General features: G+C 36.2%; 3 protein-coding genes across 3 annotated transcripts in view; all 3 read right to left on the reverse strand.

Annotated features, from left to right (window-relative positions):
• Positions 1–8,277: 8,277 nt before the first annotated feature.
• Positions 8,278–50,491, reverse strand: LOC120858805 (killer cell lectin-like receptor subfamily I member 1). Its single transcript, XM_040235124.1, has 8 exons — positions 50,143–50,491; positions 24,471–24,580; positions 19,162–19,431; positions 16,240–16,338; positions 16,021–16,089; positions 11,017–11,168; positions 10,541–10,644; positions 8,278–9,749 (listed from the first exon to the last, which is right to left on the reverse strand). The coding sequence occupies exons 3-8, from the start codon at positions 19,361–19,363 to the stop codon at positions 9,638–9,640; spliced, it is 738 nt and encodes a 245-aa protein (XP_040091058.1). The 5' UTR covers positions 19,364–19,431; positions 24,471–24,580; positions 50,143–50,491; the 3' UTR covers positions 8,278–9,637.
• On the reverse strand, positions 35,536–50,145 carry LOC120857978 (killer cell lectin-like receptor subfamily I member 1). Its single transcript, XM_040233896.1, has 6 exons — positions 50,025–50,145; positions 46,290–46,571; positions 42,717–42,815; positions 42,503–42,571; positions 39,790–39,972; positions 35,536–35,645 (listed from the first exon to the last, which is right to left on the reverse strand). Exons 2-6 carry the CDS (start codon positions 46,507–46,509, stop codon positions 35,536–35,538), a joined length of 681 nt encoding a protein of 226 aa, XP_040089830.1. The 5' UTR covers positions 46,510–46,571; positions 50,025–50,145.
• A 16,426-nt stretch (positions 50,492–66,917) lies between the features above and the next one.
• The window catches only part of LOC120858829 (killer cell lectin-like receptor 6), a 12,733-nt gene continuing 7,561 nt past the window's right edge, over positions 66,918–72,089 (reverse strand). The window contains exons 7-9 of the mRNA XM_040235169.1: positions 70,205–70,308; positions 67,164–67,326; positions 66,918–67,065 (exon numbers count right to left, since the gene is read on the reverse strand). Of these exons, the coding sequence (XP_040091103.1) occupies positions 67,197–67,326; positions 70,205–70,308 (234 nt within the window). The 3' untranslated portion in view covers positions 66,918–67,065; positions 67,164–67,196. The remainder of the gene's footprint in view (positions 67,066–67,163; positions 67,327–70,204; positions 70,309–72,089) is intronic.

A 72,089-nucleotide genomic window follows, 5' to 3' on the forward strand; every position in this document is an offset into this window, starting at 1 on the left:
CACAAAGAACATTATTTCTTCTCATGTTCTTTAATGGAGGGGTCTTCCAAACAGAATAAAGTAATATTTAACTCTTGTTTTTTTCCCTTGTGTATTTGATGATGCTAGTTGTATTTGCACATGTGGCTGGAAGAAAGAGTAAAAATGTAATGAGGAAAGAACAATTGTACTTGAACCTAGCACTCTCTGTATGTGAAATTTGTAGCTATTTACTGGAATGTCACTGAAGAATTGAAACAAATCCATTTCCTAATAAATCATTTAGTAATCTCAAATTGCTTATGTTGTACTGTCTTTCAAGCCACTATTTCACATAAGTTCACATTAATTCCAGTTAACCCTCTCTCATTAGTTAGTCGGTATAGATTTGTCAATCCATATCTAGGAAGGTAGTTTAGAAAATGAAGAAAAATCGAGAAACACAGGCTCTCTAACAAGCTGTTTATTGATTTATTACCCACTGTCCCATGTAGCTATTCTAGCTATTGAAGCTATAGCAATAAATAAACATACAAAAATATCTTACTCTTGTAGAAGATTACATTTTAATGCAGGAGAGATAGGGATAATGAAAATGATTGACAACAAACAAAATATGCCAAGTAAATTGCATAACATATCAGAGAATGATAAATGCTATGATGTGATATGGAGTCCATGCCTTCCACTATATCATAAAGTACTTTCTTATATAAGGATGCAAAAGAAAGATACTTCATTGTGTTAAATAGAGTTGCCAGGGACAGCCTTCTTGATAAATTATGTCCATACAATATCTTGAATGAGCAAGCTATATGGGTTGCCTAGTGGGATAACTTCCTCACAGTAAAAAAGTCAGTATACAACCCAGCAATCCCACTGCTGGGCATACACACCGAGGAAACCAGAATTGAAAAGACACTTGTACCCCAATGTTCATTGCAGCACTGTTTACAATAGCTAGGACATGGAAGCAACCTAGAAGTCCATCAGCAGACAAATGGATAAGAAAGCTGTGGTACATACCTACAATGGAATATTACTCAGCTATTAAAAAGAATGCATTTGAATCAGTTCTAATGAGGTGGATGAAACTGGAGCCTATTATACAGAGTAAAGTAAGTCAGAAAAACATCAATACAGTATATGAATGCATATATAGGGAATTTAGAAAGATGATAATGACAACTCTATATGCATGACAGCAAAAGAGACACAGATATAAAGAACTGACTTGTGGGCTCTGTGGGAGAAAGCAAGGGTGGGATGATTTGAGAGAATAGCAATGAAACATGTATATTTCCATATGTGAAATAGATCACCAGTCCAAGTTCGATGCATGAAACAGGGCACCCAAAACTGGTGCACTGGGACAACCCTGAGGGATGGGATAGGGAAGGAGGTGGGAGGGGGGTTCAAGATGGGGGACACATGTATACCCCTGGTTGATTCATGTCAATGTACGGCAAAAACCACTAAAATAGTGTAGAGTAATTAGCCTCCAATTAATATAAATTAATTAATTAAAAATAATTGAAAGATATTATCCATAAAAAAAAAGTCGGTGTAAAAACTCAGAGGTTGGAATGTATATCACATGCATCAGGAAAAAGCAAGAGACCTAGAAGACTGGAGCAAAGTGGGGAAAGAGGAAGAAAAATAGGTCATAGAGCAGAGAAGTAATAAGGATGAGAGAGAGCATGGGCTTCCCTCAGCAGCAAAGAATCTGCCTGCCAATGCAGGAGATGAGGGTTCAATCCCTGGATGGGAAAGCTCCTATGGAGAAGGGAATGGCAATTCACTCCAGTATTCTTGCCTGGAAAATCCCATGGACAGAAGAGCTGGCAGGCTATGGTCCATGGCGTTGCAAAGAGTCGGACATAACTGAACAACAACAGCAACATGTAGGAGATCAGACGTCATTGCAAGAACTTGTATTTGTTTTCAGGAGGATAACTACTGGAGGGTTTTGAGCAGAGGAGTGATGAAAGCAGATTTCTAGTTTTAGAGACTCACTCTGGACACTTCTTTGAGATTACACTGTGGGTGTGTGTGTTTAGGGGTATTAATTCAGTTCAGTTGCTCAGTCACATCAGACTCTTTGCAACCCCATGCACTGCAGCCCACCGGGCTTTCCTGTCCTTCACCAACTCCTGAGGCCTGCTGAAACTCATGTCCATCCAGTCGGTGATCCATCCAACATCTCATTCCCTGCTGTTCATTTCTCCTCCTGCCTTCAGTCTTTCCCAGCATCAAGGAATTTTCCAGTGAGTCAGTTCTCCGCATAAGGTAGCCGAAGAGTTGGAGTTTCAGCTTCAGCATTAGTCCTTTCAATGAATATTCAGGACTGATTTCCTTTAGGATAGACTGGTTGGATCTCTGACTGGATCTCTGATTTCCTTTAGGATGGACTGGGTGGATCTCCTTGCAGGCCACGGGATACTCAAGAGTCTTCTCCAACACCACAGTTCAAAAGCATCAATTCTTCAGTGCTCAGCTCTCTTTATAGTCCAGCTCTCACATACATGACTACTGGAAAACCATAGCTCTGACTAGATGGACATTGGTTGGCAAAGTGATGTCTCTTATTTTTAATATGCTAAGTTGGTCATAGCTTTTCTTCTAAGGAGCAAGCATCTTTTGATTTCATGGCTGCAGTCACCATCTGCAGTGATTTTGGAGCCCAAGAAAATAAAATCTGTCATGGTTTCCACTGTTTCCCCATCTATTTGCCATGAAGTGATGGGACCAGGTGCCATGATCTTAGTTTTCTGAACGTTGAGTTTTAAGCCAAATTTTTCACTCTCCTCTTTCACTTTCATCAACAGGCTCTTTAGTTCTTCACTTTCTGCCATAAGGGTGGTGTCATCTGCATATCTGAGGTTATTGATATTTCTCTTGGAAATCTTGATTCCAGCTTGTGCTTCATCCAGCCTGGCATTTTGCTTGATGTACTCTATATAAGTTAAATAAGCAGGGTGACAATATACAGCCTTGACGTACTCCTTTCCCTATTTGGAACATGTCTGTTGTTCCATGTCCAGTTCTAACCATTTCTTCCTAACCTACATAGAGATTTTTCAGGAGACAGGTCAGGTGGTCTGGTATTCCCATCTCTTGAAGAATTTTCCACAGTTTATTGTGATCCACACAGTCAAAGGCTTTGGCCTAGCTGATAAAGCAGAAATAGATGTTTTTCTTGAACTCTCTTGTTTTTTTGATGATCCAGCGGATGTTGGCAATTTGATCTCTGGTTCCTCTGCTTTTTCTAAATCCAGCTTGAATATCTGGAAGTTCATAGTTCACGTACTGTTGAAGACAAGCCTGGAGAATTTTGAGCATTACTTTCCTAATGCACAATTGTGTGCTGGTTTGAACATTCTTTGGCATTGCATTTCTTTGGGATTGAAATGAAAACTGACCTTTTCCAGTCCTGTGGTCACTGCTGAGTTTTCCAAATTTGCTGGCATATTGAGTTGAGCACTTTCACAGCACCATCTTTTAGGATTTGAAATAGCTCAACTAGAATTCCATCACCTCCACTAGCTTTCTTTGTAGTGATGCTTCCTAAGGCCCACTTGACTTTGCCTTCCAGGCTGTCTGGGGTATGTTTAGGGGTATAGGAAGTAATAATTTTGACATGAAGTATTTAGTAGGGTCATCTAGGTGAGAGATGATAGTGGCCTGATGAACAATGATGAACATTAAGGAGAAGGGGATGACAGAGGATGACATAGTTGGATGGACATGAGTTAGTGTAAACTTCAGGAGTTGGTGATGGACAGGGAGGCCTGGTGTGCTGCAGTCCATGGGGTTGCAAAGAGTCAGACACAACTGAGGGACTGAACTGAACTGAACTGAACTGATAAACATTGGTTGAGTTGGTCTGCTGACAGATTCCAAAGGTATTTAAAGATGTGTGAGTCAGAGATGTCAGGGATGCCTCCAAGATATTTTTTGGTTCGGGTTCAGGTTAGAGTTAGGGTTAGGGTTAGTAATTGTAAGAATATTTGCAATTAACTCTGATGGGGCATATTTGGAATTCAATTTTAGATATGTTAGATAAACGTATTAAACATTTATCTATCCGCAAGATACCACATGACGGTTTTTGTCCATGGTTATCAAGTTCAAATGAGAGGTCTGTGCTGGGGATGCAAGTGTAACATGAATCATTGCAGAGACATTGTCAATACTATGAAGCTGGGAATGACCTTCAGGAAATCTAAGCCTGAACTTTTGCAGACACAAACGTTTAAGATAATGGGGAGAAGAGGATGATGAGGAGAGACTACTAAGAAGAGTGGTGAAAGAAACATAAGCAAAACAGTGAGGCAGGTAGGATCATGGAATACCTTTAATAGAAGTGCTACTGAGATCATCAGCAGAATTTGAAAGTTTGGTGACTTCACACAGATAATTTTGTTATTTAAAAGTATTACTGACTATTGGTTAGATTCAGGAACATTTAGAGAAAATTAAAATTAAGCAACACTTTCTCCTACATATTGCAGCCTCCTCCCCCTAAAATGTAAAATCTATGTTCCCTAATCAAGGCTATGGTTTTTCCAGTAGTCATGTATGGATGTGAGAGTTGGACTGTGAAGAAGGCTGAGCAATGAAAAATTGATGCTTTTGAACTGTGGTGTTGGCGAAGACTCTTGAGAGTCCCTTGGACTGCAAGGATATCCAACCAGTCCATTCTAAAGGAGATCAGCCCTGGGATTTTGGAAGGAATGACACTAAAGCTGAAACTCCAGTACTTTGGCCACCACATGCGAAGAGTTGACTCATTGGAAAAGACCCTGATGCTGGGAGGGATTGGGGGCAGGAGGAGAAGGGGACGACAGAGGATGAGATGGCTGGATGGCATCACTGACTCGATGGACATGAGTCTGAGTGAACTCCGGGAGATGGTGATGGACAGGGAGGCCTGGCGTGCTGCAATTCATGGAATTGCAGAGTCGGACACAACTGAGTGACTGAACTGAACTGAACGCTTGTGGTTGGTGCTTTGTTACATAAGTAAATATTGAAGCATCTTCAGTCACTAAAGTTTCAGTAACAAAAGCTATATCAATATGTTTCTGGTCAAAACCTTGTTAATTATCTGGTTCTGGTTACTTGGGTGTTGTATTTGTTTCCTAGGGCTTCTGTAACAAAGTAGCACAACTTGAGTGTCTTAAAAGAACAGAATTTTTTTTTTCCACAGCTATATGAAGATAGAAGTTCAAAATAAAGGTGTCAGCAGGTCTTACATATGAGCATATTTGATTAAGCTTCTCTCTAAAGAGAGAAGTAGCTTTAACTTGATCATATCCACCAAGACCCATTTCAAATAAGTTCATATTCTCAGGTCCTGGGGGATTAGGACCTTAACATATATTTATATGTTAGGATCTCAACATATAAATATAAAACAAGTATATTTATTTTGTGAAAATTAAGCTCTACATTAATAGTCTGTGCAGCTTTCTGCATGTTTTATTTACACTATGAATTTGTTTAATATAATAGATGATTCCATTTACATTAGGAAAAAATTTAAATACCTAGGAGTATCTGGAGTAAATACAAGAAGATATTCACTATTTCTATGTAGAAAATTATGAAGTTTACTGAAAATTATTAAAGATGTAAATTACTAGTGATATCTCTTGCCAATTCATTGAAATATTTACTTACATTATAAATATGCAAATTCTGCCCAAAGTAATCTAAACACTTAGTGTAACTAAAACAAACACCCTATCATTGTTTATTCTAGACCCTAATTGATTATTTCTAAAAATTTATACTTGGGCAAAAAGCCTAGAATAGATATTTTATTCCTAAAACTGAAGAATGGTAAGAGAGAATTCAGCATGGTAAATACACAGTTACATATTATAAAAGCGACCTTAATTTAGATACTTGATAATGAAATAAGTCAGACAGAGACAAATAAATATTACATGATATCACATACATATGGAATCTGAAAAAGCCAAATTCAGAGAACAGAGAGAGAAATGATTGTCACCAGGAACTGGGAGTGGACTGTGGAAATACTAATCAAAGGACATAAATTTCCAGTTATAAGTTTAACAGGTTCTAGGGATCTAATGTACAGTATGAAGAATAAGATAATAATAATATTGCAGTATATACTTGGAAGTTGCTAATAAACTAGATCTTGAAAGTTTTCACCACAAAAAAGAAATGTATGTCTGTAATAGGACAGACGTGCTAGGTAATGCAATGATGAGAGTCACTTTGCAATAGAAATGTGTCAGATCAACATGCTTGACTTACTCAATGTTGCATGTTGATTGTATCTCAGTAAAACTGTGAAATAAAGTCTTTGTGTCTATCAAAGAGATACTACTTAAGAAGTGGGGGGAAAAGTGACAACATAAAAATGTTTGCTGCAAGTGTAACCAACAATATGGGGACAGCCCCACCTATCAGTGTCCCCTAGTAGTCATCCTATGCTATCCACAGAGTCACCTCTGGAGCATATGGCTCCGGTGACAAGAAGAGTCTGCTGCTGGCCCCACAGGATGTCTCTCACATAAGACCACCTCTCCAAGAGCAAGACACAGGACCAAGCTACCTAATACAGGGAAGTAAACAGAGAATTACAGAAAATGATAGAGACAAAATGTTCTAAATGAAAGAGCAAGGTAAAATCACAGAAAAAGAAGTAAGGTGGATATGGCCAATCTACCCGACAGAGTTCAAGAAAATGATTATAGAGACACTCAGTGAGCTCAGGAGAAGAAAGGATGAGACAGTATTTTTAACAGAGAGTTAGAAAATAACAGAAGAAACACACAGAGCTGTAGAATTCAAGGAATCAACAACAGATTAGATGCCATATGAACAGTTCAGTAGTCTGGAAGAGAGAGTAGAAAAAAGCACTTAAGTTGAACAGAAAAGGAAAAAAGGAGAAAAGACTTCTAAAAATTGAGGACAGTTTAAGACACACATTAAGAAATGTCAAGTGCACGAACAGTTGCATCATACAGATCCCAGTAAGAGACGGGGCAGAAAACGCACATGAAGAAATAGGAGCAGAAAACTTCCCTAACCCGAGAAACAAATATCCCTGTCTGGGAGGACAGACGGTACAAAAACATATGAACCCAGAGGGGTCCTCCAGGAAACACATTATAAAGATATTGGCAAAAATTAAAAATAAAAAGAGAATATTAGTAATAAAATCATCAAGGGAAAAGCAACTGGTATTGTACAAGGGAGAGGCTTCCCTGGTAGCTCAGCTGGTAAAGAACCTACCCGCAATGCAGGAGACCTGGGTTCGGTCCCTGGGTTGGGAAGATCCCCTGGAGAAGGGAAAGGCTACCCACTCCAGTATTCTGGCCTGGAGAATCCCCATGGACAGAGGAGCCTGGCAGGCTCAGTCCATGGGATCGCAAAGCGTCAGATAAGACTGAGCGACTAAGCACAGAGCAGCAAAGTACAATGTACAAGGGAACTCCCACAAGACTATCATTTGGCTTTTCAACAGAAACTTTGCAGGTCAAAAGATAGGAATGCTATATGCAAATTGAATAAAGGAAGTTCAGATCAACATGATGGAGTAAAAGGACATAAAGCTCACCTACTCCTTCACAACATGTCAAAAATACATCCACATGTGGAACAATTCTCACTGAAACCTAACTGGAAACTAGCAAAAGGACTCCTGTTTAACCAAGACTGTAAGAAAGATACACAAATAATCAAGTAGGAAGGGAAGAGAAGTGCTTGGGTCAGGACTGGAGTGGACTCAGAGGAAAAGGGAGATTATACGGATGGAGACCCACTCTTGGGATTGAATGGGTCAAGCCATGGATTGGGTGTCACAGTCTGGAGTCCTATGTGGGGCAGACAAGTACCTGTGACTGATTGTAAGACTACTAAAACAGATGGAAGGGCTGTGGGAAGCCTGGGCTTTGTTCTTAAGGAGTATGCATGAACATAAGCATACTGGTTTGCCTCCAAGACTGGACAGACAAAGGCTTATAAACTTGCTATTTCTTGTTTTTCCATTAAACCTCACCATTGTGTGCCGGGGTCCAGCCCCCAGCAGGGTCCAGGGGAACCTGAAGGAAAAACGGCGTCGGTGGATGATTTAGAGAGAGATAAGGAAAGAATATTGTGGATAAGAAAATAGAGGAGAGAAAGAGGCTGATATTCCTTGGTTTACACAGAAAGCTAATAAAGTCTTAGAAGCTCAGGCAGGAAAGTGAACGCAGGGAGCCTCTATGCTCCAAGGGATCAGCCTGAAAAAGAAAGTAAGAGAGAAGAAAAGAGAAAAAAAGAAATACACGGGATGATCAAGCTTTTTTGAGCGAGGCCCAGTAGCTTTATTTTAAAAGGTACTTTTATACCTTGTCTTATACATAGAGGGAAATGAAAGATGCAAAGTCATACAGAGTCAGCCCAAACATTATATCTGTTTTGTCTTTATCAAAACCAGGATTTTTTTTGCAAACCTTTCCCCAAAACAATATTGTGTACATTATCTTCTGGCCTTGGAGGCCTGTGAACATTTTATGACCCTCTTTTGATAAAGGCTGCTCAACCAGAAAACTTATTTTCCCTCAAAGAGTTTTTTCTTTATATTTTTAATCTATGTCAGCCTCAGAAAGTATTAAACAAGTTACATTTCTCACAGAGCAAAGGTGCAGTGAGTTACAAGAAGGAACCAATTAGCTCAAAAGTCTTATGTGGTTAATTTCAAGGCCACATTTGTTTTTCTTACTTTTCAACTATGTTAACTAATGCACTCCCAGGTGCACAGTGGATAAGAGATATGGGAACTTAGCAACAAGCATTGGCCCAATAATGAAATCCTACATTAGCATTACTCTAATAACTTTTAACTCTTTAAAAGGCTCTATGTTTTAGGCTTTCCATGCCTTTCACAGTTGGGAGGCTGCAAATAATCACATGTGTAGCTACAAGAGTCTGGATAGACCCGTCAAGCAAGCTAGAATGCTAACAGAGGGGGGTTGATTTGAAATATTCCTCTCATGTCCAGGAGACTTATTAGCTATAGCCCTAAGTTAATTTTCTCCAGAGAAAGGTGGTCAGGGTTAGCCCCCTGTTAATGTCAGAGGAGTTGGTGAAAGTCATGAAATAGTAAAACAGACAGATTCTGGTTTTGGGGTAGATGCTCGAGAAAGCCTAGGGAGCCCCTTGAGTTCTGAAGCCTTGCTTAACAGTTTTCTTCCACATGACCTTGTCATGGGTGAGGTCTCCCATGGTGGCTCCTGGCAAATGTGGTTTACCACTGTAAATCTCTTGAACAATCTTAAATGTCTAGTTCATGCCAGAACCCTAACTGATATAAGTAGAAGCCCTTTTTAGTTTTATATCCCTAATTTTTACAATTTTTTTAGTTCATAAAGGATGTTTGCTAACTTTATTACATAAATAATTACTAATATGAGCTCTCATAAGGAGACTACTTACTCCGAAGGAATTTATGGGTGGTAAAATTTCCTCACTTTGAGTACATTTAAAATTTGGTAATGTAACTGAAGTATTGTGCATGCATTAAAAAAAGGTTTAAGTAATAACTAATAAAATTTTATAAAAGCAGCAACATATTTTATGCTCTTTAATTAATTAGGATTCACTAACAACTTGTACTAGCAAAATTGAGCTGCTATACACTAAACTCACACACGTAGCTTTTCCCAGATGAACAGTCAGCAGCATAAACATAATTTCCATCAATATATGCACAACCATCTTTCTCCATTTTCAGGAATTCAAACCTGTAAAAAAATTAAAGCAATAAAATCTTCAAATGCCAATTTTATCTCAAGCTTAAAATTAACAAAACAAACAACATGAGAAAGAATAAGAGAACAAATTAAACAAATAAAATAAGAACAAACCCCTGAAGATTGACAGTCTTTAAACTAAGTTTAGCAGTTACTATTAAACAGTATCTAATCCTGTTTGTTTAAATAGAATTATAAGCCAAATGACAATTTATAAGCCAAAGAAAGAAATGATCCAGAAGCTGTAGCTCCAATACTTTTGGCCACCTGATGTGAAGAGCTGACCCATCGGAAAAGACCCTGACATGGGGAGAGATTAAGGGCAAGAAGAGAAGAGGGCGATAGAGGGTGAGATGGTTGGATGGCAGCCCTGACCCAATGGACATGACTTTGAGCAAACCCAGAGAGTTAGTAAAGGATAGGGAAGACAGTCCATGGGGTCACAGAATCGGAAATGACTTAGTGACTGGACAACAACAAAAGCAAATCACAAATGATAAAACTATGATAGAAATGTGTAGATTTATAACCTTGCCTGAAACTATGTCCAAATTTCTCCTAAGAGTCCAGTAAAGTTAACAATGTAAAGGTTCTAAAGCTGAGATTACTTAGAAAGAACTGGCATTTTTCCCCCAATTAAATCCCACAGACTGATCCTCAAAAAACATAATGATTTCCTTTATCTTGGTTGCTCTTTCTGTTCCCTACACACATAACACACACACACAAAAACCACCAGATATAATCTCAGAAAAGCTCAATTATCAAAACACTGTACATACAGGTTTTCAATTACTGTGGTGCCATCTTCCCATAACCAGGATTCACTTGTTTCATTGATTTTGAGACCTATCCATCCTTTTACTTCAAGCATTGATAAAATTTCCTATTTGGAAAAAACCATAAACCATAAATGTGTACATATTATAATTCACTCCTTTCTGACTCAAAGATTATTGATTAAATTTCTCCCAAGGGCTTGCACACATCCACTTAGTATTAATAAGAGTTTTTCTCAAGATATCTTATTTATTAATGTACTTTTTTCCAAGCATTAAATGTTCAAAAAGTGGAGTTTCTCTTAATTTTTCCCTAATGAAACTGAGTCAAAGAAACAAAATATCATAGACTTTTGAGAACTTCAGTTTTCCCAAATTATACCATCATCACTAATGTTTTCAAACCAAATACAGTTACAGTATAACAACAACAACAACAAAAACAAACAAATAAACAAAAGCTGAAGTGTTTCCCCTACCAGCTCTCCCTTGATATCGATCTTTAGAAGGTGGGTATCTAGCTCTTCACAGGCAGCATGGCTCTCCATCCAGGTTTTGGTTTTACTCGAAAGATGATAATAACTACTTCCAAATCCAATCCAGTGAGTTGAACAATGGTCACAGGAACATTCTAAAAAGTAGAAATATATTTAATGTGTACTCTGTACAATAAGTCACTACTACTAACACAATTCCCATATCTTCCTATCTGTTATACAGATGGATATTAGGTAGAAAGCAAAATAAGCATTTTTTTGTAACATTTCTGAACAAGTTTTAAACAACACCATAGCTAACTTCAGCAATATATGAACCATGAATTTCCAGATGTTCAAGCTGGTTTTAGAGAAGGCAGAGGAACCAGAGATCAAATTGCCAACATCTGCTGGATCATCAAAAAAGCAAGAGAGTTCCAGAAAAACATCTATTTCTGCTTTATTGACTATGCCAAAGCCTTTGACTGTGTGGATCACAATAAACTGCAGAAAATTCTGAAAGAGATGGGAATACCAGACCACCTGACCTGTCTCTTGAGAAACCTATATTCAGGTCAGGAAGCAACAGTTAGAACTGGACATGGAAAAACAGACTGGTTCCAAATAGGCAAAGGAGTACATCAAGGCTGTATATTGTCACCCTGCTTATTTAACTTCTATGCAGAGTACATCATGAGAAACGCTGGGCTGGAAGAAGCACAAGCTGGAATCAAGACTGCCGGGAGAGATATCAATAACCTGAGATATGTGATGATACCACTCTTGTGGCAGAGAGTGAAGAAGAACTAAAGAGCCTCTTGATGAAAGTGAAAGAGGAGAGTGAAAAATCTGGCTTAAAGCTCAAAATTCAGAAAACTAAGATCATGGCATCTGGTCCCATCACTTCATGGAAAATAGATGGGGAAACAGTGGAAACAGTGTCAGACTTTATTCTGGGGGACTCCAAAATCACTGCAGATGGTGATCACAGCCATGAAATTAAAAGACACTTATTCCTTGGAAGAAAATTTATGACCAACTTATATAGCATATTGAAAAGCAGAAACATTACATTGCCTACAAAGGTCCATCTAGTCAAGGCTATGGTTTTTCCAGTGGTCATGTATGGATGTGAGAGTTAGACTGTGAAGAAAGCTGAGCGTTGAAGAATTGATCCTTTTGAACTCTTGCGAGTCCCTTGGACTGCAAGGAGATACAACCAGTCCATCCTAAAGGAAATCAGTCCTGGGTGTTCATTGGAAGGACTGATGCTAAAGCTGAAACTCTGATATTTTGGCCACCTGATGCCAAGAGCTGACTCATTGGAAAAGACCCTGATGCTGGGAAAGATTGAGGGCAGGAGAAGGGGACGACAGAGGATAAGATGGTTGGATGGCATCATCGACTTGATGGACATGGGTTTGGCAGGACTCCGGGAGTTGGTGATGGACAGGAAGGCCTGGCGTGCTGCGATTCATGGGATCACAGAGCTGGACACGACTGAGCGACTGAACTGAACAATAATTAGCTCATGTTTTTAATTTTTCTACTTAAATTTTGTTATAAAATTTTATCTATATGGAAAATGCATTATAAATATGTTTTTTGATCTGATCAAAATTGTACATGCATATCGTAGTCTAGTGGCTAAGACTCCGAGCCCCTGGCAGGAGACCCAGTCTTGATCCGTGGTCAGGGAACTGGCTCCCACATGTTGCAACTAAGAGTTTGCATGTGGCAACTAGAAATATTCCACATGCCACAAAGATGATGGAAAATCCCATGTACTGCAAGTAAGACCCAGCACAGTCAAATAAATAAGTGAATAAATAAATGTCATAAATAAAAAGCTAATCAACATATAACCATATGGACACAAAAAGCAACTAATGAGCTATTTCACGTTTGTCAAAATTTTTGCTGTTAATTTAAATATTCCTCGCCATTTCCTTCTCCAGGAGATCTACCCTACCAAGGGATTGAACCTCAGTCTCTGGCATTGCAGGCAATTTCTTTACCAACTTAGCTACCAGGGAAGCAATTTAAATACACAGAATAAAATTCAGTAAGTAATTTTTAAAAACTTATATTTCAACAATTTAATAATCATGTAATTTGTGTATCTTAATAATTTTTTATCATCATAAAAAATGTAGACTTGGGGAGGGGGAACAATATGGTGGAGTAGGAAGACATGGAACTCATTTTCCCACAGGCATATCAAAAAAATATCTACATGTGTAACAGTGCTTAAGAAAAACTAACTGGAAACTGGTAGAAGGACGCCTATAAAATCAAAACAGCAGGAAATGTGTAACCCGGTAGGATGGGGGAAAAGGCTTCGTTTCAGGACCTGCACCACTGGGAAGGATCTGATACAAGAAGGCCCTTCACCCTAAAGAACAAGCAGGGTGAGCCACAATCTGGGCATTCCAGTCCTGGGTCCTGTGCATGGGAGCCCAGCCCCCTCGTCTGCTGAGGCAACTGCTGGGACAGATAGAAGTACTGGAGAAGCCTAGATAGACTCTACTTATGTGTGTGTAGAGATTTCATTCCTTTTCATTACTGAGTAATCCATTATTTACTAACCCACGATTTGTAATTCATTCATCTGGAGGTTTATATTTGGATTGCTTATAATTTTTAGTTATTATAAATAAAGTGTCTCTAGATATTCTTGTACTTGTCTTATGTGGACATAGGCCTTCATTTCTCTTTGTTAAGTGTCTAAGAGTAGGCTTGTTAAGGGGTTGTGCCAGTACAATTAACTCCACATCCTTACTAAAGCTTGTTACTGTCAGTCTTTTCAAATTCTAATCATATTGGTGGGTATGTAATGCTAACTCATTGGGGTTATAATTTGCATTTCCTTAATTTCCTATTTGACTCCTTTTTATTTTCAAATTAGGTAAATGAAACAAAAACAAAAACACAAGCAATGTGAATGGCTAATATTTGACATTCATAGGTTGTTTTTTTTTTTTCTGAGAGACAACAAGCAGTTTCTCAAGTCAATCACTAATTTAAATAAAAAATTAACAACTGATGTATCTAGTCTCTGTTTATTGCATCTGTTGAGATTTTCTCTTTTTATTCAGAGAATTTATTTTTAATTAGACTTGAAATTAGTTCTTTTCATCTTTTTTAATCTTTACTTAGACTTCCACTTTCATAACTGTTTGGTCCTTTTAAATTTCTTCAGTTCAGTTCAGTTCAGTCACTCAGTCCTGTCGGACTCTTCGATGCCATGAATTGCAACACGCCAGGCCTCATCACCATCTTCTGGAGTTCACCCAAACTCAGGTCCATCGAGTTGGTGATGCCATCCAGCCATCTCATCCTCTGGCGTCCCCTTCTCCTCCTGCCTCCAATCCCTCCCAGCACCAGAGTCTTTTCCAATGAGTCAACTCTTCGCATGAGGCCAAAGTACTGGAGTTTCAGCTTTAGCATCATTCCTTCCAAAGAACACCCAGGGCTAATCTCCTTCAGAATGGACTAGTTGGATCTCCTTGCAGTCCAACAGACTCTCAAGAGTCTTCTCCAACACCACAGTTCAAAAGCATCAGTTCTTCGGCGCTCAGCTTTCTTCACAGTCCAACTCTCACATCCATACATGACTACTAGAAAAACCATAGCCTTGACTAGATGGACTTTTGTAGGCAAAGTAATGTCTCTGCTTTTCCATATGCTATCTAGGTTGGTCATAACTTTTCTTCCAAGGCGTAAGGGTCTTTTAATTCCATGGCTGCAATCACCATCTGCAGTGATTTTGGAGCCCCCCAAAATAAAGTCTGACACTGTTTCCACTGTTTCCCCATCTATTTCTCATAAGTGATGGGACCAGATGCCATGATCTTCATTTTCTGACTGTTGAGCCTGAAGCCAACTTTTTCACTCTCCTCTTTCACTTTCATCAAGAGGCTTTTTAGTTCCTCTTCACATTCTGCCATAAGGGTGGCATCATCGCATATCTGAGGTTACTGATATTTCTCCCGGCAGTCTTGATTCCAGCTTGTGCTTCTTCCAGCCCAGCGTTTCTCATGATGTACTCTGCATAGAAGTTAAATAAGCAGGGTGACAATATACAGCCTTGACGTACTCCTTTTCCTATTTAGGGAGTGTTAGACGAAAATATTTTTATGTGATGCTCAAACTACTGCATTATTTTTATTACTTCCCTTTTATTTCTTTCTTTATCCCCCCTGCTTATAGGAAATGTTCATCAGGAATACTCATGTATTGGCCTCAGTGACAAAGGGACCCTACCCTTTTGGTTTTAGTGTATGGAAAACCTTTCTTGGCAAATGCATCTGTGCTGAGAATCTGACACTGTTCTTAAAAAAGGAAAGATTTCCTTGAAAGAAAGTCAGAGGGGAACCATCCCGACTTCCTGAAAAAATAGGCTCAGAAATATTCTCTCCCTATCTCTCGCATTCTTTCTCTTTCTTTTAAGTGCTGAATTTACTGTTAGGACTGAGTAAACTTGCAATAAGTGAAAAAAAAAAAAAGAATTCAAAACAATAACAGCTTTCTATATCATAGCCAAAATATCAATGTATAAATAAGATTAATGTATTTTAATAAAATCAAAATTCTTCTAACTTCATAAATGCTAGAAGAATCATCTCCATCAGGGAAAGCTAGAAACAGAAAAATATTATTGAGACATAACTCCTTTGTTTTTCATTTGTTTTCTTTTCCTTTTTGCCCTCTTCACCCATTTCTCTTGCTCCCACCTTAATATAATTTATCCCATTTTTCTCCTAAAAATAATCAAATCACAAACAACACTTACCTAGTATACATAATACATTGGGTCTTCTTGCATTCTCCTATGTCATCTTTCTCATCTTGCCCAATATTAATAGTTCCATGATAAAAGATTAAACATACCATAAGAGGATTTTTTTCTATCTGATTCACTGAAGTTTTGTGGATGTTAGGAAAACAAACCTTTTAACCCTAATAATCAATATTAGAAGTGGACCAAACAGAGAGAGTACTCACCATCATTTTTAGAAGATAGAGTGGGAACAGGTGACATTTTTTGATTTGGGTCTTCTTTGTTGGAATATACTATGGCAAAAATCATGGTAATAATTAGTTCTGTTTAGGATAAAATAATTAGGACAATAAAAATTCAGTCTTGATCACAAATCATTGAAATGTATTATGTGGTTGATATATTGACTGTACCAAGGACAGATTATTTTCTTAATTACTTACAGTTTGCAAGCAAGACACACACTGTTGTCAACAAAACCACACACAAGGTCCCCAGGCTGCCAGTTATCACTTGCCAGACTATAGATCGGTGGTGTAACACTAAAGGAAACAGAAACGATGATGAAGTTTCATCATTTCCCACAAATAATCAAATATGAAATTTAAATCCATTTTGTTTCACTCTCAGAGGGCAGTCATTCATTTTCCAATCCTTATATGAGTTCTTTGATACCCAGATTTCCTCCTTTTTAGCTTTTTCTTGACTTCAGTTTTTTCTGATCCTGTTTGAGGCCCCAGGTATGTCACCTGACTCACCAGCATCTTTGAGTATTCCTCGCCTAGTCATCTATAAATTATCGACTCTGAGCAATTTGAAAATATACTCTCAGCTAGGAGACTTGAAATACACCTAGAGAAAACGATGTTGTCATGAAAAAAATTTTTTTCAAAATTCTATGTGAATATTAATATTCACCCATTAGCCAATCAATCAGTCAAGGGGGAAATAGCAAAACACATTTTTGCTCTTTGTTGAGATAAGAAATAATTATCATAAATTTTACAAAGACATACAAGTATGTTCACCAAGTTTTAACCCAGACACATGAGAACAGGAAATGCATTTATCAAAAAAAAAAAAAAAGACATTTTATTGAAAGCTGGAGGAAAGTAAGAGCTAATTATTTCTTGAAGTACAAAAGACATGGAGGAGGTCTTCCACTTGGGGTTGTTGTTTAGGCACTAAGTCTTGTCTGACTCTTCTGTGACCCTGTGGACTGTAATCCAACAGGCTCCTCTGTCCATAGGATTCCCTAAGTAACAATACTGGAGTGGGTTCCCATTTCCTGCTCCAGAGGATCTTCCTGACCCAGGGATCAAACTCGAGGAGAGTTATCAATAAATGATTTCAGGTGACAGGAAGTTTGATGTATTCATGGAACTGAAATTATAGTCTGACTGGAATTCAGAGAGCAAAGGAGGGAATGGAAGCGGAGAGATAATCTGTAAGACTATAGGATTATTATCATTTTTAACTTTAAGAACAATATGAAATCTTTGCAGACACCTATTTTAAAAAGATATGACCATTTTTCTTGAAACATAAGAAAGGGTTGAAAAATGTTTAGAGTGAAAGATGAGAGACTTTTAGAGAGTCTGTGTCAGTATTCTTCGTGAAAGCAGGTAGACATCAATCCAAGAGAGAAGCAGGTTATTTGAACATATGGTCCTTTTCAAGATTGCTTGAATGTGTCATAGATGAAAGAGTGTGAGGAGTCAAATTTCCAAGTTTAGAAATTAAACAGTGTGGTGGATAAATATTAGCATGTCTAATCTTCTTAGTTTTGGTCAATTTCTGCCCGAAGTCCCTCTTTGACTACAAAAAAAAAAAAAAAAAAAAATTTATCAAGCCTCAGTAAGACTCTAACTCAAGCACCAAGAAATTTCTTGTTTTACAAGGAAATTGAAACCATGAATTTCCTTACCTTGACCACCTTCCTGAAAATATGAATGTTCCTATATTTTACCTTACTATATGGATATTCATATAGTCATACCTTATTATCTTCTTTTCAATTCAGAGGAAAAGCAATTTCTTTATGGCCCAAGTTAAAACCTATTGTATGCCCTAATTACTCCATGCCACCCAGTCTCCTTTAGAACATTTATTTTCTAAGAGAAAGTTTTTCTTTTTTGCCATCTTCTTCATCATCTCTTTCTATAAATTTTGTCACATTCATCCATGTTTGGGCTCAGACATCTCAAAATCTAATATAATTCCTTGTTATTCATATAGGTCTTTCATTTATTATCATCATTTCTCTTATGTTGTTTTTTTCTCAGTGAGAATTGTAAAAATGTTTTCTGGACTAACTTTATTCCCATAATAAATTTCCTTCAACTTCTTAACCCTTAGTTGTAGCTTATATGTTTTTCTTGGCACTCAAACAGAAATCCCAATTTTTTGGACTTTAACAAACCCCCAATTTTTGGACTTTGCTAAGTCCAAAGTAGTAATTTTCCACTTGTCATTTATTAGACATAGTTTATTTTCTCCTCTCTGGACATGCATTTCATAGGTATCCTTCTTGAATCTTCTTCTGCTTAAGTCATATATGTTCTTTTTCTCTATGATAGGCTTTTCACCTATATTGTCTCTGTTTGCAATCTTACCTATGATCATAAGTCTTTCCTACCCTTTTCCATCCTCTTCTGGGACATCTAGCCTTTAAAATCCAATTTCTTTATGGGCATTTTCCTCTGAACTGATTAAGAGACAATTCAAATTTCATATATGATCTGCCTTTACTAGATTAAACATATTTTTCTTAATGGCGAGTAAACCTTATTTTTCTTAATGGAGGGTAAGATGATTAACTACTCAGTCGCTTAGGTTAGAACATTATTATCATATTCTACTCATTTTTCAGCTTTAACTCCAATATCCAATTAATTATTATTATATTTTTCTGTAATCTATCTTTACTCTAACAAATTCTGTTAGTTTTTTTGAAGCTAAGTGGTTATTGCAGCTTCATCTTTACGGGTATCATAGTTTTGGATCAGAGCAACAGTAAAAATTCAAAAACAGTTGTGGGACTGAGTTACATTGAACTGAAGACTAATAACAAGAATTATTTTTAAAATTACTTGAAAAATAAGCAGTAGATTTTACACAATAATTCTTACAAGTAATACAATTCTGTAGGATAGGAATATATTAGAGGAAATGAACATAGTGAAAGATTATTTAAGAGACAAAAAATTTCATGGTAATATCTAAAATAACTAAGGAGAGTTCTGAAGATAGGTAATCAGTGTAATGAGGCAATTTTATTATACAATGGCTTTGAAAGAAGTAATTTTCTAAACCCAAGAATCAAGATCTAGCAAACAGCAATATATACCACTATAATAATGTACCTTTTCCTTTTTTCTGTTTTCTGTGCTGAAGGTGAGATCTGGGAAATTTCAGTTCCATGTAGTCTACTTGCTGTTCTCTTGATTGGACATTACTCTGATTTGTCTTGGATATTTTTTGCTGTTGAGACTTGGAAAATTTTGGTTCTGTGTAGATTACCTCTTGCTTGTTTGCAATACCTTTGTTTTGCTTACTCTTAAGCATTTTTTCTTTTTTTAAACTTAGACTGCTTCAGCTCACTCTGGGTATCTTTCTGTGTCTCTCTTTAATATCTATGCAGTAGAGAAAAGTGAGGGAAAAGGGTAAGTGGTGATTATATCAAATCAGACAGTGAAAAATGCATTCATTCTGAAGTACAAGTAAGCTTTTAGGTATAACATTAAAAGGGAAAAAAAGGGAGGAAATGAGAGACTAAATCTCCATCTCACTTTGCAGTCCTTATTGAGAAAAATCGTTTTATTCTCCTTTAATAAGATTAATAAGATGCATTTCATTTCCTCTCTGAATCAGGTTTTCAAGGAGTAGGTTTAAAGTAGATATGTTTTCCTTCTCAACATCCTCTATATAATGAATAATGTCAACAATGTGTGAACTATGGTTAAAACACAGCTATATTAACAAAGGTTTAATTATTTAAATTTAATATTAAAAATTTTATTTCAAACCACATTGACATAAAGTTCACTGTATCACTGAAATAATTCATTAGGTAGTGGATTCTTGACTAATAGAGGGGAAAAAACCTATGTCTTTCATGAACTGGATAAATTCTACATTTGCATAATAACCATGTATCTCTCCATCTGCCAGCCTAACGTCATTTTTCTACTTAACTGGATCATATTTGCAAGCACATACACACACAGAGGCAAACAAATAAGCCATCTAAAATTAAGAAATAATACCAATGAATTGCCAAAAAGGGACAAGAGAAATTTAAAGGTCATGAATAAAATTTAAAATATTTATTGCCTCATTAATACAGAAAGAAACACAAATGAAAATAATAGAGCACATTTCACCTGTGAGAACACTGAATAATTAATATTTTGTTGAATTGCCAATGATTGTGAGTACAAAATTATCAATACTTATGAAAGCATAAAATAAGTAGAATTTTAACCAGCAATTCTATCTTAAGCAATTTATCTTACAAAATATTTTTTAAATATTTAAAGTTAGGCAGAACCTATCTTTTGTTTTTATTCACTAAGAGCTAAATTGTAAAAACAAAGAACAAAAAGTTATCAACAGAATTGACAATTAAGAAAGTGTTAAAGCTATGTTACATTTATACCCTAGTATACTATTGTTTGATGTAACAGATATTATTTTTATATATTATTATATTGTATAATGGAATGTATATTATTAAAGCAAAATAATAGATTTCTAATAGGCTGTATCACCCTGCTTGTTGAACTTATATGTAGAGTATATCATGAGAAATGCTGGGGTGCAAGAAGCACAAGCTGGAATCAAGATTGCCAGGAGAAATATCAATAACCTCAGATATGCAATGACACCACCTTTATGGCAGAAAGTGAAGAGGAACTAAAAAGCCTCTTGATGAAAGTGAAAGAAGAGAGTGAAAAAGTTGGCTTAAAGCTCAACATTCAGAAAATGAAGATCATGGCATCTGGTCCCATCACTTCATGGGAAATAGATGGGGAAACAGTGGAAACAGTGTCAGACTTTATTTTGGGGAGCTCCAAAATCACTGCAGATGGTGATTGCAGCCAGGAAATTAAAAGACCCTTACTCTTTGGAAGGAAAGATATGACCAACTTAGATAGCATATTGAAAAGCAGAGACATTACTTTGCCAACAAAGGTCCATCTAGTCAAGGCTATGGTTTTTCCTGTGGTCATGTATGGATGTGAGAGTTGGACTGCAAAGAAAAGCTGAGTGCCAAAGAACTGATGCTTTTGAACTGTGGTGTTGGAGAAGACTCTTGAGAGTCCCTTGGACTGCAAGGAGATCCAACCAGTCCATTCTGAAGGAGATCAGTCCTGGGTGTTCATTGGAAGGAATGATACTAAAGCTGAAACTCCCATACTTTGGCCACCTCATGCGAAGAGTTGACTCATTGGAAAAGACTCTGATGCTGGGAGGGATTGGGGGCAGGAGGAGAAGGGGACGACAGAGGATGAGATGGCTGGATGGCATCACCGACTCGATGGACATGAGTTTGGGTAAACTCCAGGAGATGGAGATGGACAGGGAGGCCTGGCGTGCTGTGATTCATGGGGTTACAGAGTTGGACACGACTGAGTGACTGAACTGAACTGAATAAATAGGCTGTATTTTCAGTGGTTACTTGTAGGTAGAGTTTTGGCATGCACTGCTCTCTATTTTTCTGAAAATAAAAGAATGCATGATACAAGCTATCTATTTTTGTTTGTTTGTTTACTTATTTTGTACTTTTAGAAAATTTTTGAATATTTAGAAGTATTGAATAACAATTTTTTCTTTTTTAAATTATTAAAATATAAATTTATTTATTTTAATTGAAAGCTAATTACTTTACAATATTATTCATAAAGCCTTTTCCATATCCTATATTTTTCCTTCTATAAATTTACTAAGAGAAAATTTTGAAAAAACTGGGATAAACTTATTTTCAAATTAAGAATTTTTCTCACCTCCTCAAATTGTTTTCTGAAAGTTTTGACCAATTCATTTAGCACCAGCAAAAATTTGATATTTAACAGTATGTTGGCATTGTAAGAACATTGCTGTTTAAATGTTTAGCACGATTAAAATGCCTTTTTCTTTGTCCCAAAAAAGAAAGAAAGATGACTATTGTTTTAGAGCATTGATAATTAAATAAATATGATCTAGGAAATGCTAAAAGTGATAGAATCAGATGGAATACTAGTTCAAATTGAGGCAATATATAGACTTAGATTGCTAATTTCACAACATATACTTGAACAATTTTCAGATAAATCAAAATGTTAAATGCAAACCATGAGATGATAAAATTAATAAAACATTCAAAGAAAGTATAAGTAAATAGTTATAAGTTTCTAATCACACATAGATAAGAAAGAGAGTTAGGTTAAATTATAAAAACATCATTTTATTGCTAATGTAAAGATTTTTGTCAATAATAACCACATGAAAAGACTTTTTCTTCATCACTAAACAAAGAAATACAGACTAACACATTAATGATATAGATGTTAACCTACAGAATCAATAAATCAAAGTCAACCACACAGAGTTGGACAATGTGCAGGAAAACAGACATTCATTTACACAGACTTACGCTTAATTTAAATCTTTCCCTTCTGGAAAATAATTAGCTAGTATGTATGGAAACCAAATAATGAAAACATCAACTGATCCAACATTTTAAAATAATGAGAAACATGTGGGTTATTTAATAAAAGAGGCTAAACAATTGGAGAAAAGAACAGGAAAATTCCAAGCCAAAGAATCAAAAAATACAAAAGATAGCTGCATTCATACTCCACACCATTGTTTACAAAATGAGCATGTAAAGTAATTTTACAGAAATGATTTTTTTCTTAAACTGCAATACGAGTTGATTGTTGATATTAATGTCAAAAATTACATACAATTTTAACATCTTAAGAGAAGGAAATAAACAGAAACAATCATACTCACCAACTTGAAGAATAAATTTAAAAAGAAACTTTGTAGGAAAATCAAAGATACTAAACAATATAAAGATATTAAAAAATATAAAATTGCTGTATGCTGAAAATAAAGTTATACAAAGGATAATGTGGTGTAAGAACCTTCAGGGAAGATTCTCGGTTGAAAATAATCTAATAACGACTTATAATCATTTGTTATTCAAAGCATGTGTGAAAAACTACAAAGGAAGTTTTCATGAAACTACTCATTTGTAATTTACCTCCCCCACAAAATACCAATCAGGAAATAAAAAATACCTTTGGTATTTAAAAAACCATTTCATAAATTACAAATTTTGAATTTAAAATGCATAAGAAAAATATTACATTTAATGACTGCTTAATAAGAGTATTTTAATATCAAGCCTGAGGCCTTAAAGGAAAAGAAAACTGGACCAATTGCATATTGTATTAGAGATACATGAAAAAAGAGTACCATGAGATACATGGAAAAGTACATAGTTATGACAATAGAAATTATTTTTAGGCTTTACTGGTTAAATTACAATAGATAATTCTTAATTCTTGGTTATTACTTAGTGATAGTTGATATCACCACCCAGAGAATGAAGTTTATTTTTACATTGTGTTCATTATAGTATACAATATAGTTTATCAGCTTAATATCAGCTTCCCTGATGGTTCAGTTGATAAAGAATCAGCCTTCAATGCAGGAGATCCCAGTTGGATTTCTCGGTGGGGAAGATCCGCTGGAGAAGGGATAGGCTACCCACTCCAGTGCTCCTGGGCTTCCCTTGTGGCTCAGCTGGTAAAGAATCTACCTGCAAAGCGGGAGACCTGGATTCAAACCCTGGGTTGGGAAGATACCCTGGAGAAGGGCATGGCAACCCACTCCAGTATTCTTGCCTGGAGAATTCCATGGACTCTATAGTCCATGAAATCCTAGAGTTGGGCATGACTGAGCAACTTTCACTTTCATAATATAGTTTAATATAGTCGTGTGTGTGTGTGTGTTTGTGGGTGTTAGTTGCTCAGTCATGCCTGACTCTTTGCGACCCCATGGATTGTAGCCTGTCGGACTCCTCAGCCCATGCGATTATCCAGGCAAGAATACTGGAACGTTTAGCCATTCCCTTCTACAGGGGATCTTCTAAACCCAGGAATCAAACCTGGGTCTCCCAAATTGCAGGCAGATTCTTTAATGTCTGAGCCACTTGGAAAGCTTGGTGTGTTATAATAAATACATATAATTTGAAAGACTTCCATGATTGGCAGCTTATGGATAAAAAAAGAACCATTTTAATATAAATTTCCAAATGTGTCTCTTAGTTTGTACCTGATGACTGAGAACCACAGTACAGACACCATCTTTTTCAAGTCTCTTCCACTATTTATGACTCTAACATTCATTTTCCCTCCTCTCATCATGGCTTATGTGCTCCCAGGCATCCTCATTATTGACCAGGCTGATGAATCTCAGTATTCTGATCCATTCATGTCCATATGAACCATCCTCTTATATCCTGATTACACAATTTCTCTGTCTCCTCATCTACAGTAACTTCCTCATTCTGCCACAGCCAAGCCCCACTATGGGAACACCTTGGTCTATGAATATCTTTAAGTATTTCATCTTAAAAAGTGTCTTATATAAACTTAGCACCCTCCACAAACACTCTTACCTTTCAAGATTGCTCATTTATCTCTCTCCAACATGAAAATTCTCTGATCTCATTGTTGTCTGCAGCCCATTTGACCTCATTCCACTCAATCAGTATACTTCTTTCTTCACCTTCTTTATCAACTTTGATTCTCTTCTGCCAATCACTAACTTCCTGGAACGTTTGCTGGTCCCACTTGTTCAGTAAAATCACCCTTGTATGAGATAAATTATCTGTTCCTCTCTGCCAACACCTGAGAAGCCAAGTGCTTTTTAAAACAGATCAGATGTACTGCAATATAAATTCACAGTCACCAACATGAAGTCGCTTTAATGCTGCTAGGAATCCTGTTGCTTTCTTCAAGTCCTCATTCTTTCACATTCTCCGAAACTAACTTTATCACCCATTCTCCATTCTTAACAAATCTCTCTTCCACACCCTCTCTTTGTTCTCAGAAGATGACCTATATCACAGAAAAAGAAAAACTCACAGATTACCTCATCTTTCTCCGTGTATACGCATGTATCTTATCTTCTCTCCTGTTCAACAGAGGTGACTTCCTTCCTCTTCAATAAAGCCAATTTCAACTATATTTGAATCTATTCACTCCACTGCCCAAGAATCGCACACTATTTATCACTCTGCTTTCTTTTTGAATACTCAATATCTTCTTAGTACCATCCTTCACATCAGTTTAAAATTACACACAATTTTCATCATCATTAGACCTTAATCCCAATAAAAAATACTATCTTTGCTCTCTATCATTCTTAGAAAAAAAGTGCCATTGAATTTCATCACTATTTCTTATATTTTATTCTCACTACTCAAGCCATTGCATTTTAACTCCTACCTAATGACTCCTTGGTATCAGCACACTATTAGATCTTAAGTGATCTCTGCTTCACTAAAGATGGATCCTTTATTTCTCTTTTAGTTGAACTCTTTTTTTTTTTCACCAGTCCCAAGCATCCTGTATCTAATAGAATTCAATACCATTCACCACTTCTTTCTTCTTAACTGTTTCTTCTTTATATTTTCTTGGTCTTTTCATCTACCATCCTTGACTCAATTACTACTTATCACGTGTTTACATGTGCACATGCTGAGAAGATTTCTTCTTTAGGTTTCAGCTCACTTATTCTTTGTCAGTTAGCATCTCCCTAAATGTCCCAAATATTAACAACTAAAACCACATCTCAAAGATGAAACAAAGTAAACAATATTATCATTCCACATATGTTCTTATGTTAGTGAAGGTCACCATTTTTCAACTTGTTGAAAGAATAAGGAATCTGGAATTCCCCCAATTTATTGTTTGTATGTCTATGTCAGTTACAAGATTTGACCCGTTTTAAATAAGAAATTGTTCTCAAATTGCCTGCCTCTGCTCTGGCCTTGTCTTTGAAAGCACTATACACTTTCTTCTATCTTTTTGCTCTTGCCGCATCATTCCTCTTTAATTAAATGAACAATTTTTCCTAACATCACTGGGTCTTCACACATCCTAATATTCTTGCCTAAATTGTTCTTTGTCCTTTTCTTTACCTAACTAACTGAAATAATTCAGTTTGTAAAATACCTGTTCCAATCTATACTCCCTTAGAGCTCTTTGGGGAACTCTGACACTAGGTCAGTTACCTGTATATTATTTCTCATAGTACCAGGTTTATAATTTACCTTTTTTGAGGCAATAATCAATACTGAAAGCTAAAAATAATTTCTTTAGTTATTTGACTGATATATATTTTCTCCAACAATTTTAATTTCCACTAGGATATGTCCATTACTATTTATTATTTTAGGTCCTGACATAGTAGACAACCAGACATGTTACTTAAATGGGTGAATCAGAAAATAAATAATACAACACTCCATAAATTGTGCTTAAACAACTAGATATACATCTTGGAAAATTAAACTTAGCTCCCTATATCAGGCAAATGAAATGCTAAACATAAGTATATGTATAAGGGAATAAAGGGCTTCCCAGGTTGCACTAGCAGTAAAGAACTTGCCTACCTAGGCAGGGGACCTAAGAGATGCAGGTTTGATCCCTGGGTCAGGCAGATCCCCTGGAGGAGGGAATGGCAACCCACTCCAGTATTCTTGCCTGGAAAATCCCATGGATTTTTCTACAGTTCATAGGGTCTCAAAGAGTTAGACACAACTGAAGTGACTTAGGATGTATACATATAATGGAACAAAATACAGAAAATGTATTGTTAATCTTTGAGAAAGGTAAAAAAATATAAAATAAAGACAAATTTTTTAAATGACATGCTTGTCCAGAAAAAAGAAAAAAACAAAATATTTTAACTTATATAAAACTCTTTATTAAATATGAAAAATATATAACCTATATATATTACATAATGTTGTTGTTGTGTTACTAAGTCATGTCTGACTCTTTGCCACCCCATGGACTTTAGCCTAACAGGCTCCTCTGTCCATGGGATTTCCCAGGGAAGCATTCCCTAGTGGGCTGCCATTTCCTTCCACATGGGATTTTCCCAACTCAGGGGTCAAACTAGTGTTTCCTACATTGCAGGCCAATTCTTTACCTCTGAGTTACCTGGGAAATCTATATTATATAACATGTATATATATATTTAAATATAACATGATGAAGTTTGATAAAAATACAATATCTTCTTAAAATGGCTAATCAGAAGTTTCTCCTAGCACAGACAATAACACAGACAGCATCAATTCCATTTTGAAACAATGTTTACTATTTTCTGATGAAAATTTTAATTTAGTTCTTATGCATGCATGCGTGCTCAGTTGCTTTGGTCATGTCCGACTCTGTGAGACCCCATGGACTGTAGCCTGCCAGGCTCCTCTATCCATTGGATTTTCCAGGCAAGAATACTGGAGTGGGTTGCTGTGCCCTCCTCCAGGGGATCTTCCCAACCTAGGGACAGTCTTCAGACAAAGATGTGAAATTCTTTTTGACTGCAGCCTGGCATCTTTTTTGTTCAGAAGATCTGCTGTTAAGTATAAAAGATACACTTGTGTTTCTTATTTCTTATGTCTACCTCAAAACAGGGTATGTTAGAATCTTTGTGAAATACATCAGTATAAACCAAATTAATTAAATAGATCAATTTTCACATTCTTTTCATGTATAAGTGGCTCTCTGTATCTACGAGTTCCACATCCATAAATTCAACCAACCACTGACGGAAAATATTTGAAAAGCAAAATTTCAGAAAGTTCCAAAAAAGCAAAACTGGAATGTACAGCAAACTGGCAACTATTTATAAAGTGCGTACATTGTACTTGGAATTCCCTTGTGGCTCAGATGGTAAAGAATCTGCCTGCAATGCGAGAGACCTGGGTTCAATCCCTGGATTGGGAAGATTCCCTGGAGAAAGTAATAGCTGCCCACTCCAGTATTCTTGCCTGAAGAATTCCATGGCCAGAGAAGCGTGGTAAGCTTCAGTCCATGGAGTCGCAAAGAGTGGGACATGACTGAGTGACTAACACTTTCACTTTCCACATTGTACTTAACTATTTACACAGCATGTGCATTGAATCAGATATCATAAGTAATATAGAAATGATTTAAAGTATATGTAGGATGTCCTGAGATTATTTGCAAATGCTACACAATTTTATATAAAGGGCTTGGGCATCTGCAAAATTTGGTATCCATAGGGTTCCAGGAACCAATCCCCCAGGGATGCTGAAAGACAATTGTATGCCCCAATTTAAACCTGCTAAAATCATTGGAATATTTCTTGAGGAAAAATAGCAAACAGAAAATTCCTAACAAAAGCTACTCACAATCTGAGCATTTAGATTAATATAATATTTATTTTTAATGGGCTTCACTAGTGACTCAGTGGTAAATAATCTTCCTGCCAATGTAGGAGTCTAGGGTTCCATCCCTGGGTTGGGTATAGTCTCTGGAAAAGGAAATGGCAACCCACTCCAGTATTCTTGTCTGGAGAATCTCATGGATAGAGGAGCCTGGCAGGCTACAGTCCATGGGGTCACAAAAAACAGTTGGACATAACTTAGCGACTAAACAACACCACAATATTTATTTTCAGGTCTAAAAGTTCTTAGCCCTGTAACAAAATGTATTTTAATAATGAATATTTTCTCTTTCAATAAGTATCTGTAAGTAAATAAATTTCCAGTAATAAGATTTTATCCAACTGATAAATCAATACAGCTGATTTTTGTTAATTAAATCTCCAATTTTACTGGGTTCTAACATAGTAAATAAAAGGCATGCAAAAATTTGCTCTACATTTATGAGAGAATAGAACACTTTGCAATTTTATTCTGAACTTATACTGGCATATACTATTCTTTTACATTTTTGAACTTTATTATTAATCTTTAAAAATTCTAAACTTTTCCCAAACTTCCCAAGTTCACACACTCCTACGAACTGAAATGCCAGCGTCTACAATAGTGGATCAGAGCTTTTTTCTAGAATATAACTAGATTTTAAGCCACATGTTTTTAAAACTTTGCTAGCCCAAACTTTCAGGAATGTAGTCTTGTATTTTCTATTTCTTTCTCAGTGAATCTGTAGTTGATTTTGTACTTCAAAGACCTTCACTTACCTAAGGCAACAGAAATTTTGACAAATCTGTTTTCAAAAAATTGGAATCAAAACAAAGATCTAAACATTAGACACAGAATTAAATATAAATATTCAGTAAAGTAAGTAAGCAGCTTTATTATATACTAATATTCCATAAATCTTATACTTGTGTGTAAATTTCAAGTTTATGAAATATAATTCTTTGGTCTATACTATTTAAAAACACAAATACTTTTAAAATACATCACTTTCAACCCGAAAACAAAGGAGGAGGTAATCTGCTCTGTATGGACTAACAGACCTTAATATACACACACTGTTTACAATATTTAGTAAAGCAATTACAGTCATAAAGAAGACATTCCTTAGTGAAATAAGATTTTCAATATTTGCAAGATTCGTAAAGTTACTTTTAGTGATTAACTTGCAATTAAGTTCAAAATTCTTACTGGCATATCTAACTGTAATACCAAATTTTACATTTGATAGCTCATAATACAAAATTTTACATTTGTGCATGTGAATGTAATCCATTAATTCAGGGGTATTAATATAATTTCTAGTATTAATGAAAAGGTAACTGAATTTTGATAAAATCCATATTAATATAATTCCTATGCTTTAAATTTGCCTTCACATGTGTATGAATGGACAGGTTTTGTATGCTTTTAAGTATGAAAGCGTAGTCTTTCTCTTTTCTAGAGTATCTGTGAATATCTTAAGACCAGTCTCACTTTCTCTACTAATGTCTTCTTCACTTTATTCCCCTGAAAATGTCCTCATTTCGCCCACTTTGTCGTATTTCCTTTGTTAAGATATGTTGATATGTTTACAGGGAAAAGGCCATTGTTTCAGCCACAGAGCAAACAGCACCTCCACCCATGTTGACGTCACAGGCTGAGTGCCATCTCCCCTGGAAGCCACAGTGTCCACCACAGCCTCGGCCGAGCTAGAGCTTCCTGAGCAGCTACAGGTGTGAGCAGAGTCGCCTGCTGCACACTTCACCCACTCACATGCAGTCATCTTTCTGTGTTCTGTTACCAGTTTTTATGTGCATTTAATTCTATTGGTCATATCTCACTTGTACTTGCTTCCTGAGTGTAGGAGTTACACCACCTCTCATTTCAATTTTTCATAGCATCTAAGATCCAACCAATATTTTTTTTGGTGTGGTGTTACTTGATAGAGCATATGAAAAACATTAACAGAAAATAGTGTATCTTTGAAATTGTCCTGTCTTATCTGTAATATACTTAATCCTCTTTCATTTGTTTAAGTATTACATACACACACAAAACATTTCCACACATACTACATTTTTGTCAGGGCTATTTTATATACTCTTAACGCACCCCAGGTTCCCCTACCCTTCTTTCTACCCTGCCTTATAATGTTTTTCTTTTTTTATATCCCTTGATAACATCAGTAAGCAATTTTTATACAGAAATTATAGTCCTGTCAATCTATTATGCATTTTACTGATAAAGAGTAATTGTACTGTGGAAAAGGCATTTTATAATAGTAAGGATGGAGAAACACCTTTAACCAAGAGAATGAGAACATTTAGATCATTAAGCTGATTCTCAAAGCAAAAATATAATGATATCTGGATGACCCAAGGCCTTTCTTGACTTCTTTATTTAAATATCCAATTCTTTGACACTGCAAAATACCCTCTACTGCTTTATTATGCTTATTAGCATTCATGATCACTTATTATACAGAATTTACTTCTTCACTGTCTTTGCCATTTTTCCACTTTAATGTCAGTCCATGTGGACAGTGACTTTTCTTTGTTTTTTCCATTTATGTAGCCTCAGACCCTCGATGAGTGATGGACATAAAGGAGATGCTCAATAAATACTTGTTGCTGTGCTGTGCTAAGTTGCTTCAGTCATGTCCAACTCTTTGCAACCCTACAGACTGTAGTAAATCAATGAATAAAAACTATAATCTTCAAGCTTAGCTATATCTTAAATTTGGTTAAGATCGCAAGAAAGAGTATACTAGGTGCTGTCTGTTTGGACATTTGCATCTGTATACTATCTCCAGTACAGCTCCTATTAATACTTCATTAAAATGGCTGTAGAGAAATTAGGAAAATGTAGAGAAGTAGTTCCTAATACAAGGCTTCCCTGATGGTTCAGTGGTAAAGAATCCGCTTGACAATGCAGGAGGTGTGGGTTTGATCCTTAGGTTGGGAAGATCCCCAGGAAAAGGAAATGGTGATCAACTCCTGTGCTCTTGCCTGGAAAATCCCGTGGATAGAGGAGCCTGGTAAGCTACAGTCTATGGGGCCATAGAGAGTTGGACATGACTTAGCAACTAAATAACAGTCACTAACACCGACAGCCAATGCTGCCTTTTTCCATCTGGGTTTCCCTGATAGCTGAGTTGGTACAGAATCTGCCTGTAATACAGGAGACCCCAGTTTGATTCCTGAGTGGGGAAGATGCCCTGGAGAAGGGGCAAGCTACCCACTCCAGTATTCTTGGGCTTCCCTTATGGCTCAGCTGATAAAGGATCCACCTGCAATGTTGGAGACCTGGGTTCAATCCCTGGGTTGGGAAGATCCCCTGGAAAAAAGGAAAGGCTACCCACTCCAGTATTCTGACCTAGAGAAATCCATGGACTGTATAGTTCACGGGGCTGCAAAGAGTCAGACATGACTGAACGACTTAAACTTATTCCCGTCTGCCAAACACTCAGCTCCTAGAGCGAGATTGTCACATAAGAGGAACATGTCATGCATTCACTGCCAGCATCAGAGCTGTGGTCAGAGAATTTGCCCAGGAAAATATAAACAGCCCTCAAAGACGTTCACATTCTCATTCCTGAACCTGTGAATATGTGACCTTGTATGTCACGTCCCTGGTGACTCAGATGGTAAAGAATCTGCCTGCAATGGGGAGAACCAGGTTTGATCCCTGGGTCAGAAAGATACTCTGAAGAAGGGAATGGTTATGTATTCCAATACATTTGCTGGAAAAATCTTTTGGACAGAGGAGCCTGGCGGGCTACAGTCCATGAGGTCACAAGAGTCAGACACGAATGAGTGAGTAACTTATGTCATATTCCCAGTGAGGTATTTAACTGTTTAAACCCATTTCATGTGCAGGCTGTATATTCTCAGCCTGCTTATTTAACTTCTATGCAGAGTACATCATGAGAAATGCTGGGCTGGAAGAAGCACAAGCTGGAATCAAGATTGCCAGCAGAAATATCAATAACCTCAGATATGCAGATGACACCACCCTTATGGCAGGAAGTGAAGAGGAACTAAAAAGCCTCTTGATGAAAGTGAAAGTGGAGAGTGAAAAAGTTGGCTTAAAGCTCAACATTCAGAAAACTAAGATCATGGCATCTGGTCCCATCATTTCATGGGAAATAGATGGGGAAACCATGTCAGACTTTATATTTTTGGGCTCCAAAATCACTGCAGATAGTGACTGCAGCCAGGAAATTAAAAGACGCTTACTCCTTGGAAGGAAAGTTATGACCAACCTAGACAGCATATTAAAAAGCAGAGACATTACTTTGTCAACAAAGGTCTGTCTAGTTAAGGCTATGGTTTTTCCAGTGGTCATGTATGGATGTGAGAGTTGGACTATAAAGAAAGCTGAGCGCCAAAGAATTGATGCTTTTGAACTGTGGTGTTGGAAAAGACTCTTGAGAGTCCCTTGGACTGCAAGGAGATCCAACCAGTCCATCGTAAAGGAGATCAGCCTTGGGTGTTCATTGGGAGGACTGATGTTGAAGCTGAAACTCCAGTACTTTGGCCACCTGATGCGAAGAGCTGACTCATTGGAAAAGACCCTGATGCTGGGAAAGATTGAGAGCAGGAAGAGATGAGGACGACGGAGGATGAGATGGTTGGATGGCATCACAGACTCGATGGACATGGGTTTGGGTGGACTCCGGGAGTTGGTGATGGACAGGGAGGACTGGCGGGCTGCGGTTCATGGGGTCTCAGAGTCAGACACGACTGAATGACTAAACTGAACTGAATTATAAACAATAGTCTTGCTTCTTTATTTTTTTATTTAAATAACCTTCTTGCAGATTGTTCCATGTCAGCATATAAAGAGCTATCTCACTTTTTGTAAAAAATTGCAAATATTACGATAAAATTTAACTGCTTACTTGATAAAATATTCTCAGAGAAATGTTAACCTGTCTCATTGGGATTATATATATATTTTTCTTTTCCCTTTTATTCCTTCTGACTTTTGCTTTATGCATCTTTGTTTCTTTGCTGTTAAGGTAGCTAATGGTTTATGATGTCTATCTTCTTTGTGAATTGTACCTTTTATTATTAAAAATATTTATCTTTGTTTCATTTAAAATAAATAACTTTTTAAAAATTTAACTGCTTATTTCAATGGATATTCAGTTTTGTCCCAGAATTTGGTAATTATAGAAAAATTCTCCAATAAATAGCATGATATACTGTATCATTTGCCATAGAGCATATCTATAATATAAATCTCCTGCAGTGCTATATCTGGTCAAAAAAATGTAAATTAAGTTTTGATAGATATTTAGTGTTTAATAGAGCTTATGCACTTACTATCCCGAAATATCATCATTCAAAAGTGCCTGCTTCCCTACATCTTTACAAACAAAATGTGTTATGAATCTGTTTGATTTTACCAATAAAGCCTTTACCAATGGAAAGAGTTGTCTTGAGTCATTTAAATTTACAATTTCCTATTATTTGTGACACCAAGCATTTCTTTTTGGTACTTCTTTTATTTAAACTATCTGTTCATGTCATCGTGGGTTAATAACATGAACATAATTTTGAGCAAAAAATAAGATACAAAATAGTTTATTCTATAAAATTCCATTTATTTATACAGTATCTCTAATCTCTGCTGTTATAAATTAGGACAGAATTTATTTTAGAGAGGATTTATTCCTAGAAGGTATAATAATGGGAATGAATACTAGTTACCATGGTGAGAAGTCATTCCTAGAGACAATGTCCAAGAGGCATTTCTCAAGTGCTTGTAATATTAACACATTATTGACCAGGGGATTTTTGCAGACACTAATGTTTGTGGTTGGTGATTTGTTACATAAGTGAATATTGAAACATCTTCAGTCACTAAAGTTTCAGTAACAAAAGATATATCAATATGTTTCTGGTCAAAACCTTGTTAATTATCTGGTGCTAGTTACTTGGGTGTTGTATTGTTTCCTAGGGCTTCTGTAACAAAGTAGCACAACTTGAGTGTCTTTTTTCCACAGCTCTATGAAGATAGAATTTCAAAATAAAGGTGTCAGCAGATCCTACATATGAACAGATTTGATTAGGCTTCTCTCTAAAGAGAGAAGTAGCTTGATCATATCTACCAAGACCTATTTCAAATAAATTCATATTCTCAGGTACTGGGGGATTAGGACCTTAACATATATTTATATGTTAGGATCTCAACATATGAATATAAAACAAGTATATTTATTTTGTTAAAATTAAATAAGCTCTACATTAATAGTCTGTGCAGCTTTCTGCATGTTTTATTTACACTATGAATTTGTTTAATATAATAGATGTTTCCATTTGCATTAGGAAAAAATTTAAATACCTAGGAGTATCTGGAGTAAATAAGATAGTCACTATTTCTATGTAGAAAATTATGAAGTTTACTGAAAATTATTAAAGAAGGTATAAATTACTAGTGATATCTCTTGCCAATTCATTGAAATATTTACTTACATTATAAATATGCAAATTCTGCCCAAAGTAATCTAAACACTTGGTGTAACTAAAACAAACACCCTATCATTGTTTATTCTAGAGCTTAATCAATTATTTCTAAAAATTTATAGTAGGGCAAAGAGCCTAGAATAGATATTTTATTCCTAAAACTGAAGAATGGTAAGAGAGAATTCAGCGTGGTAAATACAAAGCTACATATGATAAAAGCGACCTTAATTTAGATACTTGATAATGAAATAAGTCAGACAGAGACAAATAAATATTACATGATATCACATACATATGGAATCTGAAAAAGCCAAATTCAGAGAACAGAGAGAGAAATGATTGTCACCAGGAACTGGGAGTGGACTGTGGAAATACTAATCAAAGGACATAAATTTCCAGTTATAAGATTAACAGGTTCTAGGGATCTAATGTACAGTATGAAGAATAAGATAATAATATTGCAGTATATACTTGGAAGTTGCTAATAAACTAGATCTTGAAAGTTTTCATCACAAAAAAGAAATGTACGTCTGTGATAGGACAGACGTGCTAGGTAATGCAATGATGACAGTCACTTTGCAATAGAAATGTGTCAGATCAACATGCTTGACTTACTCAATGTTGCATGTTGATTGTATCTCAGTAAAACTGTGGAATAAAGTCTTTGTGTCTATCAAAGAGATACTACTTAAAAAGTGGGGAAAAAAGTGACAACATAAAAATGTTTGCTGCAAATGTAACCAACAATATGGGGACAGCCCCACCTACCAGTGTCCCCTAGTAGTCATCCTATGCTATCCACAGAGTCACCTCTGGAGCACATGGCTCCGATGACCAGAAGGGTCTGCTGCTGGCCCCACAGGACGTCTCTTACATAAGACCACCTCTCCAAGAGCAAGACACAGGACCAAGCTACCTAATACAGGGAAGTAAACACAGAGAATTACAGAAAATGATAGACAAAATGTTCTAAATGAAAGAGCAAGGTAAAATCACAGAAAAAGAAGTAAGGTGGATATGGCCAATCTACCCAACAGAGTTCAAGAAAATGATTATAGAGACACTCAGTGAGCTCAGGAGAAGAAAGGATGAGCACAGTATTTTTAACAGAGAGTTAGAAAATAACAGAAGAAACACACAGAGCTGTAGAATTCAAGGAATCAACAACAGATTAGATGCCATATGAACAGTTCAGTAGTCTGGAAGAGAGAGTAGAGAAAAGCACTTAAGTTGAACAGAAAAGGAAAAAAAGGAGAAAAGACTTCTAAAAATTGAGGACAGTTTAAGACACACATTAAGAAATGTCAAGTGCACGAACAGTTGCATCATACAGATCCCAGTAAGAGACGGGGCAGAAAACGCACATGAAGAAATAGGAGCAGAAAACTTCCCTAACCCGAGAAACAAATATCCCTGTCTGGGAGGACAGACGGTACAAAAACATATGAACCCAGAGGGGTCCTCCAGGAAACACATTATAAAGATATTGGCAAAAATTAAAAATAAAAAGAGAATATTAGTAATAAAATCATCAAGGGAAAAGCAACTGGTATTGTACAAGGGAGAGGCTTCCCTGGTAGCTCAGCTGGTAAAGAACCTACCCGCAATGCAGGAGACCTGGGTTCGGTCCCTGGGTTGGGAAGATCCCCTGGAGAAGGGAAAGGCTACCCACTCCAGTATTCTTGGCCTGGAGAATCCCCATGGACAGAGGAGCCTGGCAGGCTACAGTCCATGGGATTGCAAAGAGTCAGACAAGACTGAGTGACTAAGCACAGCGCAGCAAAGTACAATGTACAAGGGAACTCCCACAAGACTATCATTTGGCTTTTCAACAGAAACTTTGCAGGTCAAAAGATAGGAATGCTATATGCAAATTGAATAAAGGAAGTTCAGATCAACATGATGGAGTAAAAGGACATAAAGCTCACCTACTCCTTCACAACATGTCAAAAATACATCCACATGTGGAACAATTCTCACTGAAACCTAACTGGAAACTAGCAAAAGGACTCCTGTTTAACCAAGACTGTAAGAAAGATACACAAATAATCAAGTAGGAAGGGAAGAGAAGTGCTTGGGTCAGGACTGGAGTGGACTCAGAGGAAAAGGGAGATTATACGGATGGAGACCCACTCTTGGGATTGAATGGGTCAAGCCATGGATTGGGTGTCACAGTCTGGAGTCCTATATGGGGCAGACAAGTACCTGTGACTGATTGTAAGACTACTAAAACAGATGGAAGGGCTGTGGGAAGCGTGGGCTTTATTCTTAAGGAGAATGCATGAACATAGGCATCTGGTTTGACTCCAAGACTGGACAGACAAAGGTTTATAAACTTGCTATTTCTTGTTTTTCCATTAAACCTCACCTATGTGGTTTACCACTGTAAACCTCTTGAACAATCTTAAATGTCTATTTCATGCCAGAACCCTAATTGATATAAGTAGAAGCCCTTTTTAGTTTTATATCCCTAATTTTTACAATTTTTTAGTTCATAAAGGATGTTTGCTAACTTTATTACATAAATAATTACTAATATGAGCTCTCATAAGGAGACTACACACTCCCAAGGAATTTATGGGTGGTAAAGTTTCCTCACTTTGAGTACATTTAAAATTTGGAAATGTAACTGAAGTATTGTGCATGCGTTAAAAAAAAGTTTAGGTAATAACTAATAAAATTTTATAAAGCAGCAACATATTTTATGCTCTTTAATTAATTAGGATTCACTAACAAGCCTCTTGATGAAAGTGAAAAAGGAGAGTGAAAAAGTTGGCTTAAAGCTCAACATTCAGAAAACGAAGATCATGGCATCCAGTCCCATCACTTCATGGGAAATAGATGGGGAAACAGTGGAAACAGTGTCAGACTTATTTTTTTAGGCTTCAAAATCACTGCAGATGGTGACTGCAGCCATGAAATTAAAAGACGCTTACTCCTTGGAAGAAAAGTTATGACCAACCTAGATAGCATATTAAAAAGCAGAGACATTACTTTGCCAACAAAGGTCCATCTCATCAAGGCTATGGTTTTTCCAGTAGTCATGTATGGATGTGAGAGCTGGACTGTGAAGAAGGCTGAGCGCCAAAGAATTGATGCTTTTGAACTGTGGTGTTGGAGAAGACTCTTGAGAGTCCCTTGGACTGCAAGGAGATCCAACCAGTCCAATCTGAAGGAGATCAACCCTGGGATTTCTATGGAAGGAATGATGCTAAAGCTGAAGCTCCAGTACTTTGACCACCTCATGCGAAGAGTTGACTCATTGGAAAAGACTCTGATGCTGGGAGGGATTGGGAGCAGGAGGAGAAGGGGACGACCCAGGATGAGATGGCTGGATGGCATTACTGACTTGATGGACGTGAATCTGAGTGGACTCCGGGAGTTGGTGATGGACAGGGAGGCCTGGCATGCTGCGATTCATGGGGTCGCAAAGAGTCGGACTTGATTGAGTGACTGAACTGAACTGAACAACTTGTATTAGCAAAATTGAGGTGCTATACACTAAACTCACACACGTAACTTTTCCCAGATGAACAGTCAGCAGCATAAACATAATTTCCATCAATATATGCACAACCATCTTTCTCCATTTTCAGGAATTCAAACCTGTAGAAAAATTAAAGCAATAAAATCTTCAAATGCCAATTTTATTTCAAGCTTAAAATTAACAAAACAAACAATGAGAAAGAATAAAAGAACAAATTAAACAAATAAAATAAGAACAAACCCCTGAAGATTGACAGTCTTTAAACTAAGTTTAGCAGTTGATACTAAACAGTATCTAATCCTGTTTGTTTAAATAGAATTATAAGCCAAATGACAATTTATAAGCCAAAGGAAATCAATCCTGAATATTCATTGGAAGAACTGATGCTGAAGCTGAAGCTCCAATACTTTGGCCACCTGATGTGAAGAGCTGACACACTGGAAAAGACCCTGACATGGGGAGAGATTAAGGGCAAGAGGAGAAGAGGGCGATAGAGGGTGAGATGGTGGGATGGCAGCCCTGACCCAATGGACATGACTTTGAGCAAACCCAGAGAGTTAGTGAAGGATAGGGAAGATAGCCCATGGGGTCACAGAATCGGAAATGACTTAGTGACTGGACAACAAGAAAAGCAAACCACAAATGATAAAAAGTGAAGTGAAGTGAAGTCACTCAGTTGTGCCCGACTCTTTGCGACCCCGTGGATAGTAGCCTGCATCAAGCTCCTCCTTCCATGGGATTTTCAAGGCAAGAATACTGGAGTGGGTTGCCATTTCCTTCTCCAGGGAATATTCCCAACCCAGGGATCGAACCCAGGTCTCTCACATTGTAGACAGACGCTTACAAATGATAAAACTATGATAGAAATGTGTAGATTTATAAACTTGCCTGAAACTATGCCCAAATTTCTCCTAAGAAGAGTCCAGTAAAGTTAATAATGTAAAGGTTCTAAATCTCAGATTATTTAGAAAGAACTGGCACTTTTTCCCCAATTAAATCCCACAGATTGATCCTCAAAAAACATAATGTTTTCCTTTATCTTGGTTGCTGTTTCTGTTCCCTACACACATAACACACACACAAAAACCCCAGATATAATCTCAGAAAAGCTCAATTATCAAAACACTGTACATACAGGTTTTCAATAACTGTGGTGCCATCTTCCCATAACCAGGATTCACTTGTTTCACTGAATTTGAGACCTGTCCATCCTTTTACTTCAAGCATTGATAAAATTTCCTATTTGCAAAAAACCATAAATGTGTACATATTATAATTCACTCCTTTCTGACTCAAAGATTACTGATTAAATTTCTCCCAAGGGCTTGCACACATCCACTTAGTATTAATAAGATTTTTTTCTCAAGATATCTCATTTATTAATGTGCTTTTTTCCTAGCATTAAATGTTCAAAAAATGGAGTTTTTCTAATTTCTCCCTAATAAAATTGAGTCAAAGAAACAAAATATCATTGACTTTTGAGAACTTCAGTTTTCCCAAATTATACCATCATCACTAATGTTTTCAAACCAAATACAGTTACAGTATAACAACAACAACAACAAAAACAAACAAATAAACAAAAGCAGAAATGTTTCCCCTATGAGCTCTCCCTTGATATCCATCTTTAGAAGGTGGGTATTTAGCTCTTCACAGGCAGCATGGCTCTCCATCCAGGTTTTGGTTTTACTCGAAAGATGATAATAACTACTTCCAAATCCAATCCAGTGAGTTGAACAATGGTCACAGGAACATTCTAGAAAGTAAAAATATATTTAATGTGTACTCTGTACAATAAGTCACTACTACTAATGCAATTCCCATATCTTCCTGTCTGTTATACAGATGGATATTAGGTAGAAAGCAAAATAAGCATTTTTTTGGTCAGATTTCTGGGCAAGTTTTAAACAAAACCATAGCTAGCTTCAGCAATATGTGAACCATGAACTTCCAGATGTTCAAGCTGGTTTTAGAAAAGGCAGAGGAACCAGAGATCAAATTGCCAACATTCGATGGATCATTGAAAAAGCGAAAGAGTTCCAGAAAAAACATTTATTTCTGCTTTATTGACTATGCCAAAGCCTTTGACTGTGTGGATCACAATAAACTGCAGAAAATTCTGAAAGAGATGGGAATACCAGACCACCTGACCTGCCTCTTGAGAAACCTGTATGCAGGTCAGGAAGCAACAGTTAGAACTGGACATGGAACAACAGACTGATTCCAAATAGGAAAAGGAATACATCAAGGCTGTATATTGTCACCCTGCTTATTGAACTTCTATGCAGAGTACATCATGAGAAACACTGGGCTGGAGGAAGCACAAGCTGGAATCAAGATTGCCGGGAGAAATATCAATAACCTCAGATATGCAGATGACACCATCCTTATGGCAGAAAGCGAAGAACTAAAGAGCCTGTTGATGTAGTCAAAGAGGAGTGTGAAAAAGCTGGTTTAAAACTCAACATTCAGAAAACTAAAATCATGGATCTGGTCCCATCACTTGATAGCAAACAGATGGGGAAAAAGTGAAAACAGTGAGAGACTTTACTTTTGGGGGCTCCAAAATCACTGCAGATGGTGACAGCAGGCATTAAATTAAAAGACGCTTGCTCCTTAGAAGAAAAGTTATTACCAACCTAGACAGTATATTAAAAAGCAGAGACATTACTTTGCCAACAAAGGTCTGTCTAGTCAAAGCTGTGGTTTTTCCAGTAGTCTTGTATGGATGTGAGAGCTGGACTATAAAGAAAGCTGAGCACTGAAGAATTGATGCTTTTGAACTATGGTGTTGGAAAAGACTCTTGAGAGTCCCTTGGCCTGCAAGGAGATCCAACCAGTCCATCCTCAGGGAAATCAGTCCTGAATATTCATTGGAAGGACTGATGTTGAAGCTGAAACTCCAATGCTTTGGCCACCTTATTAGAATAACTGACTCATTTGAAAAGACCCAGATGCTGGGAAAGATTGAAGGCAAGAGGAGAAGGGGATGACAGAGGATGAGATGGTTGGATGGCATCACCAACTCAGTGGACATGAGTTTGAGTGAACTCCAGGAGTTGGTGATGGACAGGGAGGCCTGGTGTGCTGATGTCCGTGGGGTCACAAAGAGTTGGACATGACTGAGAAACTGACCTGAACTGAATTTTCAAACCAGGTGAATGAAAGGAAAACAAAAACACAAGCCATATAAATGGCTAATATTTGGCATTTATAGATTTTATTTTTTCTAAGAGCCATCAAACAGGTTCAAAAACAATAACTGATTCTAACAGAAACTAGTAGCTGTGTTGTCTAGTCTCCTGTTTCTTGAATCTATTGGGATGTTCCCTTTTTATTCAGGCAATTTATTTTTAATAAAACTTGAAATTAGTTTTTTCTTCCATCTTTTTCATACTTTGACTTTTCTCCTTTCATAAATGTTTGTCTCTAATTTCTTAGAGAATGCTAATCTAAATTATTTTCATGTCATGCTTGAATTACTCCATTATTGTCATAATTTTTCTTTTCTTTTTAACTGCTTAGAAGGAATGTTCATGGGTAATACTCATGGGTAATGCTTTTGGTTGATATAGGAGCCCTACCCTTCTGTTTCTTGTGTGTGTGTGTGTGGAAAGACAGTTTGTTTCTTGGCAAATGAATCGTTCCTGAAAATCCAACCCTGTAATGAAAATGCAATGATTTCCCCAAAAGGATAGCAGAGGGGGAAATCCCAACTTCCTGGAAAGACAGTCTCAATTAGGAATAGATATATCTTTTTCTTTATAAGTGCTGAATTTACTGATAAGGATTTGAGTAAACTTGCAATAAAAAGCAACTTTCTATATCGTGGCCACTGAATCTGGATGTACAATAAATACTAATGTAAAATATATATGCTTGTAATTTCAAAAATGGTAATCATCTCCATCAGAGAAAGTGAGAAAGAAAAATTTCTGAAGAGATACAACTCCCTGACTTTTCATTTATTTTCTTTCTACCTTTTAGACATACTTCACCCATTTCTCACACCTTCACCTCAATATAATTTAAATCCCTTTTTTCTCCTAATAAGAATCAAATCACAAACAATACTCACACACATTACACTTTGAGTATTTTCACATTCTCCAATATTATCTTTCTTCTTTTGCCCAATATTAATTTTTCCTTAATGAAAAAATGACCATACTATAAAATGATATTTTTCTATCATGACTGACTAAAGATTTGTAGATGTCAGGAAAATAAACTCTTTAGCCCCAGTAATCAATATTAGAATTAGACTGAACAGAGAGAATACTCACCACTATTTTTAGAAGATAGAGTGGGAATAGTTGATATTTTTTGGTTTTGGTCTTCTCTGTTAGAAAATACTATGACAAAAATCATGATAGTAATTAGTTCTCTTTAGGAAAAAATATTAAGACAATGTAAAAATTCAGTCCTGATTTCAAATCATTGAAACATGTTGCTGATATACTGATTGTAATAAGAACAGATATTTTCTCAATTACTTACAGTTTGCAAGCAAGACACGCAGTGTTATCATCAGGACCACACACAAGATCCCAAGACTCCAAGCTAACACTTGCCACTTTGTAGATCGGTGGTGTGACACTAAAGGAAAGAGAAACAATGACGAAGCTTCATCGTTTCTCAGAAAACATCAAATATAAAACTGAACACCAAAATGTTTCACTCTCAGAGGGAAATCATTCATTTTTTAAATTCTTGAATGTGTTCATCCTGAATAAAACCATTTCTTAGCCACAATTGGAACTCTAATTTTTCCTTACTCAAATTTCCTCCCTAATAGGTTCTTCTTGATCTCACTTCTTATCCTGCTTGAGGCTCCAGGTATGTCACCTGAACCACCTCCACCATCATCTTTGAGCCTCTTTTGCCTATGATTTTATAAATTATTAACTCTGAGCACTCTGCAAATATACTTTCTTCTAGTAAACTCAGAAATGAAATACATCTAGATAGAGAAAATAATGTCCTGTGCTTAGTCGGTCAGTTGTGTTCAACTCTTTGGGAACCCATGACTGTAGCCTGCCAGGCTCATCTGTCCACGGGGATTCTCCAGGCAAGAATATTGGAGTGGGTTGCCACTTCCTTCTCCAAGGGGTCTTCCAATCCCAGGGATCAAACCCAGGTCTCCCGCATGGCAGGCAAATTCTTTACCATCTGAGCCACCAGGGAAGCCCAAGAATACTGAAGTGGGTGGACTATCCCTTCTCCAGCAGAACGTTCCAAGCCAGAAATTGAACTGGGGTATCCTGCATTGCAGGTGGATTCTTTACCAGCTGAACTACCAAGAAGCATGAAGTGAAGGGAAGTGAAGTGAAGTGAAGTGAAGTGAAGTCGCTCAGTCGTGTCCGACTCTTCGTGACCCCATGGACTGTAGCCTACCAGGCTCTTCCATCCATGGGATTCTCCAGGCAAGAATATTGGAGTGGGTTGCCATTTCCTTCTCCAATGCATGAAAGTGAAAAGTCAAAGTGAAGTCGCTCAGTCGTGTCCGACTCTTCATGACCCCATGGACTGCAGCCTATCAGGCTTCTCCGTCCATGAGATTTTCCAGGCGAGAGCACTGGAGTGGGGTGCCATTGCCTTCTATAGTGTTATGCAAATAAAAATATTAATTATAAATCCATTTAACATTAACATTCTTTTATTAGTCAATCATTCAGTATATCAGTCAAAAGGGAAGTAACAAAATACATTATTATCTTTTGTCAAGAAATAGCTGTCATAAATTTTATAAAGATATATGAGCATGTTCACCAAGTTTTGGATTCCCTTGTGGCTCAGACAGTAAAGAATCCCCCTGCAATGTGATAGACCTGGGTTCAATTCCCTGGTTGGGAAGGTCCCCTGGAGAAGGGCATGGCAACCCACTCCATGGCAATACTTGCTTGGAGAATCCCCGTGGACAGAGGAGCCTGGCGGGCTGCAGTCCATGGGGTCGCAAAAAGTCAGACACAACTGAGCGATTAGGCACACACCAAGTTTCAGCATAATATTAGAAAATGTTTCTGTCAAAAAGTGGCATCGTACATAAAATTGGAGGAAAATAAAAATTCATTATTCCTTAAAGTAGGAGAAGCATGGGGGATGGAGAGAGGGTGTCTTCAACTTGGAGAAGCAATCTCTGTAAACACTTTTAAGTGACAGGAAGCTTGGAACTGAAATACAATCTAGTGGAGCTCAGTAAAGGAGGGAATGGAGATGGAGAGATAGTCTGTAGGACTAGAGGACTATTTTTTTTTTTTAACCTTCAGAACAATAGAAAATTTTGTAGGAACTTTGTTTAAAAAGTCATGATCATTTTGCTTGAAATATAAGGAAAGGATTGAAAAGTGGAAGATGTGAGACTTTTGAGAGTCTGTCTCAGTAATCTCTATGAAAACATATGAATCTCAGTCCAAGAGAGAAGCAGGTCAGCTTGAACACACTACTTGAATGTGAGGAGTGAAACTTTACTTTCAGGCTTTGAGATTAAGCAACGAGGGAGCTAAATACTAAATTCAATCCTCTTAGTTTTGGTCAACTTCTGCCCCAAGTCCTCCAGATAGTTAAAAAAAAAAAAAAAAAAAATCAAGCCTCGGAGAAGCTCTATGCAAACACCAAGATTTTTCTCTTATTTTATCGAAATAGTTGAGGCTATGAATTTCTTTAACTTGCCCACTCCTAGTATGTACATGTGTGTGTATATATATTCATATATTCATACCCTGTTGTCATTGTCTTTTTATTTCAGAAGATGAGCAATTTCTCTATGATTCAAGTCACAACCTTTTACATATCCTATTTATTCCATGCCACCCAGTCTCCCTTAGAGCATTTATTATCTAAGAGAAAATTATCTTTTTGTGACCTTTTGTTCATCATCTCTTTTTTATAAACTTTATCTGAGTAGTCTATACATGGTCTCAAATTCCTCAAAATCTAACATTTTGAGATAAGGGATTCCTTGTCTTGGCTCAGGTCTTCCACTTTTCATTGTCATTTCTCTTATGTTGTTATGATCAGTGAAAATTATAAAAGTACTTTCCGGACTCTTTTTATTCTGATATTAAACTTCTTTCAATCCCTTAACTTTCAGTTGTAGCTTGTAAGCTTTTCTCCATAATCAAACAAAAACCCCAACTGCAAAATCCAAGGAAATAACTTTCCACTTACACTTTATTAGACATCGTTTTATTTCTCCTCTCTGATATGCATTTCATATGTACCTTTCTTGAGTCTTCCTCTGCTTAATTCTTACATGTTGCCTTTTTCTATGGTAGACTTTTCATTCATACCGTCTCTATTTGCAGTCCTATCTACTCACATAAGTCTTTCCTGCCCATTTCCATCTTATTTCTAGAGATTCAACCTTTCAAATCCCATTTCATTATGTATGCAGTTCAGTTGTCCTCTGAACTGATTAAGAAATGTTTCAAATGCCATACCTGATCTGACTTTTACTGGATTAAATATTTTTCTTAATGATGCTTAGGATGATTAACTACTCAGTCACTTAAGTTAGGAACCTTGCTATCTTATTCTACTAATTTCTCTCCTTTACCTCCAATATCCAAATGATGGTAGAGTCTTAAAAAACTTTACCTCCAAAACATTCTTTTTCTTTCTGTAGTCTGTTTCTCTGCTAATAGACTCTTGTTAGTTTTTTGAAGTTAAGTGATTATTGATTCTTTACCTTTATAGGTACCATTTTGTCCAGAGCAGGCCCACAGTACAAATTCAAAAATAATTGTGGAATGAGTTAGACTGAACTGAATTGAAGACTGGCATCAAGAATTATTTTTAAAATAATACACAAAAGAAGCAATAGAATTCATATAATAGTTCTTACAAGTAATGCAATTGTGTTGGAATTTGGATCAGTACAATTCTAGAAGAAATGAACATAGTGAAGGACTATTTAGGAGACAAACAATTCCACAGTAATATCCTAAAATAATCAAGGACAGTCTTGAAGATAAATAAATAGTGTAATGTGGCAATTTAATAAATATTTTGAGAGAAGTAATCTAAATGCAAGAACTGAGATCTAGTGAATAACAAAACGTAATATTATACCTTTTCTTTTTTTCCTAAACAACCATTTTCTGTACTGACAGAGAAAAAATCTGCGTGATTTCAGTTCCTTGTGTCTTGCTTGTTGTTCACTTGATACGACATTTCTCTCATTTCTTTTGGGTCTTTTTTGCTTCTGTTGAGATCTGGGAAATTTCAGTTCTGTGTGGGTTACCTCTTGCTTGTTGCCTTTGTTATCTTTGTTTTGCATATTCTTAAGCATTTTTTTTTTCTGAAAAGACTTGGATTCCTTTAGCTCAATCTTGATATCTTTCTCTTTAGTATCTATGCAATAGACAAATGTGAGGAAAAGTGTTAAGTGGTCATTGCATCAGATCAAACAGTGAAAAATTATTTCATTCTGATGTATAAGTAAACATTTAGGTATAACATTAGAAGAGTAAAAAAGGGACCAAATGAGAGATTAAATCTCTCTCCCAACATTGCAATCCTTATTTAGAAGAATGATTTTATTTTCCTTTAATATGATTATACATTTCATTTCCTCTTTTAATCGTTTTTTGAAAGGAGTAAAGTATATATATATATTTGCTTCTCAGTAGGTTTTTATGTAATGAATAATGTTAATCATGTGTAGACTATGATTAGGACATTAACAAAGAACTTATTATTTAAATTTAATATTAAAGCTTTTTAATCTCAAATCAAGTTGACATAAAGATTGTTGTATCACTGAAATAATCCATTATTCAGAAGATTCTTAATATAGGAAAAACTCTTTCAGGAACTAGGTAAATCTTACAATTGTAAAATAACAATTTATCTCTCAGTCTGTCTGCCTACCATCTTTTTCCTACTTAACCAAGTCATATTTACCTATCCACATACACACACAAGCAGAAGCAAGCACATGGACCACCTAAATTCATGAGACAATGCCAATGACCCACCAGAAATGAACAAAAGAAATAAAAAGGTAAAATATAAAATTTAAAAAAAATTATTATCTTCAAATTCATTAATAAATAAAAAAGGCTAATTGAAAGAATAAAATAACTTTTACCTGTGAAAACACTAGATAACAGATATTTTTGTATTAGCAAATGATTGTGAGTACAAAATTATTTACCAATATTTACAAAACATAAAGTATGCAAGCTTTGAAACAATTCTACTTTTAGCAATTTATCTTACAATTTTTTAAACATCCAAGTTTATACAGCACAGATTTTTTTTTCCCTTATTCTTTACTAAGAGTTGAGCTGGAAAACAGAAAACAAAAAACAAAGCTATTAGCAGATGTGTTTGTAATAAAGTGAGTTGTGAGATAAGTTAATATTTCACATTGATATATTGATTCTCTAGTACACCTTTAACTATTTAACATAAAAAATATTGATACATGAAGCAAAGTGATAGATTTGCAGTGATTAGTGTTAGGTACAGTTTTGGCAGGTTTGCATTGCTTTCCATTTTACTGAAAATTAAAGAACATGTGATAAAAGTGACTTAAAGCTGAAATTTTGAGAACTTAAAAATGTTGAAAATCAAATAATTTTATACATAGGGTATTTTCTACATCCATGGCTATTTTAAGAGTAAATTTCAGAAAAAAAAGGGATACAATTTTTTTATTAAAAAATTTTATACTTCCTTAAATTGTTTCCTGAAAGCTTTGCTCAATGATAGCAAAAATGATATTTAATTGAAGAATATATTGGTATTGTAAGAATGTAGCTGTTTAAATATTTGGTGCAATTAAACTACATTTTTTGTACCAGAGGAGGAAGAAAAATGACTATTGTTATTAAGAAAAAGTAATTAAATAAGCATGGTCTAAGAAAAGTTTAAAAGTGATATAATCACTGGAAGATGGACTATTGGTTCACACTAAAGCATTACACAGACTTAGATCACTAATTTCTCTACAATACTGAAACAAATTTCAGATAAGTCAAAATGTTAAATGTAAGACGTTAGATGATAAAGCTAATAAAGGATTAAAAGACAGTATAAGTATATAGTTACAACTTTCTAATCTCACACAGACTAGGAAAATAATTGTTACATTATAGAAATGTCATTTTTATTACTAAAATTTTTTGCCACCAATAATCACACCAAAAGATTTTTATTTCACCACTAACCAAAGAAATATGAACTAACATACTAATGATACACATTTTCACCAATAAAATCACTAAATTTAAGTCAAATGCAGTCACATAGAGTTGCACAATGTGAAAAAAAACACATTTATTTACAGGGACTTCAGGTTAATCTAAATCTTTCCCTTTGGAAATTAATTTGTTGTTATGTACCAAACCAAATAATGAAAACATCTACTGATCCAATAATTTGAAATAATGAGAAAATCATAGCTTTTTAAATAAATTTACTGGAGAAAAGAGCCCAGGTAGTTGAAAAAAATGAAAAAAAAAAAAAAAAGGAAAATTTCAAGCCAAAGAAACAAAAAAGTAAATAAATAAAAGAGATAGCTGGATTCATATACTCCATGCCATTGTTTATGAAATAAGCATGCAACATAATTTTACAAAAGCTATTTTTTCCTAAACTATCATTTAATACATTCTGAGTTACTAGTTCAAATTAATGCTAATCATTACATACATTTTTTTAACTTCTTGAGAGAAGGAAATAAATGGAAGCAATCATTACTCACTTACTTGAAGATAAATTTGTAGGAAAATCAGAGACTTAAAATAATGCAGAATTGTTGTATGTTGGAATTAGTTATGTAGTAGATTATCTGGTATAAGAACCTCTAGAGAAGGTTCTAGGTTAAAAAGCACTCTAATACTGACATAAACTTTTGTTGTCCAAAACATATGTGAAAAACTACACAGGAAGTTTTCACGTAACTGCCAATTTGTAGTTTTAACTCTCCCACAAAATAGTGACCAAGAAGTGGAAATGTTGCTTCAATACATCATGACTTTTGGTACTCTGAAAACTGTATCATAAATTACAGACTTTTTAGTTTAAAAGGTCTGCAAAAATATTAATTTAATGGCTGCTTAATAAGAATATCCCTTTATCAAAGCTGAAGCTTAATGGAAAAGAAAAATGAGCTAAATTACATATTTTATTAGATGTTACATGGAACAAGAGTATCATGGGATATGTATAAAAGTATGCAGATGCATCAGAATAGAAAGTATATTTTAGGCTTTACTGGCTAAATTAAAATAGATAATTCTTAGTAACTATTTAGTGGTAGTTGCTATCACCACCCAGAACAAAGTTTACGTTGTGCTTATTATAACATGTAATATAGTGTAGTAGAGTTTGGCATGTTATAATTAATAACTATGTAATTTGAAAGACTTCCATAGTCACCAACTTGTGGGTTAAAAAGACAACATATTATGATAAATTTCCAAGTGTGTCTCTGTTGTTAGTTTGTACCAGATGACTGAGAATCACAGTACTGATACCATCTTCCTTAAGTCACTCCCACTTACGTATGACTCTAACATTCCGTTTCCCTCCTCTCATCATGGTTTATGTGCTCCTAGGCGTTCTCGACTCATGATAATGGATCACAGTCTTCTGATTGATTCATCAGTGTCCATGTGTACTAGCCACTTACACCCTGGTCGCTCAGTTTTTCTTTCTCCCCATCCCCAAGTGACTTCCCCACTCTGCCTCAGCCAAGCCCTCCCATGGGAACATCTCAGTCCTTGTCATACCTTTAAGTGTTTCATATCAAAAAATATCTTATTAAATCTTCCCACCCTCTACAAACACTCTTACCTTTTGAGATTCCTTATTCATCTTTCTCCAACATGAAAATGCTCTGATTTCATTGACATCTCCAGCCCTGTCTCCAACGTGATCTCATTCTACTCCATCAGTATACTTCTTTCTTCACCTTCTTTCAGGTCAACCTTGATTCTCTTCTGCCAATCACTAACTTTCTTGAACATATTTTGGTCCCACTGGTTCAATAAAACCATTATCCTATGTTTGAGATAAATTATCTGTTTCTGTCTGTCAACACCTGAGAAGCCAAGTGCTTTTAGAAGAGGTAAGATTTACTACAATACAAATTCTTTGTCACCAGCACCAAATTGCTTTAATGCTGCTAGGCGTTCTATTGCTTTCTTCAGGTCATTATTCTTTCACATTCTCTGCAACTGATTTTATCACACATTCTCCATTCTTAACAAATTTCTCTTCCACACCCTCTCTTTGTTCTCAGAAGATGACCTATATCACAGAAAAAGAAAAACTAACAGATTACCTCATCTTTCTCTATATATACACACGCATTTTATCTTCTCTCCTGTTCAACAGAGGTGTTCTTCCTCTTCAATAAAGCCAATTTTAACTATATTTGAGTCTATCCACTCCACCACCCAAGAATCACACACTATTTATCACTCCACTTTCTATTTGAATATTCAATATTTTCTTAATATTATCCTTCACATCAGTTTAAAATTACATGTAATTTTTAACATCATTAGACCTCAAGCTCAATAAAAATACCATTTTTGCTCTCTATCCCTCTTAGAAAAATTCTCAAAGTGCCATTGCATTTCATTACTATTTATTACATTTTATTCTCACTACTCAAGCTATTGCATTTTGACTCCTTACTAATGACTGCTTGGCATCAGCACACTTTTAGGTCATAAGTGATCTCTGCTTTACTAAATGGATCCTTTATTTCTCTTTTAGTTGAACTTTCCATAGAATTCAACACCTTCACCACTCCTTTCTTCTTAACCATTTCTTTTTTAAATTTTTTTAAAAATATAAATTTATTTATTTTAATTGGAGGTTAATTACTTTACAATATTGTATTGGTTTTGCCATACATCAGCATGAATCCACCACAGGTATACACATGTTCCCCATCCTGAACCCCCTTCTCTCCTCCCTCCCCATACCATCCCTCTGGGTCATCTCAGTGCACCAGCCCCAAGCATCCAGTATCATGTATCGAACCTGGACTGGCGACCATTTTCGTCTTTAGTCTATATTCTCTTGGTCTCTTCATCCTCCATCCTTGTCTCAATTACTACTTATCACATGTTTACACATGTGCACATGCTGAGAAGATTTCTTCTTTAGGTTTCAGCTCACTTATTCCCTTGCCAGTTAGCGTCTCCACAAATGCCCCTAATATTAAACACTAGAACTCCACACCTTAAGAATGAAAACAAAGTAAACATATCATCATCCCACAGATGTTCCTACATTAGGAAAGGTCACCATTTTTCAAGTTGTTGAAAGAATAAGGAATCTGGAGTCCCCCTACTTATTCTCTGTATATCTATGTCAGTTACAAGATTTGGCCTATTTTAAATAAGAAATTATTCTCAAATTGTCTGCCTCTGCTATGGCCTTGTCTTTGAAAGCTTCATACACTTTTATCTTTTGGCCCTTGTTACATCATTCCACTTTAATTAAATGAATCAGTTTTCCTAACATCACTGGGTTTTCACATATCCTAATATTCTTGCCTAAATCATTCTTTGTCCTTTTCTTTACCTAACTAACTGAAATAATTCAGATTGTAAAATACCTGTTTTAATCTATACTCCCTTAAAGCTCTTCAAGGAACTCTGACACTAGGTCAGTTACCTCTATAATATCATAGCTTGATAATTTACATTTTTGAGGCAATAATCAATGCTGAAACTTATAATAATTTCTGTAGTTATTTGATATATATTTTCTCCAACAATTCTAATTTCCACAGGGATATGTCCATTGTTGTTCATCATTTTAGGCCTTGACATATAGTAGACACCCAGACATATTACTTAAATGGGTGAATCAGAAAATAAATTATAGAATACTCAACAAATTGTGCTTGAACAACTAATTATACTTTTGGTAAAATTAAACTTAGCTCCCTATATCAGGCAATGAAGTGCTAAACACAGGTAATATGTATAAGGGAATAAAGGGCTTCCCAGGAGGCACTAATGGAAAAGGACCTGCCAGTCAATGCAGGAGACCTAAGAGATGTGAGTTTGATCCCTGGGTCTGTAAAATCCCCTGGAGGAGGACATAGCAACCCACTCCAGTATTATTGCCCAGAAAATCCCATGGACAGAAGAGCTTGGCAGCTACAGTCCATAGGGTCTCAAAGAGTCAGACACGACTGAAGCAACTTAGCTTGCACACACATAAGGGAATAAAACACATAAAATGCATTTTCAATCTTTGAGAAAGGTCAAGAAAAAATAAACTGAAGACAAATTTTTTAGATAATGCATTTGTCCAGAAAAAAAAGGAAAAACAAAATATTTTAAATATGTAACACTTTATTAAAATATAAAAAATAACCTATGTATATGACATTGTTATTTTTGTTGTGTTGCTGAGTCATGTCTGACTCTTTTTGCAACCCCATCGTCGGTAGCTCACCAAGCTCCCCTATCCATAGGATTTTCAGGAAAGGATACTGCAGTGGGTTGCCATTTCCTTCCATAGGGTATCTTCCTAACCCGGTGATCAAGCCCATGTTTCCTGCATTCATTGCAGGCTAATTCTTTACCTCTCAGTCACCTGGGAAATCCATATTATATAACACATATAAATTTAAATATAACATGTGGTGAAGTCTGATAAAAATATAATGTTTCTTCATTAAATGGCTAATCAAAAGTTTCTCCCACCATATACAATGCGAGTTCAGTTTTTAAACTACAAATTTCCAATTATGTGGTGAAGGGTGGGGCTTCCCCAGTGAGCCAGTGGTAAAAATCCCCCTGCCAATGCAAGAGATAAAGAGATCCCTGAGTCGGGAAGATCCCCTGGAGAAGGAAATGGCCACCAGCTCTAGTATTCTCGCCTGGAAAATTCCATGAACAGAGGAGCCTGGAGGGCTACAATCCATGGGATGGCAAACAGTTGGACACAACTGAGCAGGCAAAACATATACTTGCTATTTTTCATTTCCAGTTTTCAGAAATAGAGCCCCAAAGATATGAAATAGCAATCTAAAATGATGAGCCCTAGCCGTGAGGAAAGAAAGCAAGAGCTTGGACTGGGGTGGAATGAGGAGGGAGAAGGTGGGGTAAGGGGGCAGGGGTGGTGGCAGAGGAGGGGGAGACCATAGGAGCCCGAGCCTAAGACTAGGAGCTTGATGGCACGTTTTCTCCTGTAGCAGAAGCTACACTTCCCTCGTCCACTTTTCTTCCTCAGTGGATCAATGGGGGCTGAGTCAGGTAGAAGCCAGTGGCCAGAGATCTTAAGAGAAAACCCAAAATGGAAAGGCATCAGTAAAATTTAAATAAGAAGGGGAGTTCAGTCCATGCAAACGGTTTAAGTAGATAATAAATATTGAAATTTAGTTTTGGTTCAGAAAGTAAAAGAGTTTGCAGACCTTTAAAAGCAAGTTTATTTGAATGTCAAAAAAGATAATTTGTAAGACTTCACCTTCCACTGCTTCCCTGGTGGATCAGTCTGTAAAGAATCTGCCTCCTACAATGCAGGAGACCTAGGTTCGATTCCTGGGTTGGGAAGATCCCCTGGAGGAGGGCATGGCAACCCACTCTAGTATTCTTGCCTGGAGAATTCCATGGACAGAGGAGCCTGGTGGGCTACAGTTGATGGGATCGCAAAGAGTCAGAAATGACTGAGTGACTTTCACACACACACATACACACACACACACACACACACACACACACACACTCCTTCCACTGAAGGGCGTTCAGGTTTGATCCCTGGTCAGCAAGCTAAGATCCCACATGCTTTGCTTGGCGCCCAAAAAATGAAAAATCATAAAACAGAAGTAATATTGTAACCAATTCAATAAAGACTTTTTTTAATTTTACTTTGCAATACTGTATTGGTTTTGCCATGCATCAACATGAATCCGCCATGGGGAAGACTTTTTAAAAGGCCGCATCAAAACAAGTCTAAGAAAAAAAAAAAGAGACTTTAAGGACAGCACTAAATTGAAGAACAGAAGGCAGAGCACGGACCAGGTGCTGATTTAGACTCAATAAAATCAGGTGATGACTTTTTAGGAGACTTTTCCAATAATTTTTTTCAATTTTTCTCTTCTCCATCCTTATATTTTTTTCCTACCTGAGATTTCCTGGGTCTTCCCATCTCTTTTACTTCAGTTGTTGGATTAATGCCATAATTATAAATTCAATCATGCTGCTTTAGAAATTATTCAATCAGTGAAGTGAATCCTTTTTGAAGCATGTCCATAAAATCAGATGGGTAATAAATCCTTGATCCTAAATTAGGACTTGAAAATTTGAAAAGGTGACTTTGTAATGTATACTTTGAATACATATCAGAAACCACCTTCATTTAAATTTCCATCCTATCCTAATTTGTCTGAGGTTCAATAGCAACATTTATCTCTCTTTTTATTTAAGTTCTGACAATGAATCTTTAATGGTGCCCATGGCTTGTGATACATATGGTACACATTTTACTTTATGTGTATTATGTATTGGTGCACATATTATAATTTATACCAAATTTTTCTTCCTGACTTACAGACAATCTATCCTGATATTTTCAGGCTGTTTTGTACAAGAAGTAAAAATACTCAAACTTAACTGAATGTATACTGTTTGTTGTTCAGTCATTCAGTTGTGTCTGACTCTTTGCGACCCCATGGACTGCAGCATGCCAGGTTCCCTGTCCTTCACCATCTCCCAGAGCTTGCTCAAACTCATGTCCATTGTATTGGTGATGCCATCCAACCTTCTCATCCTCTGTATATTGCTTGATAGCCACTAATTTCATTCATCAAACTAATAATTATTGAGTGTATAATGTAACTAGGTCTCTGCTACACACTGAAGATGGACAGTCACTGAAACCAAGGTGTTTAGTCTATTTGAGAAAATTATAGAAATGATTATAGGTAATTGAATAGGGGGCAGTGATACGAGTGTGCAGCTTGAAAAGAAAAACACAAAATCAAATCCTGGTACAGGTTGAAGTAGTGTGGACAGGAAAAACAGATTTTTAGAAGTAGCAATTGATTGGAGTCCTAAAGAATTACTAAGAAGGTAACAAAGTTATGGAGAGAACAAGCAGTCCTTGTGGCAACAGAAAGCATTGCATTAGGAGGGCGGTGAGAGGCAATGAAACTGAAAAGGTGGCAGGAGTGAGGAAGAGTTTTGTGTCTCTGTAAGCAACCTTATTGTCGCTTCATAGATAATGGAAGCTTACTGGATTATATAACAATATGAGATTGACTGATTTGCCTTTTAAATATATAACTGACAGCTGTGCAGAAATGGAATTGGCTTTTCAGTTCAGTTCGGTCTCTCAGTCGTGTCCGACTCTTTGCGATCCTATGAGCTGCAGCACACCAGGCCTCCCTGTGTAACACCAACTCCCAGAGCCTACTCAACCTCATGTCCGTTGAGTCGGTGATGCCATCCAACCACCTCAACCTCTGTCGTCCCCTTCTTCTCCTGCCCTCAATCTTTCCCATTATCAGGGTCTTTTCAAATGAGTCAGCTCTTCACATCTGGTGGCCAAAGTATTGGAGTTTCAGATTCAACATCAGACCTTCCAATGAACACTCAGGACTGATCTCCCTTAGGATGGACTGGTTGGGTATCCTTGCAGTCCAAGGGACTCACAAGAGTCTTTTCCAACACCACAGTTCAAAAGCATCAATTCTTCAGTGCTCAGCTTTTTTTATAGTCCAACTCTCACACCCATACATGACTACTAGAAAAACCATAGCCTTGATTAGATGGACCTTTGTTGGCAAACTGATGTCTCTGCTTTTTAATATGCTGTCTAGGTTGGTCATAATTTTTCTTCCAAGGAGTAAGTGCCTTTTAATTTCATGGCTGCAATCACCATCTGCAGTGATTTTGGAGCCCCCCAAAATAAAGTCTCTCACTGTTTCCGTGTTTCCCCATCTATTTCCCATGAAGTGATGGGACCAGATGCCATGATCTTAATTTTCTGAATGTTGAGCTTTAAGCCAACTTTTTCACTCTCCTCTTTCACTTTTATTAAGAGGCTCTTTAGTTCTTCTTCACTTTCTACCGTAAGGGTGGTGTCATCAGCATATCTGAGGTTATTGATATTTCTCCCAAGAATCTTGATTCCAGCTTGTGCTTCCTCCAGCCCAGTGTTTCTCATGATGTACTCTGCACATAAGTTCAATAAGCAGGGTGACAATATACAGCCTTGACATACTCCTTTTCCTATTTGGAATCAGTCTGTTGTTCCATGTCCAGTTCCCACTGTTGCTTCCTGATTGTTGCTGGTCAGGTGGTCTGGTATGCCCATCTCTTTCAGAATTTTCCAGTTTATTGTGATCCACACAGTCAAAGGCTTTGGCATAGCCAATAAAGCAGAAATAGATGTTTTTCTGGAACTCTCTTGCTTTTTCGATGATTCACCAGATGTTGGCAATTTGATCTCTGGTTCCTCTGCCTTTTCTAAAACCAGCTTGAACATCTGGAAGTTCACGGTTCACGTATTGCTCAAGCCTGACTTGGAGAATTTCGAGCATTACTTTACTAGCATGTGAAATGAGTGCAATTGTGTAGTAGTTTGAGCATTTTTGGGCATTTCCTTTCTTTGGGATTGGAATGAAAACTGACTTTTCCAGTCCCATGGCCCCTGCTGAGTTTTCCAAATTTGCTGACATATTGAGTGTAGCACTTTCACAGTATCTTTTCAATTCCAAAGCTCTGCTTTTAAATACAAAAGACAAACCTCTGTTTCTTCTTGTTACCCATGTCTGCCTCAGAACAGAAACTTAGGTTGTAATTTAGAATCATTGCTCAATACATCAATATAAATTAAAATGACTAAATAGATCAATGTTTACATTAATTTTCATATTCAAGTGGCCTTCTGCATCCATGAATTCCACATCCATAAATTCAACCAACCACTGGTAGAAAGTATTGAAAAGCAAAATTTCAGAAAGTTCCAAAAAGCAAACCTTGAATGTGCTGCACACTGACAACAATTTACATAGATTTTATTGTACTTAAGCTATTTGTACAACATTTGCTTTGAATCAGGTATCATAAGTAATCTAGAAATGATTTAAAGTATGGAGGATGTACTGAGATTATATGCAAATTCTAAAGATTTTGATATCCATGAGGCATCCTGAAACCAATCTCCCAGGGATGCTGAGGGACAACTGTATACCCCCAACTTTAACCTTGCTAAAATCCTTGAAATATTTCTTGAGGGAAAATAGCAAAAAGAAAATTCAACAAAAACTACATCCAATTTGAGTATTTAGGTTAATATACTATTTATAATATTTATTTATCAGTCCTGTAACAAAATGTATTTTAATAATGAATATTTTCTTTCAGTAGGAATCACTAAGTAATAAATTTCCCAGTAATAAGACTCTCTTCTACTGAAATAACAATATAGCTATAATGAACATATTTCATTAATTAAATCTTCCACTTTACTCAGTTCTAACAGACTAATTCCAAGATATGCAAAAGTTTACTCTCCGTTTATGAGAGAAAGGACATTTTCCAATTTTATTCCAAACTTAAAATGGCATATATCCATTCTTTTATATTTTGTACTGTATTATTTATTAACCCTTTTAACATTCTAAACTTTTCCCAAACTTTCTAATTTCACACACTCCCAAGACTGAAATGCCAAGCTCCACAACCTTAGATCGGGGGATTTTTCTGGAATTTAGCTAGAATTTAAATACGTATTTCTATAAACTTGCCAGCCAGAATATTTAGGAATATAATCTTGTATTTCCTCTTTCTTTCTCAGTGAATCTGTAGTTGATTTCATACCTCAAAGACCTTCACTTACCTAAGGTTGCAGACATTTTTACAAATCTATTTTCTAAAAATAGGAATCAAAACAAAGAGTTTAACATTTAAAACAGAATTAAATACTAATATTCAAAATATTTGTAGAGTGAGTAGCTTTTTTATACATGAATCTCCTATAAATCTAACCTTTGTGTGTAAATTTCAAGTTTGTAAAATATAATTCTTTGGTTCTATAATTGAAATGTTAATCAAGAAGACATATCGTTTTCACTTTTTATGTTTTTTATTTTTTTATTGGAGTATAATTGCTTTAGAATGTTGTATTAGTTTCTCTTATACAGTGAAGTGAATCAGCTATATGTATACATATATTCCCACCCTCTGGAGACTCCCTTACACCCAGCCCCATTCCACCCCTTTAGTCATCACAGAGCACCAAGCTGAGCTACCTGTGCTATACAGCAACTTCCCACTAACTAACTATTTTATACATGGTAGTGTATATGTCAATGCTCTCAGTTTAACAAATTATTTTTAAAACACATCACTTTCAACCAGAAAAGAAATGGGGGGCTGTGAAATCTATAATGTGTGTACAAATAGACCTTATTATACACACATTATTTTGTGTTTATGTTCAGTTACTCAGCCCTATTTGACTCTTTGCAACCCCGTAGACCACAGCACACCAGGGGGCTGTTCTTCCCTGTCCTTCACAATCTCCCAGTTTTTGCTCAAACTCATGTCCATCGAGTTGATGATGTCATCGAACCATTTCATCCTCTGTCACCCCCTTCACCTCCTGTTCTCAATCTTTCTCCGTATCAGGGTCTTTTCCAAAGAGATGGCTCTTCCCATTAGGAAGCCAAATCATGGAACTGCAGCAATAGTCCTTCCAATGACTATTCAGGGTTAACTTCTTTTAGGATTGACTGGTTTGATCTCCTTGAACTCCAAGGGACTCTCAAGAGTCTTCTCCCACACCAGAGTTGGAAAGCACAAATTCTTCAGCACTCAGCCTTCTTTACAGTCCAACTCTCACATCCATATATGACTACTGGAAAAACCATAGCTTTGACTATAGGGACCTTTGTAGGCAAAGTGATGTCTCTGCTTTTTAGTATGCTGTCTAGGTTTGTCATAGCTTTTTTCCAAGGAGCAACCATCTTTTAATTTCATGGCTGTAGTTACCATCTGCAGTGATTTTGGAACCCAAGAAAATAAACTCTTTCAGTGATTCCATTGTTTCCCCATCTACTTGCTATGGAGTGATGGGACTGGAAGGCATGATCGTCATTTTTTGAATGTTGAGTTTTAAACCAGCTTTTTCTCTCTCCTCTTTCACCTTCATCAAGAGTCTCTTTGGTTCCTTTTCACTTTCTGCCATAAGGGTGGTATCATCTGCATATTTGAGGTTATTTATATTTCTCCCAGCAATTTTGATTCCAACTTGAATTTCCTCCATTCTGGCATTTCGCATGATGTATTCTGCATATAAGTGAAATAAGTAGGGTGACAACATACAGCCTTGACATACTCCTTTCCCAATTTGGAACCAGTCCATTGTTCCACATCCAGTTCTAACTGTTGCTTCTTCATCTGCATATAAGTTTTCCAGAAGACAGATAAGGTTGTCTGGTATTCCCATCGCTTTAAGAATTTTCCACAGTTTGTTGCAATCCACACAGTCAAAGGTTTTAGCATAGTCAATGAAGCAGAAATAGATGTTTTTCTGGAATTCTCTTGCTTTTTCTATGATACAGCAGATCTTGGCAATTTGACCCCTGATTCCTCTGCCTTTTCTAAATCCAACTTGTACATATAGAAATTCTTGGTTCACATATTGTTGAAACTTAGCTTGAAGGATTTTGAGTATTACCTTGTCAGCATGTGCAATGAGTGAATGGTGGGGTAGTTTAAACGTTCTTTGACATTGCCCTTCTTTGGGATTGGAATGAAAACTGACCTTTTCCAGTCCTGTTGCCACTGTTGAGTTTTCCAAATTTGCTGGCATATTCAGTGCAGCACTTTCACAGCATCATCTTTTAGGATTTAAAATAGCTCAGCTGGAATTTGATCACCTCCACTAACTGGTTAATTAAATAATTAAATGGCTTTAAAGAACCATTCTTGAGTGGATTAAGATATATAATTTTTTTCAAGATTTGTAAAGACCCTTTTAGTCATTAACTTGCAATAATAGATTCAAAATTCTTATTTTTATTTCCATTTCATAACGCTAAGTTTTATATTTGTATTACTGTGCTAGTAAATGTAATCCATTAACTTGTGGGTATTAATATTACTTCTAATATGAAGGTATCTGAATTTTAATACAAACCATATCAACATGATCCCTATGCTTTAAATTTGCCTTCACATGTGTATGAGTGGACACGTTTTGTATGCTGCTCTGTATGACAGCGTAGTCTTCCTCTTTTCTAGCGTGTCTCTGAATATCTTGAGACCAGTCTCACTTTCTCTGCTAGTGTCTTCTTCCACTTTATTACCCTGAAAATGTCCTCATTTCGCCCACTTAATACTATTTCTGTAGTCAAGAAATGTTAATACGTTTGCAGGGAAAAGGTCATTGTTTCAACCACATTGTTTCAGCATCTCCACTCTTGTTGTGGAGTCACCACAGGCTTAGTAACATCTCTCCTGGAAGCCACAGTGTCCACCACAGCCTCGGCCGAGCTAGAGCTTCCTGTGCAGCTACAGATGTGAGCAGAGTCGCCTGCTGCACACTTCACCCTCTCACACACAGTCATCTTTCTGTGTTCTGTTACCAGTTTATGTGCATTTAATTCTATTGGTCATATTTCACTTGTAAGTGTTTCCTGAGTGTAGGAGTTACACCACCTCTCATTTCAGTTCCTCATAGCACCTAAGTTCAGTTCAGTTCCACCATCTCATCCTCCATCGTCCCCTTCTCCTCTTATAATTTCATGACTGCAGTCACCATCTGCAGTGATTTTGGCTAACTGATGTGAGGAGCCGACTCGTATGACACTGGGAAAGATTGAAAGCAAAAGGAGAAAGGGACGATAAAGGTCAATATGGTTAGATAGCATCACCAACTCAGTGGACATGAATCTTAGCAAACTCTGGGAGATAGTGGAGGGCAGAGGAGCCTAGTTTATCAGGTTGCAAAGAGTTGGACATGACTTAGCAACGGAACAACAACAAGTGAATGAGAAACTTGAAATGTGACCCTTCCCTCATCTTTACTGTTGCCCTATGGATGCTTCTTGAATATTACCACTCAAAACTAATATGACTAAAATTACTAATTTCACTGTAGAGGATTTCTCCTCTGCAAATTAAAACAATATCAGATTAAAGTCATTTTCAGAGCATATACAGCTTGAAATCTTTCAAAACATTGTCACTACAACAGGATGATATAAATCTTACTTCTCTCACAAATTCTTTAAAATTACTTGCCATTCTTTCTTTAAAACAAATACTGTTCAGCACTCAAACAAAATTTAAGCTAATAAAATGAAGATAAGAACCACAACCTAGCTATTTATTCTGAATAAAAATCAAGATAATAAAGATTCATCTTCTGAATTAAGGATGTAAGAAAAATCTGTAGTGCAAAATTCTTAATTGTGTGGTTTGGTTTGTATCTTCTTAGAAATATAACAGCAGGTGCTTTATCTAAGATTTATTTTTCTGTAAATGGATTGTAAAAGTCCATTTAAAAATATTTATCTGTAGTCAATAAAAAAATCTTCTATCATGTTGTAGGGATAAATAACCAAATTTCTCATCAGTCCTGTAGTATTTTGATGATGCATTTATGGATACTATCGCCAACCTAAAAGAACACTAATTCTCACATGTACTGTCGAGAATATATAACAATTAAGATAATAAATCTAGATAATCAATTTTTTCTGTGAATGGATGACAAATTAACACTTCTGTGCTTTTTAAAGTTATGAATCAACAGATCCCTCAAATTTAGGATTTATGTATAAAATGTTTTGTGTTCAGTGGGTACATCAATTCTTTAAAAAATTATTAAAAACAAAAGTCACCCGAGAATGGTCAAGTAAAGTGTGAACTCCTTTAACATGTCTAATATTTATGTAAACTAATATTATATAGTATTTATCCTCCTTTTCACTACTTTCTATTTTTTTCTTCAAATAAATAGTGTTTGTTACAAGTAAAGAATGCTCTGAATTTTATTGTATACAGTACCCATTCTAGAAATAAAGCAGCAGGCCTCAACCTTTTTGGCACCAGGGATGAGTTTTGTGGAAGACAATTTTTCACTCCTTTTTTCTTAAGTGTTGGGGAACAGAAAACTCGCTTTTAATATACAGATCACTGAAAGGACCTACCTGTGAATCTGATCCCAGTGAACATAACTCAATGATCCTTATTCACAACATGACATTATTGAATTGATGAGATCCTAGACTTCAAGATGAGCACATTTTTTAAAATATAAATTTATTTATTTTAATTGGAGGCTAATTAAGGATGAGCAAATTTTGAATGTGGGAAAGATGTGAGTTGTGTTCACATCTTTCCCACATTGTGTTTCCAAAGTTAGCCACAAAAATCTCTCCTTTTCTAATATGTTCTGAGCTATGTATCTATGCTTTACCTTCATCAAAGCATGTAGTTTATTTTCCCTTCTGCTTGAACTGGTCTTATGGCTTGTGTTAACCAATACCAAGCCTTAAAACTATTTAAATCTTGAGTTACCTACACCATAGAAAAATAAAGACATTTCTGTGACCATATTGGTTTAGAAGTCCACTGACTAAAAGGGATTTGGGGTGAGCAATAAATTAACTGTTCCTGGACAGGGAGGCCTGGTATGCTGCAGTCCATGGGGTCGCAAAGAATCAAACATGGCTGAGCGACCAAACTGAACTGAACTGAACCCTATCTCAGTTGTAGGTTTATCACAACTCATTCTGTTCAATACTATTTTCTTTCTCTTCCATTAAGAGCCCCTTTGACACAATAATCACTGTCTCAGACACAATTTCTTTGGAAGCCTGACATAACATATTTAAAAAAATGAGATTTGTGGGATTTATTGATATATTTTTCTAGATATAAAATCCACTAGGATCCCTCTCCTGATTTATTCTTAAATTTGAGTGGCACCCCTTATGTGTACTTCCCAGAGAACTTGTTCTTATTCTAACACTGCAAAACTGCAAAGGCCATATAGTCTTTTGAGTTCCCCACTATTTTTACTGAACACAGTATCATTATTCATGATTTTCTAAGGTTGCCAGCATAATGTCACCTGCCATTTATCAGTAGACTATGCTTCTGCCAATGCTTCTTAGAGTAGGTCTATGAGAAGGTATATGTAGCTACGTGTTTCAGGGCATGAGTTGTGGCATTAAGATGTGTGTATTTGGGAGCTCAGCTCGGTGCTCTGTGGTAACCTAGAGAGGCGGGATTAGGGGCAAAGTGTGTCAGTTTAATCACTCAGTCATGTCTAACTCTTTGAGACCCTGTGGACTGCAGTATGCCAGACCTCCCTGTCCATCACCAACTCCCAGAGCTTACTCAAACTCACATCCATTGAGTCAGTGATCCATCCAACTGTCTCATTTTCTGCCGTCATCTTCTCCTCCTGCCTTCAATCTTTAATGTGTGTATATGTATACCTACAGCTGATTCACTTTCCTGTATAGCAGAAACACAACACTGTAAAGCAGTTATACTCCAATAATAAAATTAAAAATAAATTAGAAAAAACCTATCTGCATTAAAATTCTACTTCTGTTACTAACTTGTTCTAAAACCTTGGAAAGTTAACCACTTTTCTTTTCTATAAAATATTGCAATCTACTTCATAGGGTTATCTTGAGAATAAAATTGACTCATGCATGTAAATACTTAGCACTTGACACACAGTAAATTTTAAATACATGCTCAGTATTATTACTTTATCATAAAATCTCTAGACTGTTAATGAATATATTTAATTTGGGGTAACTTTTGTTTGTACAGGAAAAATTAGTGCATAATTATAGGAGCTTTCTTGCAACTATCAGCCAGCATACACCTCTTCTCCTGAGAACATCCCACTCTCCAATACATAGACCAATGGCCAAGGTGATGTGTTTTTTGGGCTTAGCTTTTCCTTAATGTGCATTATTTACTATTTTTTTTCTACTGAAGTTAAATGAGAAGAATCTCTCTCATAATACTCATAATAGAAGCTATAAAATAGGAGCCTGAGAATAGATATTGTCCATGTTTTCTATTATATGGAAGAAATCTACATTCATGAAACATTTTTTTTTTTAAACCCACCCTGAGACAAGCGTAGAGAAGGAATGGATCAGAGTTCAAGTTCCAGCTCGCTTCCCCTGTGGCCGAGCTACTCCATCTCCTTTCTTATGGTTTGTTTATTCAAACTTCCTTCAGTGATAGGGGTTAAGCAAGTATATTTCCAAAAGTTTTTCCTTTTTGCCCACACTAGGTTAAATTCTGTTTCTGTCACTTGTAATTAATAAACTCTACCTGAAATATAACAAGTAAGAGGAAAGGAAGATAGTAAACAAAGAAAAGAGTGTAGGTAATTTAATGAAGAAATAAGGGGAGAGGAAGGAGTGCAATATACAGCCTTGTCATACTCCTTTTCGTATTTGGAACCAGTCTGTTGTTCCATGTCCAGTTCTAACTGTTGATTCCTGACCTGCATACAGATTTCTCAAGAGGCAGGTCAGGGGGTCTGGTATTCCCATCTCTTTCAGAATCTTCCACAGTTGATTGTGATCCACACAGTCAAAGGCTTTGGCATAGTCCATTCTGAAGGAGATCAGCCTTGGGATTTCTTTGGAAGGAATGATGCTAAAGCTGAAACTCCAGTACTTTGGCCACCTCATGCGAAGAGTTGACTCATTGGAAAAGACCCTGATGCTGGGAGGGATTGGGGGCAGGAGGAGAAGGGGACGACAGAGGATGAGATGGCTGGATGGCATCACTGACTCAATGGGCATGAGTCTGGGTGAACTCCAGGAGTTGGTGATGGACAGGGGGGCCTGGCGTGCTGCAATTCATGGGGTCGCAAAGAGTCGGACACGACTGAGCGACTGAACTGAACTGAACTGACTGAAGGAGTGCAAGATAAAAAAAGGGAGGTAAATTAAAAAAGGTTAAAAAGTTAATGTGATGTGTATGAAGAGCATGCATTCAACCTCCATAATTTCTACATTTGCCATCATTATTTATAATAAAAATACCTTTAAATCATACAATGTTTCACAGTTTATCAGAAACTTCAGATTTTCCTTTTCATCTGAAATAATAGCTAACATCTACTGGACACATTCTTGTCTTTCTCCTAAATGCCTCAAACAGATGATCCTGCCTAATCCTCAAACAACTGTGAGCTTCAGCTATTATCCCCATCTTGTAAATTAGGAAACTGAGACTCATAGAATAACTGGCAGAATCTTAGGTATACTGATAGTGCAGTAGAAGTATTTGAGTCCAGATGGCTCAGACGGTAAAGCGTCTGCCTGCAATGTGGGAGACCTGGGTTCGATCCCTGGATTGGAAAGATCCCCTGGAGAAGGAAATGGCAACCCACTCCAGTACCCTTGCCTGGAAAATCCCATGGGTGGAGGAGCTAGTAGGCTACAATCAATGGGGTCACAAAGATTCAGACACGACTGAGCGACTTTACTTTCTTTTCTTTTCTTTTTTTTTTTTTTGTGAATTTCCTGATGTTCAAGCTGGTTTTTTTTTTTTTTAATTAATTAATTTATTTTTTATTTTACTTTACAATTCTGTATTGGTTTTGCCATACATTTCTGGTCTATTATCTCTTACAGCAAAACTCTCTCTACCGTACCTGTGACAATAAATCATATGTTATCCTGAATGAAATGAATATTCCTTGATATAAACTTCAAGCTTCAACATTAGGAAGCAATTGAAAAACCCATAAAGAAGACTAAGTGCATGGGACCAGAGTAGTAAGAAGAAAACTAAGAAAGAACAAAAGCTGTTAAAAGTAAAACAATATTGTATCTAAAGATCACAATACTGCTGCTGATGATAAAGTGTCAAGAAGAATGAAATAAGTACCCAGTAAAATTCTACTGATAGATCAAATAGCATGAAATAAAATATTTTATCTCACAAATAACAATTTGAAATAAATTGAACTTATGAATTAAACTTACCGCCTAAAAGAGACACATAAAAAGATTCAAAGTGGGTGAATGAGTGAATAACAGATAATTAGTGTCAAACAAAAGCAGTACCAATAAAGAGGAGAAAAGAGAAGATGAATAATGACATTCTAAGATGATTGAGAAGTGAAAAAGGACATAATCAGTGTAGAAGTTTTGCTCAAGTACAGTTACTGTGAAAAGAAACCTATAGAAGGAGTGATTAGAAGATATGAATATAACAAATAGATGGAGATGTATGGGTATATTTATGGGTTGAAAGTAATGCCCTTTAAGTGGAAGTGGTTGTATGTAGGCGATGGAGGAATTAATGGCGTAACAACTTGAAACTGTGGGGTTTAGGGGAGAACTGACCCCAGTTCTATTTAAAAATAGCCTTTGGCAGGAAGTTTAACTTTTCTACTAAGATGAGAAGCAAGAAATTTAAGATGCTAAATGAAACTGATATATTGAAAATCTGCTAGGAAGACTTTTGCGAGCAGTTTTGAGAAACAGATAACTTTAGCAATTTGTTTTAATTAATTTAATTTTTTTCTGTCTTTTATTATTATTATTCATATTTCTTTGTATCTTTTACATTTTTGTATGCTATGTTGTAAACCGTTTATCACTTATATTCCCCACTATATTTGTTTTACAGGCTTATTTTCATAGGTCACAATTGAAAATAAATAAGTAGATTTTTAAATATAAAAAGACTCCTAAAGACTAAGTATTTATGACAAATATGTTTATTAATTCATTTGTATAATTCTTAAAAAATCAAAAGGTTCTGAGTGTCTGTGCTTTCTGTGCCACTCTGATATTTTTGCTTTAACTCTAGACTCTGGATTCTTCTTTCAAGAAGTCATTTATCAATTTCTGCCAAAAAAAAAAAAAAGAGTTATGAATAATGTAAAGTGACAGTAGAATAAAGACAGGCAGATTGTGAATATGGAATGTTACTGAGATGTGCAAACCTCTTCAGTTTTCTTTTAACCTTCTTCTGAGTTTTAAGCACAGACAGGCTTCTCACACAGGCATGAGGAAGACACGGTGCAGTTATCTATGTTGACAGTGTGCACACCTGCATACACACATTTCCCCTGGAAATCCATACTTGGCTTTGGTAGACGCCACTCACTGTGTTCAAACAAAGTAACATTACTTTAGAACATGACGTGTGAAATTTATTATACCTGGCACTGTAGGGAATTCAGGAGAGTAAAGGCACTCACTCTCCCTCTTTTCAAAGAACTCATACGTTGGTATATATACAAAGAGATAGGCATATGATAAGTAAGTTTCACAAAATGTGTTAATTATTGGTAAGTATTGGCTTCCCTGATAGCTCAGTTGGTAAAGAATCTGCCTGCAATGCGGGAGACCCAGGTTCGATTCCTGGGCCTGGAAGATCCCCTGAAGAAGGGAAAGGTTACCCACTCCAGTATTGTGGCCTGGAGAATTCCATGGACAGTCCATGGGGTTGCAAAGAGTCAGAAAGGACTGAAGAACTTTCACTTTTATATTATTGTCCAAAATGTTTGTTCATTTTTTTTTTCTGTAACAGTTTATGGAAAAATCCAAACAAACTTTTGGCCAACCCAATATTTTATATGTGGGAAAAGGTACACCTGTATGAAGAAGAAGAGACTGCTCCAGCTGGGAAAATTATGGCAATAGCAGGAAAGACAGGACATATGATCTGGGATACAGAATTAAGTTTAAGTGTAGATCAGCACAACAACAATATTGTAAAGTAATTAGCCTCCAATTAAAATAATTAATTTACAAAAAAGCAGGTGCATGTACAGTTGCAGCTGGAATGGGAATCCTTTACTTGTAAATATGTTAGATATAAAAGCGAGCCAGAATTACTAACAAAATTTAGAATATATATATGTATATATATATACTATGCATGCATGCAGTTAAGTCTCTTCAGTCTTGTCTGACTCTGTGCGACCCCATAGACACCAGCCCACCAGGCTCCTCTGTCCACAGGATTCTCCAGGCAAGAATACTGGAGTGGGTTGCCATTTCCTCCTCCTATATATATATATATATATATACATATATATGTATTTGTGTGTGAGAGAGAGCATGTGCATGTATGTGTGTACGGATCCTTGAACAACGTGGATTTCAACTACTCAGTTTTACTAGGTAAAGATTTTTTCAATAGTAAATACTACAGTATTACAGGGTCCATGGCTAGTTTAACATGTAGTTTCAAAGGGCCAATTAAAACTTCTAAGCAGATTTTCTTCTACACGGAGGAGCTGGTGCCCCTGACCCCCACCCATGCTCTATATTGTTCAAGGATCAACTGTATATGTATTATTCTGGGACACTTGCCTCTGCTCTGATACATTCATCTTACTTCAATTTATAAAATCACCACTGGCAGAAATGCTAGTGGGCAGATGCTACCAAACATTCTGGTTGAATTTAATCCTTTACTAAAGATCTAGATTATAAATAATATTTTAGTTCAATGTCAATAAAATGACTTTTCATCCACTCTAGACCAAAACTGTTTGTTTAGTACTATCTGAAAAAAAAGGCAAAGCTTATTTACTGAATTGCTAAAGGCATAGTACAATTCTTTTAAAAATACCAAAGAAACTAGAAAGAAATTCTGAGCTATGTTTGGAAAATTAAATTGCCAAAATAGTTCATACGTTATTTCATCTATTAATTCAACATATCTATTGAATGTTCTATGTTCAAAACATTGTACAAGGTTTGAAGTAGACTGAACCTTTCGACTCACAAAATTCCAATAATTAAAATGATCAACCATAAAAATTAAAATAGATTAAAAATTTGATGCATTAGTACAGCAATTTCAGGAAAATATTCACATATGTTTACATACAAAATATTCATTAAAAACTGTGAAATATTTAAGGGACATATATGATGACTAAAATTATTTAAATATTAAATTTTAGTATATGATAAATGATATTAAAACCAGTGATAAAGGGGAGGGAGGAGGGAGGGGGGTTCAGGATGGGGAACATGTGTATACCTGTGGTGGATTCATGTTGATGTATGGCAAAACCAATACAATATTGTAAAGTAATTAACCTCCAATTAAAATAAATACATTTATATTAAAAAATGAATAATTTAAGCAGTACTCTGACAATTGATTGCCTAATTGAAATACACATAGAGAGACAGATATAATTACGTCTACATTTGAATATACATGTACATGCCTCAGCTTTCTCCTTCACGCCTTTATGTGTTAAGATAAATTTCAAATGAATAAACAATCTCATTTTATTTAAATGTTAATCATCTGTTCATGTGATAAAAGCAAATAAACTTAAAGAACAAATTATTAAAGGAAAAAACTGGAAAGCTGTGCCTGCAAGAGAAGTTACAAACAATATACAAGAAATCTTAAAAGAAATAAAAAGATAAACAGAATAAAACTGTCAAAGGTATTGGTATTATAAGTCAGAAGAAAAACAGCCTTACTAAACATCACAATAATATAACCTAACGGAACAAAGTAAAAATAATTGGCTATCAAGATTATCAATCTTATTCTTAGATTGGCACATGGTGATGAAAGAGCTTGAAATATTTTTTCCTGACATATTTGTCTAATGCGGTGTTTCTGAATAACTGAAAAATATGCCTTTAAAACCAAAAAATAGGCCCAAATTATTTGGATGAGAAATGACCATTCTATACTTGTTCCCAATAAAAATACCAGAGAGGTACTCAGATTCATACTTATGATATTCTTTCCCATAATTATATTTCTTATTTGAAATTGTAATAATTCAGGTCATCTAATAATAAGGATATACTTACACTAATTATAAAATATCTAAATGACTTAATGATTTACAAAATTGCTGACAATATAATATGAAATAACAAAAGCAAGAAGTGAAGAGGACTAAATTTGGTCCCTAATAATCTCTATTTCCTCAAAACTCTTTAGGCCAGACATTGGAAGAGGAATAAGACATTGGATTATGTAGCAGAAACTTACAGGCCAGAAGGAAGAGAACCATCCTCCCACTTCCATTCATTGTCCTCTTCCTTATAAGACAGGCCAAGCCAAGTGTGCTTTACTGCAAGTAACTTCAGAATACACTGCATGGAAACAGAATGCACAAAGCTATTAATGCTAAAAGTCCACTAGACATAAAAACACAGAACTTGTGTCTCAGTTCAGTTCAGTTCAGTCACTCAGTTGTGTCCGACTCTTTGTGACCCCATGGACTGCAGCATGCCAGGCTTCCCTGTCCTGTGTCTAAAGAATCATAAAAAACGAATGTAAAAATCTTGTGTCTAAATAGCCATTTTAAAAATGCAGTATATATATGCCCACTGATAAATGAAACATTGAAAAAATATTTGAGTTCTTCAGTGTCTGTGCATTTTCTCAAGCCAGGAATTAAACACAAAGAAGAAAAAAAAAAAAAAAGAAAGCTAATCATTTTTTTCCTTTGTTTTTTAGCTTAGTCCCAGTAATGAAAAGGGTTTTTATTTCCTCAGTGTATTTTAGAAATATTTAAGTTATAAAAAGAAAGGGCACAATGTTAACTGTATTTTAATTCATCTACTTTTTTAAACTTCCACAGTTTTTTTTTTAATTTATTGCACAAATACATGCACTTGGTTTTAGAAGTCAAGTGATGGCTATATATATTAATATATATTTAATATATATATATTATATATATATATTTAGCCATTCCTCTTTCACTAAATGCCTTTCTCCAGAGGCAATTTGTCCTATGACTTCCTGTTTTATAAAGCCAGAATTTTTAGTCTCATGCTCTATTTTCTCACTTCTTGTCTCCTTGTGATATAGTTACTTCATAATTTTTGGCTTGTGTTTCAATACTTTTCAGTTCAGTTCAATCGCTCAGTCGTGTCCGACTCTTTGTGACCCCATGAATCACAGCATGCCAGGCCTCCCTGTCCATCACCAACTGCCAGAGTCCACCCAAACCCATGTCCATTGAGTCGCTGATGCCATCCAACCATCTCATCCTCTGTCATCCCCTTCTCCTCCTGCCCCCAAACCTTCCCAGCATCAGGGTCTTTTCCAATGAATCAACTCTTCGCATGAGGTGGCCAAAGTATTGGAGTTTCAGCTTCAGCATCAGTCCTTCCAATGAACACCTAGGACTGATCTCCTTTAGGATGGACTGGTTGGATCTCCTTGCAGTCCAAGGGACTCTCAAGAGTCTTCTCCAACACCACACTTCAAAAGCATCAATTCCTCAGCTCTCAGCTTTCTTCACAGTCCAACTCTCACATCCATACATGACTACTGGAAAAACCATAGCCTTGACTAGACAGACTTTGTTGGCAAAGTAATACCTCTGCTTTTCAATATGCTATCTAGGTTGGTCATAACTTTCCTTCCAAGGAGTAAGCGTCTTTTAATCTCATGGCTGCAGTCACCATCTGCAGTGATTCTGGAGCCCCCCAAAATAAAGTCTGACACTGTTTCCACTGTTTCCCCATCTATTTCCCATGAAGTGATGGGACCAGATTGCCATGATCTTAGTTTTCTGAATGTTGAGCTTTAAGCCAACTTTTTCACTCTTCTCTTTCACTTTCATCAAGAGGCTTTTTAGTTCCTCTTCACTTTCTGCCATAAGGGTGGTGTCATCTGCATATCTGAGGGTTAATATTATTTTTTTATCCAAATAATAAGTGATGATATAACAGAAAAATTTCTATTGAAGAGGACACCAAACCAATATATGAATCACTTTTTTTTAAACCATTTATTCAACTCTGTGCCTGTTCTTAGAGCTTGAGATATATCAATGAACAAAAATAAGAAAAATCCCTGCTTTGGGGGGTTGTAGTTAACAACATACATATAAATGATATGGTATACAAGAAGGTGACAA

This window comes from Oryx dammah, unplaced genomic scaffold, assembly GCF_014754425.2.
Source record: "Oryx dammah isolate SB20612 unplaced genomic scaffold, SCBI_Odam_1.1 HiC_scaffold_29, whole genome shotgun sequence".
Classification (NCBI taxonomy): Eukaryota; Metazoa; Chordata; class Mammalia; order Artiodactyla; family Bovidae; genus Oryx; species Oryx dammah.

Coding starts and splice junctions, on each gene's coding strand:
- LOC120857978 (XM_040233896.1), bottom strand. CDS start 46,509: ATGCTTAAGAATATGCAAAACAAAGATAACAAAGGCAACAAGCAAGAG. Junction 42,572..42,716: donor GCGTGTCTTGCTTGCAAACT/GTAAGTAATTGA, acceptor TTTTTGTCATAG/TATTTTCTAACAGAGAAGAC. Junction 35,646..39,789: donor ATTTCTGCTTTTGTTTATTT/GTTTGTTTTTGT, acceptor TCCCTGTATTAG/GTAGCTTGGTCCTGTGTCTT.
- LOC120858805 (XM_040235124.1), bottom strand. CDS start 19,363: ATGCTTAAGAGTAAGCAAAACAAAGGTATTGCAAACAAGCAAGAGGTA. Junction 16,090..16,239: donor GTGTGTCTTGCTTGCAAACT/GTAAGTAATTAA, acceptor TTTTTGCCATAG/TATATTCCAACAAAGAAGAC. Junction 9,750..10,540: donor ACCACAGTAATTGAAAACCT/GTATGTACAGTG, acceptor ATTTTTTTACAG/GTTTGAATTCCTGAAAATGG.